We start from the raw sequence: 72089 nt of genomic DNA on the forward strand, positions 1-72089 counted from the left end.
ACCAAAAATATGTAGCAGAATACATATTGCTCAAAATTTATGAAGAAATTAGATTTTTTACATTTTTTTATTGGGTAGGTTTAATAGCAGAAGGTTATAAATATTGTTATATTTTTTTCTAAATTGTCAGTTTTTTTTTTGTTTATAGTGCAACAAATAAAAACCAAAGAGGCGATCAAATACCACCAAAAGAAAGCTCTATTTGTGGGGAAAAAAGGCATCAATTTTATTTTGGTACCCTGTCGCACGACCGCGCAACTGTCAGTTAAAGCAACGCAGTGCTCTATCACAAAAAAATGGCTTGGTCGGGAAGGGGGTAAAGCCTTCCGGAGCAGTCCCCCACCCAAAAAAAAAAAAAATAAATTACAAATAATGTGCTCAAAAAAATCCCCAAATAACCCAACAACCAACTTGCATTGCCTCAAGTCAAGGCTTTGTCATGGGTGATTAGCGCAACATAATTAAAAAGAAATTAAATGAAAATAAAGTGAGAATAAAATGCCACAATGGCCAACTCAATATTGAACTCTACGGACTAAGCCCCTGTACACACGGTCGGAGATTTCCACAACCAAATCTGTCGGATTTTGTCCGTCAGATTTAGTCTGATGGATTGTGTCCGAAACTGTTGCATACACACGGTCGGACTAAGTTGTTGGAAAATCCGATCTTTCAGAACGTGATGACGTAATTTTGTTACAATGGGACTACATTCAGGCTAGTAGCCAATAGCTTTGATGTAGGAATTTGATCTGAGCATGCGTGGCACTTGGTCCGATCAAAATTCTCTACACATGATCGGATTACGTCCGACCGGCCCAGTTGGTCGGGAAATATTTCCAACATGTTGGAAAATTGGGTCGGAAGGAGATTCGGACGGAATCAGTCCGATGCATACCACACACAGTCGGATTATCTGACGACGCGGTCTGATAAGACGCATTCCGACAGGCCGTGTGTACGCGGCTTAAGACTGGGATGCCATTAAATTACTGTGTAGGTAAAGGCAGGTGTCACAATACTTTTGACAATATAGTGTATGTCACTATGTAAAATTCTCAAATTAAAGGGGAACAACTCTGTCTTATATCGCTTACAAATATTATTTAAAATACTGTATACTCAAAATCACAATCCATGGCTACAGATTTCAAAATGTACTACTCTGGATTCCAGACCATTGTCCTAAAATATTTGTGGGTATCTTTTTAACCCGCTTGCCATCCGCCGCACGAACATTTATGTCTGGCTTGCTGGCACCTTGACCACTACACAACACACACTTTTTTCACACCTGCCTCTTGGACCCGGCCTTTTGGCCAGGACCAGAGACATTTTTTATTCCTGGCCTCAGGGCTTGCCATGCACATGTCACCACATGCACATTCTCCACTTCCCCTTTCCCCACCTTTATATTGTTTGTCTTGTATTGTCACTTTATGTATTGTTTTTGGTTGTTGGGTTGGTACACGGTTTCACGTCTGATGAGTACGGTGTAGGTCCTCAGGCCTGCCCTGAAAGTCTTGGGAGGGGGTGGACATGGCCTTCTGGCTTAGTTTGCCCTCTTTCATGAGGTCTCCCTTTGGGGGAGCCCTACCTAGTACTTGGTGGTGGTCTGTTTCAGCAGAACTCCCCTGAGAACGGGGTCCGTCTGGCTTCGGTCAGATGGACCATGTGAAAGTACCCCAGTCCCCGTCTGGAGCCTAACGCTCAGGGCAATTAGGGCAAGGTCCTTCAATTTCGGAGGACCATATGTACACCCTATGTGTACTTTTTGTATTCACTTTTTGGTGTGCACTTTTTGTTTCACCGGGTGAAGTTTTTCACACCACGGGCTAAAAAAAGGAGGCAATACAGTGGAATCTGAGAACTGCATATGACACAGGTAATCAACGTAAAAACAGCATAAGAGTGTGAGACACACAAAAACATATTTTGCCCTTAGTAGTGTGTAAATAATGATGGCGGCCCACAGATAATAAAAAGAAAAAGGAAACAAAAAAAAAAAAACAATAACATAACATGAAAACTACCCTTTAACCACTTTGTAACCGCGCAATAACCGAATGACAGCTACGTGCATCTGCACTTTTCCAGGAGTCCGTCATATGACATTTTGTTGTGCGGCACTCTGAAGGGAATGCCTGATATAAGGTGGCGCTGTGATAGGGACACCTGATGTAAAGGGGCACTCTGATGGGGGCACCTGATGTAAAGGGGCACTCTGATGGAGACATCTGATGTAAAGGGGCACTCTGATGGAGACATCTGATGTAAAGGTGCACTCTGATGGGAATGCCTGCTGTAAGGTGGCACTGTGATAGGGACACCTGATGTAAAGAGGCACTCTGATGGAGACATCTGATGTAAAGGGGAACTCTGATAGGGACACCTGATGTAAAGGGGAAGTCCGATGGAGACATCTGATGTAAATGGGCACTCTGGGGGGGACACCTAGTGTAAAGGGGCACCCTGATGGGCACACCTAATGTAAAGGAGCACTCTGATGGGGACACCCTATGTAAGGGGTCACTGTGATGGGGAAACCTTATATAAGGGGGCACTCTGATGGGGACAAATGATGTAAGGGAGCACACTGATGGGATACACCAGTTGTAAGGGGGCCTTCTGATGCAGAAACATGATGTAAGTGGACACTCTGACAGGAATATCTGATGGAAGGTGGAGCTCTGTTTGGGACACCTGATATAAGGGGGAACTCTGACGGTGGCAACTGATTTATGGGGGTAGTCTGATTGGGACACCCAATGTAATGAATTACTTTGGTAGGGGCATCTGATGAAAAGGGGGAACACTAATGGGGGATATTTACATTTACAGAGTATTACCAGAGTGTGTGGAGGAGACAGTAACAAAAGTGCCAGAGAGAGTGGCTTGCGCCAAACAAAAGAAAATTAGACGCGTACAATCTTTCATAGCAAAGACTTAAGATTTGGACCTCGGGCAGAAGAAAATTTTAGTGACCGGACCTCCTTGAATTTTTATTCAATACCAGAAGCCATGTGCCATTTCTGATTAACACTTTATTTTCACTTCTTTCTAGTTATGTTGCACTAATCACCCATGATGAAGCCTTGACTTGAGATGAAACATGTAGACTGCAGCGTTAGTTGAGGATTTTGTTTGAGCACATTATTTATATTTTTCGGGGAGAGCTTTAAGAAGTTATACTAGATTTAGTGAACAGTATTCTCAGGTCAGAGCTGGCCCAGATTAGAGACCAATCTTGTAATTTTAATAACGATTGGGCTTATAGACGCAGTGAGGGTAGTCTCTATACACTATTTTCCTTTATTTTTTAGTAGAATGTCTGCAATAAAAGTTATATTTTAGCCTAAAGGTACATGGTAACTGAAGCGCATCACCTTTATTTGTACTTGAATTGTTTATTCACAAAGGGGATGATTTCATATTATGAAATAACAATAGGCCATTTCTTTATTTTAGATTTATAGTACATTTATATTCAGCTTTCACTTTTTGTACCAAAGTCTGAGGTCTGAAATGACAGGTTTTTGGAAAAGAAATAGCCTATTATCCCAAGAAGTGCATTTGATTTTTCTTAAATAAGGTATTAGTGTGTCACATGGTAATTTCAATAGTGTAGCAGGCAATTAGAAAAATTTAAATTTATATAAAAAACATACAAAGTAAAGATGTCTATACTTGCCTAGTCTGAAGGTGCTCCAGTCCTGTCATGTGATCTCCCCAGCGGCTGGCTTCTGTGTAGATGAGAGATCACCGACCATGACTTAAATGTGGTGATGTCATCCATAGGCTAACTATGGGGTATGCATTGTTTGCCATCCCTCCTCTCCTCTACACTGAAGCCTGCTGGGTGCTAGGTGCCGATCACGAGACCAGACCGGAGCGCCCTCAGAATAGGTAAGTATAGGCATCTTACCTTTACAGATTAGCTAGTATAGAACATAAATTGGGTGTGGGAGCAGGTTTAAGTGTGGATAGTATTTGACTGGACTTCTAGTTTAAGGGTGAGCATTGATAAGGTGGCACCGATGAGGTGGCACTGATGGGCACTGACAGGCACTGATGATGGGCACTGGTAGCCAGCACTGATGGGTGAAACTGATATGCAGCACTGATGGGCATTGATAGGCGGCACTGATGGGCACTCATGGGTGGCACTGGTGGGCACTGATAGGCGACACTGATGGGTACTTATTGGTGGCACTGATAGGCGGCACTGCTCGGCACTGATACGTGGCACTGGTGGGCACTGATAGATGGCATTAAGAGGCGTCACTGATGGCACTGGCAGGCATTGGGGATGGGCACTGATTGGCAGCTGCCTGGGCACTGATTGGCATTTCCCCAGTGGTCTAGGGTGGCATACCTGGTAGTCTAGTGTGGTGGCCATCCCTAGTGATCCTGACAGCATCCTGGTGGTCCTGGCTGGGCATCCAAGGGGGGACTGCACTGATAAACAATCAGTACAGACCCCCCTGTCAGGAGAGCAGCCGATCGGCTCTCCTCTACTCGTGTCTTTCAGACGCGAGTGAGGAAAAGCCAATCAATGGCTCTTCCTGTTTACATTGTGATCAGCCATGATTGGACATGGCTGATCACGTGGTAAAGAGCCTCCATCAGAGGCTCTTTACCGAGATCGGTGTATCGGTGTGTCAAACTGACACCACACCACCGATCGCTGCGATGCTCGCCCCCATGGGCTCACGAGAGTGGTCGTTCTGGAGGGCCATCATATGACATCCACCCAAAACGAGGGCCACGGTGCCCCGCTGTCATTTGGCGGTGGGTGGGCAGCAAGTGGTTAAAAAGATACCCACAAAGATTTTAGGACATTGGTCACACAATTGTACATTTTTAAATCGTTAGGCATGGATTGTGATTTTGAGTATACAGTATTTTAAACAATATTTGTAAGCGCTATAAGATAGCGTTGTTCCCCTTTAATTTGATAATTTTACATTGGGGGAGATTTACTAAAACTGGTGCACTCAGAATCTGGTGGAACTGTGCATGGTAGCCAATCAGCTTCTCACTTCAGCTTGTTCAATTAAACTTTGACAATAAAACCTGGGAGGTGATTGGTTTCTTTGCAGAGCTGCACCAGATTTTGCACTCTTATGCCCCGTACACACGAGAGGACTTAAGTCCGACAGACTTCCAAAGGAGTTCCGTCGGAGTTCTGCTGGAATTCCGACGGAGTTCTGACAGACTTTTCGGCTGAACGGACTTGGCCACACACAATCACACTAAACTCCGACGGATTCGAACGTGATGACGTACGACCCGACTCGAATAAGGAAGTTCATAGCCAGTAGCCAATAGCTGCCCTAGCGTCGGTTTTAGTCCGTCGGAGTAGCATACACACGAGCGGAGTTTTCGAAGGGGACCGGGTCCGGCGGAGTTCCTTCGGGAAAATTTGAAGCATGTTCCATATTCTAAAGTCCGTCAGACTTTGGTGAATCAAAAGTCCGTTGCAGCCCACACACGATCGGATAGTCTGACGGACTCGGTCCTTCGGACTTTGGATGTTGAAAAGTCCGCTCGTGTGTACGCGGCATAAGACCCCTTTCACACCACACCGCTGATAGCGTCAGCGGTAAAACGCCACTATTTTTAGCGGTGTTTTACCGCCGGATTTGCGGCGGATTAGCGGCGCATTTCAGCCGCTAGCGGGGCGCTTTTACCCCCCCCGCTAGCGGCCGCGGAAGGGTTAAAACCGCTGGCAATACGCCGCAATAGCAGCGTTTTGCCAGCGGTATTACGGCGCTGCCCCATTGATTTCAATGGGGAGCAGCGGTGGAGGAGCGGTAAACACACCACTCCTTCACCGCTCCAAAGAAGCTGCTGGCAGGACTTTTTTCTGATGTCCTGCCAGCGCACCGCTGTAGTGTGAAAGCCCTCGGGGCTTTCACACTACAGACAATGGTGCAGCTTCTTTAGGGCGGATTGCAGACGCTATTTCTAACGCTATAGCGCCTGCAAAACGCCCTGGTGTGAAAGGGGTGTCCAAGTTTGGTAAATCAACACCATAGTGACATACACTATGTTACCAAAAGTATTGGGACACCTGCCTTGCCCCTTACTTCTAGTGAAGAGAACTCTTAAGGCATCAGCATACCAAGACATTTTGGACAATTTCATGCTCCCAACTTTGTGGGAACAGTTTGGGGACATAAGTATGTGCAGCCTTTTGCATTAGGATTTGCACCCCAAAGTTTACATACATATACACACTGACACACACTATTATAAATGAATGTAAACACATATTTAAAAAATGTAATAAAAGATAGACAATATCAGTAGAGCAGTAGATGGTATCAGTAGGGATGTGACGGTGTCAGTCGTTTTTTATCCTTTTTTATTATTGTTTACAATTTTTTCAATTATTTTTTATAATTTTTTTATGTTTTCATTTTTTTTAGAAGCCCTATTGGGGGACAGACCCCTGATATCTCGCTTTTGAGACAGAAAGGGACTGAGGACAGAGATTCTCCAGTCCCTCTCTCTGCATCCTCAGCTGCACTGGACAGTGAAAATGAATGCAAAGTGCTCTGTGTTATGCAGTTTCTTGTTCCTTCACAAACAGTTTACTATGCTTCAGTTATGAATGTACACTGGAGTGGTCAGTACCGATCACTCACTGTATTCATTCAGAAAATGAAGGGGCTGGTGTGACAGACCTAGCCTAGGAGAAAGGCTTTTGGAGAGGATTGAATGCTGGCCTTTAGCATTCTGATTATGGGCCCTGGATTTTAAGGGAACAATACTCTTTGTGAGGTGAATGAGAAATGCAGTCTGATCTGTACTAATCGGACTCAATCTTGTATATATGTATATATTGTATATTGTCTCATTTTGTTGTGGACTCTTTGCTGTGATCGTTTGGGGTGTGTCTGTATTCCAATGTTCTATTGTGTCTGTCTACCTTGTATATTATGAGATGTTTATCTCTATGGAGGGGGTTCCTCCAGCAGCCCCCTGCTGATAAGACTGTTTACTGATGAGAAGTTGAACAAACCTGACCTGAGTGTCCTCTGTACCTTCATATAGAGACTGTCTTTTCTTTTTACGCTGCCTTTTCTCAGGAAGGGTCATTTCCATATCCAGATTTTCTGCAATGTGAAAACATTTGGACTTTGTAGCAGCTTGCTGACATGATTGATCTGGTGCAAAACACTGTACCAGGTCATTGTGCAAATCAGAAAAGACCAGGTCTTCATCTCACCATCTTAAATTTTTGCAAAAAGCTTTAATAAATGTAGCACTGACCCCGGCAGCGGCTGAATTAATTGGGCTTACCATTACCTTCTTCACCTTGTGCGTGTCTAGGGGTTTCCCGAGTTGATGGCCCAAGAACTGCCAAGAGTGACACCAGATCCACTCAAAGGGATTTTTATTTGCAAAAGATAGTTATCGAACACAGTCTCTCAACATGGGGTTAGAGGGTTTAGATAGGAAAAGTTTGGGTACTCTTTGTGCTAAGCCAGTATGGAAAAAACACATATCAGGAAATCCAGAGAATAGCCACTCACAGCTGGATCCTCACTCTTATTGGATAGTCCTTCTCTCACCAGGTCTAGAAGCCAACAAGGTGTTTAAATCAGATACAATGTCTCTACCACAGACTTGGTGTAGAACGCTTTGGTAAAAAAGGTTGTAGACAACTTATAGAACTCTCGTATGGTACCAGTATCTTGCAGCCGGTCCGGCGATACCACACGAGATTGGATTCGTTTTGGGGTCTTCCAACTTGTCCAGGCTCTTGTTGAGAAGCCAACCCTTGTGTGGCCTTTTCCCGAAGAGTCCTCCCCTGGAAACCTTCACAGTTGCTGGGCCTCTCCACTAACCGAGGCGACACGGACCACCTTTGAATCCTTCTTTCAGTTTCTTTACCTCAGGCTAGCCAGCCCCGAGGTTTGAAGTCGGGTGGATCTGCACCCCAGGCCATGGCAGTCCTGGGGGATGGTCAGGAGGACCAGGATCAAACAGTTAGACATGTGCATTCGTTTTCGTCCGAATGCATTTTCGTCCGAATTTCAGCTATTTTCGTTTTAGTTTTGACAACGATAACGAAAGCACAAAATCCAAAAAACGAAAGATCCGACATAAATAAATGCTTTATTTTCGTTTTCATTGTTACAACAGTTCGATATAGAATAGGAGATTCGACATGACTCTGACAACAATCTGTGTCTATAGAACCTGTAGTCGAATGTGCTTAACCTTACCTCTATTAGTCCAAGATTATATAGCGAAAATATTCGACAGAGAAAAAAGATTTGACAGAGAGAAAAGATTCTGCAAGTTACTGTCCTAAAAAGTGTTTGGGGACCCGGGTCCTGCCCCAGGGGACATGTATCAATGCAAAAAAAAGTTTTAAAAACTGCAGTTTTTTCGGGAGCAGTGATTTTAATAATGATTAAAGTGAAACAATAAAAGTGTAATATTCCTTTAAATTTCGTAGGGGGGGGTTGTCTATAGTATGCCTGTGAAGGGGCGCATGTTTCCCGTGCTTAGAATTGTCCCTGCACAAAGTGTCATTTATGCAGGAAAAAAAGTCCTTTAAAATCACTCGCAGCTATTATGAATTGTCGGCTCCGTAATACAGAGAACACTCATTGAAAGTCATTGATAAAAAAATAAAAAAATAAATAAATAAAAAGCGTGGGGGTCCCCCAAATTCAATTACCAGGCCCTTCAGGTCTGGTATGGATATTAAGGGGAACCCTGCCTCAAATTTAAGAAAAAATTTGACGTGGGGTTACCCCTAAATATCCATAACCAGACCCTTCAGGTCTGGTATGGATATTAAGGGGAACCCCGCATCAAATAAAAAAAAAATTGACGTGGGGTTCCCCCTAAAAATCCATACCAGACCCTTTATCCGAGCACGCAACCTGGCAGGCCGCAGGAAAAGAGGGGGGGACGAGAGAGCGGCCCCCCCTCCCTCCTGAACCGTACCAGGCCACATGCCCTCAACATTGGGAGGATGCTTTGGGGGTCCATGACCCCTCAAAGCACCTTGTCCCCATGTTGATGAGGACAAGGGCCTCATCCCCACAACCCTGGCCGGTGGTTGTGGAGGTCTGCGGGCGGGGGGCTTATCAGAATCTGGAAGCCCCCTTTAACAAGGGGACCCCCAGATCCCGCCCCCCCCCTGTTTGAAATGGTAAGGGGGTACAAAAGTAAAGACCTGAAGGGTCTGGTTATGGATATTTAGGGGGAACCCCACGTCAATTTTTTTCTTAAATTTGAGGCAGGGTTCCCCTTAATATCCATACCAGACCTGAAGGGCCTGGTAATTGAATTTGGGGGACCCCCACGCTTTTTTATTTATTTATTTATTTATTTTTTTATCAATGACTTTCAATGAGTGTTCTCTGTATTACGGAGCCGACAATTCATATTAGCTGCGAGTGATTTTAAAGGACTTTTTTTCCTGCATAAATGACACTTTGTGCTGGGACAGTTCTAAGCACGGGAAACATGCGCCCCTTCACAGGCACACTATAGACAACCCCCCCCCCCCCCTACAAAATTTAAAGGAATATTACACTTTTATTGTTTCACTTTAATCATTATTAAAATCACTGCTCCCGAAAAAACGGCCGTTTTTAAAACTTTTTTTTGCATTGATACATGTCCCCTGGGGCAAGACCCGGGTCCCCAAACACTTTTTAGGACAGTAACTTGCAAATTAGCCTTTAAAATTAGCACTTTAGATTTTGAACGTTGGAGTCCCATAGACTTTAATAGGGTTCTAAAGTATGCTATATAGTTAGCTCCGTCGAATCTTCTTTATACATTCGACAGACACCATAAGCCTTCCAAGACAGATTCGACCGTAATTCATGTGGATTTTCGGACGAATGCAATTTTTGAACGAAAAACTAAATAAATAAAAACGAATTTCGGGAGTAACTAAATAAATTAAGTTTTCGGACGAAAACGAAATTCCGAAACAAAATATTTTACTCTGCACATGTCTACAAACAGTCAGAAAACACTTTTGGACTGGAACCCCGAAACACGTGACATCCACACCTTAAGTACCCTCTCCCAGCAGGCACTCCCACTGGGCTGGTTCCAAGAGAGAGTAACCTTAAAGGGATTGTAAAGTACATTTTTTTTTTAAAATAACAAACATGTAATACTTACCTCCACTGTGCAGCTCGTTTTGCACAGCGTGGCCCCGAACCTTCTCTTCTAGGGTCCCTCGGCGGCTGTCTCTGCTTCTTCCCGTGGGTACTTCTCACATTCATGCGAGCTCCCTCGCATGGTGAGAAGCACCTGCAGGCGCGCTCCCGTGATACAGCCGGTGGCTATAGCCGCTCGCTGTATCACACGGCCCCGCCATGAGAGAGAATGAGGAGGATGAGGAGGGCTTGGTCATCCACTCTACCAAGTCATCGGCATGATGCAGTTCAACGCGTCCAGCTGCCGAAAATAAGGACAAGCGTGTCCCATGGACACGTGCTGATGACGATGCACCGTGTCCACGACTAGCACTGTTGTCTCTAGACACAGAGCCTGCTTTCCCTCTTTTATTGGCTTGTGACTGTCTGCCTCTCCTAGTTGGCCTTCCAGACAAAGTAATGGCCTGCAGGGAGATAGGAAAACCAGCAATTGGGTAGCTTTAGGTGCACACTGAGCAGATGACACAGTACACGGACTGTAATTACTGCAGCTGCCTGTCTGTTACAAAAACAGAACACCACCAGCAATAAGGTGTAGCTTCAGGTGTATACTGTGCAGGAGGCACACAACACCCCCTTTAACTGCTGCAGATGCCTGTATTACAGAACACCAGCAATAAGGGGTATCTTCAGGTGTATTCTGTGCTGGAGGCACACAACACCCAATTTAATTGCTGCAGATGCCTGTATTGGAGAACACCAGTAATAAAGGGTAGCTTCAGGTGTACCGTATTTATCGGCGTATAACACGCACTTTTTTCCCCTTAAAATCGGGGGGAAATCATGGGTGCGTGTTATACGCCAATCCCCCGCCGATCTGCCAATTTGCGCTGTCTTTGGAGCGCCGCCGACATTTACCGAGCTGAGCCGAGTGTACTGTGTACTCGGTTCCGCTTTCAGTCACGCCCAGTCCCGCCTCCTAGCCTTTATGTCCCGCCATTGGCCCGGTGTTGTGTCCATCACAGGAGCCAGGACAATGGGCGGGACGGGGGCGTTACTGCGAGCAGAGCCGAGTAGCCGAGTACCCTCGGCTCGGTCTATGTCGGCGGTGGGAGGAGCTGAAGATCTCGGCTGCGGGAGGAGCCGAAGATCTGGACGGCGGCGGCGGGAGGAGCCGAAGATCTCGGCGGCGGCGGCGGTAAATTTAAAACTAACCATGCTGCAATTGTGGGAAAGGATGCAGGGGGACAGTCGAAGGTTTCTAGGGGTACAGTGGAAGGCTGCAGGGGGACAGTGTAGGGCTGCAGGGGGACAGTGGAAGGCTACATTGATGGGCATTTAAAATGTAAGGTTTTTTCCTTAAACTTGCCTCCTAAAAGTTTTTTTCCTTAAACTTCCCTCCTAAACTTGGGGTGCGTGTTATACGCTGGCGCGTGTTATACGCCGATAAATACGGTATATTGTGCTGGAGGCGCACAACACCCAATTTAACTGCTGCAGATGCCTGTATTACAGAACACCGGCAATAAGGGGTATCTTTAGGTTTATACTGTGCTGGAGGCAGACAACACCCACTTTAACTAGTTGCTGACCGCCAGCTGTCAAATTATGAAGTCACGGCTGATCACAGATGGTCACACCCCGACTGTGCACATGCGCACCGATCGTGTGTGAGGAGGAGATTGCGGTAACATCTCGTTACCGCCTACAGTACACATCAAGCACACTGATTGCCCCCCCCCAATAAAGAGGACCTGCCACCACCCCTCATAGTACCTGTCAATCACAGTCCATCAGTGTACATGTCACAGTCCATCAGAGTATTTGAGTACCTGTCACAGTCCATCAGAGTACCCGAGTACCTGTCACAGTTCATCTGAGTACCCAAGTAAATGTCCCAGCCCATCTGAGTACCCAAGTACCTGCCACAGTTCATCTGAGTACCCGAGTACCTGTCCCAGCCCATCAGAGTACCCGAGTGCCTGTCACGGTCCATCAGGGTACCCGAGTACCTGTCACGGTCCATCAGGCTACCCGAGTACCTGTCACGTTCCACCAGGGTACCCGAGTACCTGTCACGGCCCATCTGAATACCCGAGTACCTGTCCCAGTCCATCTGAGTACCCGAGTACATGGCCCAGTCCATCTGAGCACCCGAGTACCCGTCCCAGTCCATCTGAGTACCCGAGTACCTGTCACAGTTCATCTGAGTACCCGAGTACCTGTCACAGTTCATCTTAGTACTCGAGTACCTGTCACAGTCCATATGAGTACCTGAGTACCTGTCACAGTTTTTCTGAGTACCTGAGTACCTGTCACAGTTCATCTTAGTACTCGAGTACCTGTCACAGTCCATATGAGTACCTGTCACCGCCCTTCAGAGTACCCAAATACCAGTCACCAAGCCATCAGAGTACCCGAGTACCTGTCACCAGGCCATCAGAGTACCCGAGTACCTGTCACCAGGCCATCAGAGTACCCGGGTACCTGTCACCAGGCCATCAGAGTAGCAGATTAACTATCTCAAGCCCATCAGAGTACCCGAGTACCTATTTGCAGCCCATGTCTCATAGAATATACGTTGGGGTGTTTGCTTTCCAAAATGGGGTCATTTTGTGGGTAATTTCATTGTCCTGGTGGTCCAGGACCTTCAAAAGTGTGATAGGTAGGAATGAAATAAAAATAAAATGCGTTTTACATTTTTTTCCACATATTCCAAAAACTTCTGGAAAAAAAATCAACCGTTCAAAAGACTCATTATGCCTCACAGATTATACGTTGGGGTGTTTGCTTTCCAAAATGGGGTCATTTTATGGGCAATTCCATTGTCCTGGTACTCCCGGGCCTTCAAAAGTGTAATAGGTGGTTGAGAAATGAGATGTGTCATTTATGCTCCTAGAACGCCTGAACGTACTACTTCAATGTTCGGCCTCTCTATGTGGCCAGGCTGTGTAAAAGTCTTACACATGTGGTATCGCCATACTCGGGAAGAGTAGCAGAATGTATTTTGGGGTGTAATTTTTGCTATACACATCCTATGTGTTAGAAATATCTTATAAATTGACAATTTTGTGTAAAATAAAATGCGGTTTACATTTTTTTCCACATATTCCAAAAACTTCAGGAAAAAAAATCAACCGTTCAAAAGACTCATTATGCCTCACAGATTATACGTTGGGGTGTTTGCTTTCCAAAATGGGGTCATTTTATGGGCAATTCCATTGTCCTGGTACTCCAGGGCCTTCAAAGGTGTAATAGGTGGTTGAGAAATGAGATACGTCATTTTTGCTCGTAGAACGTCTGAAGGTACTACATCAATGTTGGTCCTCTGTATGTGGCCAGGCTGTGTAAAAGTCTCACACATGTGGTATGGTCGTACTCAGGAAGAGTAGCAGAATGTATTTTGGGCTGTAATTTGTTGTATGCATATGCTGTGTGTGAGAAATAACCTGATAATATGACAATTTTGTAAAAAAAAATAATAATAAAAAAAATAAATCTTCATTTTGCAAAGAATTGTGGGAAAAAATGACAACTTAAAAAAACTCACCGTGCTACTTACTTAATACCTTGGAATGTCTACTTTGTAAAAAGGGGTCATTTGGGGGGTATTTGTACTTTCCTGACTTGTTAGCGTCTCAAGAAATGAGATACACCTGATGTACTGAAGGCCTGATCAGATGTGATCAATTTTCAGCGATTGGCACCATAGTTTGTAGACTCTATAACTTTCACAAAGACCAAATAATATACACTAATGTGGGTTATTTTTACCAAAGATAGGTAGAAGTATAAATTTTGGCCAAAATTTATGAAGAAAAATGACTAATTAGCAAAAAGTTATGACAGAAACAAAGAAAAAGTGAGGCCCGGAGTGCATGGACTGCAAGGCAAGTAATGGAGGGCCGGGCATGACAGGGATGGATAAGGGACAGTAAGGGGTTAAGAGAGGCGAGGCAGAGGCCGAGGGGTGGAGCTGGGGAGAGTCTGTGGGACGGAAGGGGGGGGGGCATATAAAGGGGGGAGTGGGCGGAGCTGAGATCAGTCCGACGGAGGAGACAGAGAGAGGAGGCAGTTTTTTCGCTGCTCCTCTGAAGATGGCGGAAGTGGACCGAATGCTGGCGGAGCTGCGGCATCAGGCGGAGGAGCGAGGACCGGACTGGCTTCGGGATCACCTCGGAGGACTGGCGGGGTCGGCTGGAGCGGACGTTCGGAGGGGTGAGCTGCTGCCGCGCGAGCGGAGGTCTAGGCCTCCGGCGCGTTTTTCGCCTGGGCCTGACCCTCGGCCACCTTTTGTTGTGCGCAGCCCTGGGGAGGATCGTTCGCTTCCTCCCGCGAAGTGGACTCAGGGGACTTCGGGGGGTGCTGAGCGGTTCTCACGCCGCGGCCCCGGGGGGGAGGGGCGGGTGGGTCACGTGGACGGCGGGCGGCCATCTTGCCTGAGGGGGGGGCCGGTGCAGAGTCTGCTGCTGGACGCTATGCTGTGGGGGGGAGGGCGGCTCGGGATGGCTCTGGTGGGGATCCGGGGGCTCGGAACAGGGGGGATGTCGTCCGGCCTGGGCAGGTTCGAGGATCGCCTGCGGGCTGCTCTACACAGCGTGGATCGGGGAGCGCCGGGGGTGTGCCGCTCCGGGGGCTGGCAGGGCTGGTTCTCATCGCCTGGCTGCCGAGGATGGATCATCCGGGAGCGTGGCTGCACCCCTGCGGGCTGCAACATCGGCCTCCGGGGTCTCTTCCCCCGGGGGGCTTACACCCCCGCCTACTTGGGGCCCGGATGATCGGTTGGAAGGAGAGGTCTCGGACGATGACGAGCTGCCTGGTCCAAGTGGTGCTGTCGCCGGTCCGGCCGTGAGGAGCGTCCCTGCTCCGCCAGGTGAGTCCTCTGATGCGTTGTCCTTGTCGCATGCATTGCAGGGTTTGTTGGGGGTGGTGCAGGCGGGCACGGGGCGGCCAGTGACGCCTGTGGGGGGGGGACCCAGGGGGGGCGGGCGTCTCGGCGGTGGGGGTGCCGGGGGGGGGGATCCTGCTGGGGTATTGCGGGACCTGATGGATGGTTTGCGGGCGTTGGTTGGTCGCTTCGACCGGGGACAGGCCGCGCCGCCTGTGGCCCCGTGGGTGGCTCCCCCGGCGGGTGAGCTGGGGGCGGCCCTGGGGGCCGGCGGGGCCGCTTCCCCGGTGGCTCCTGTGGTGCCTGCACCGGCGGTGGGGGGGGTGGGGGCTGCGGTTGCGGACGAGGGTAAGAAAGATGCGGTTGTGCGGGAGGACATCGTGCGGTTGGCCGACGCGGCACGGTGCGAGGTTTACGTGTGTTTCGAGGGCCCGCTGGGGGCCCATTTGAAACAGGAGGTAAGGGACAAGATCTGGAAAGGGGAGTTTGTGGAGATTTTCTCGCTTCTCCCGTTGGAGAAGTTCAACTTGGATAGGGTTAAGCCCGATGATTCCAAGAAGGAGGACGAGGAGAAGTGGCGGTATCGGCTGATCCTGCGCACTTTCTCGAACTGGCTCCGGGCGTTTGCCATCTTGGCGAGCGTCATAGGCGAGAAGAGCCCCGAGCATTGCTCGGCGCTTTTCTGTTACATGGATGCGATTGGAGAGGCCCATCGGGCGTATGGGGGGGTGGCGTGGCTCCAGTACGATGAGCAGTTTCGGCAGCGTAAGGCGGTGCGGCCGGAATTGCGCTGGGACCATAAGGATATCAGCCTCTGGATGAGGCTGATGTCTTCGGCGAGGGCTGCGCCTCAGTTTTTTCAGGGGGGGGCCGGGAGTGCGCCTACCTCAGGACTGTCGGCCGGAAAGAAGTGGGGGGTTTGCTGGCAATACAATGAGGGGGCCTGCAAGTTCGGGGGCACGTGCAAGTTTAAGCACGAGTGTTCCGGTTGCGGCGGGACCCACATGTTGTCCCGCTGCTTCCGGAAGGGGAAGCGGGCCGGGGATGCCGCTCAGAAGAGGGAGGAAGCCGGTGATACTGGCAAGGATGCTCCCTTTTCTAAGTAGATATCCGGATAGGGCGGCGGCTCGGTTGCTGGAGGCGGGGTTTCGGGATGGCTTTCCGATTCCGTGTTCGTTGCCTGGGGTGCCGCGGGTCGCTAAAAATTTGAAGTCAGCGTTGGAGCGTCCGGGGGTGGTGGACGAGAAGCTGCGGAAGGAGGTGGCGCTGGGGCGCATGGGAGGGCCGTTTGCGGACAGGCCGTGGCCCGACTTGGTGGTTTCCCCGTTGGGGGTGGTCCCCAAGAAGGAGCCGGGGAAGTTTCGGCTCATTCATCACCTGTCCTTTCCAAAGGGGGGCTCGGTGAATGATTTCATCGACCCTGAGGTGTGCACTGTTTCTTACACGTCGTTTGACGCCGCGGTTCGGTGGGTACGGCGGTATGGGCGTGGGGCACTGATGGCCAAAGCCGATGTGGAGTCGGCTTTTCGGCTGCTTCCAGTTCATCCTGATAGCTTTCGGCTGTTGGGGTGCTGCTGGCGCGACGAGTATTTTGTCGACATGTGCCTGCCGATGGGTTGCTCGATCTCCTGTGCGTACTTCGAGACGTTTAGCTCCTTTTTGGAATAGGTGGTGCGGGATGCTGCGGGTCTGGAGTCGGTCATTCATTATTTGGATGACTTTCTCTGCGTGGGCCCCCCCTGCCTCCGCTGTGTGTGCGATTTTGTTGTCCACGTTGCAGCACATCGCAGGCAGGTTTGGGGTTCCCCTGGCGGCTGATAAGACGGAGGGTCCGACGTCTGAGCTAAGTTTCCTGGGGATCGTGATTGATTCCCAGGCTATGGAATGCCGGCTGCCAGAGGCCAAGGTGTTGGATTTGCAGCGGGAGATTCGGGAGATTCAGGGTCGACGTAAGGTTCAGTTGCGGACCTTAAAGTCGCTTTTGGGTAAACTGAATTTTGCTTGCAGGATCATCCCCATGGGGCGGATTTTTTGCCGGCGGCTGTCGGCGGCGACGGCGGGTATCAGCGTTCCCACTCACTTCGTGCGGCTGGGGAGTGAGCACCGTGCGGATTTACGGGTCTGGCACGAGTTTTTGGCTTCTTACAATGGCAGGGCCATGTGGATGGCGGGCCCTGTCAGTAATTTTGATTTGGATTTGGTTACGGACGCTGCGGGTTCCTCGGGTTACGGGGCGTTTTTCAAGGGCAGGTGGAGCGCGGAGCCTTGGCCGGAGGCATGGCGTGCGGCGGGGTTCCTGGGCAACCTGGTCCTGTTGGAACTCTTTCCGATCGTGTTGGCCATGGAGCTGTGGGGGGAGGAGTGTCGGAATCTGAAGTTGCGCATTAATTGCGACAACATGGGGGTGGTGCAGGTGGTGAACCGAGTGTCGGCTTCTTCCCCTCCGGTTATACGTTTGATGCGGCAGTTGGTCCTGCGTTGTTTGCAGCTTAATGTCTTTGTTTACGCTGTCCACATACCGGGCGTGGAAAACGAGTTGGGTGACTCCCTGTCTCGTTTTCAGTGGGACAGGTTCCGGGAGCTGGCACCGGGCACGGAAGCGGACGGGGCACCTTGCCCGGAGTGGATCTGGAAGCTGCCCTTGGAGTCGCTGCCGGATGGCTTCGGCAGTCAGTGAGTGGGCCCACCTGGTTGGCCTATTCCAAGGTTTGGTCTGAATGGTCGGGGCTGGTTCGGGAGGCGGGGCTAGTCGATCGGGGTTTCGATTGGCGGTTGTTGGTGATCTATTTTGTGGCCCGGAATATGGAGTGTGGGGCGTCGGTGTCTGCGATCCGTCGGAAGTTGGCGGGTTTGGCATTTTTGTTTAAGCTGTTGCGGGTGGAAGACTGGACAAAGGATTTTTGGGTACGTCAGGCGTTGAAGGGTTATCGCAGGCACTGCAGGGCTAAGGATACGCGGAGGCCGGTTACGTTTGCTACCTTGCAGGCGATCTGTGCTCAGTTGGGGATGGTGTGTTCTTCGGATTATGAGGTGCATCTGTTTCGGGCGGCTTTTTCCTTGGCGTTCTATGGGGCTTTTCGGATTGGGGAGTTGGTTAGCCCGTCCAAGCGCGTGGCCGGGGGTTTGTTGGACGGGGAGGTTCGCTTGGGGGCGGAGAGGGTTGGGCTCTGGCTGCGTAGGTCCAAAACGGATCAGCTGGGCAGAGGGGTTCTGGTGTCGCTGTTTGCTTTGCCGGGATCCGGGGTGTGCTCGGTGTCAGCGGTACGGGATTTTCGCGCTGTTCGTTGTGGGGGGGAGGGTCCATTCCTGTGTCACGTGGAGGGGTCCTTTTTGTCAAGATACCAGTTTGTTTCGGTTTTCCGTAAGTGTTTGCGGGCGGTGGGTTTGGATGGGAGAGAATTTGCGTCCCATTCGTTCCGGATCGGGGCGGCCACGTAGGCGGCCCGGTGCGGTCTGGATGAGGCGGCGGTTCGCAGGATTGGGAGGTGGGAGTCGCGGCGTTTCCGTTCTTACGTTAGGCCGCACTTGGTATTGCTTTAATTTAAAAAAAAAAAGAAAAAGAAAAACAGAAAAAAGGAATGCATTTTTCACGGTTCCAAACACGGCTGTTGAATGTGGGGTGTGTTCTGCTTGTTGCCTTCGTGTCCCTCCCTTGGGGTTCCCTTTGTGGGTTGTTTGGGGGGGGGGGGGGGGTTGAGGTTGTTGTCCTTTCACTGGGGCTGCACTGTGCCTGGGTAGGGGTGCTTTTTATGCTGTTGGTTTTTCTTTCAGATGGAGGTCCGGATCCGCCTCGTCTGGATCGTGGGCCACTCATACGTGTGTTGGGGGGCCAGGAGAGGAGATCAGCGTCCAGAGGGCAGGCAACTTGGGATCTCTAGGGGAGAGGCGTGTTTACGTTGGTTCGGTGTCCCTGGGATGCGCTGGGGTAGTTTGGTGGAGGAGGTTGAGAGACATGTGTCTCGGGGGGGTCCCCTCGGCGGTGCTGGTGATTCACGCGGGGGGGAATGACCTGGGGGTCCGGAAGGTTAGGGACTTGCTTGCAGACATCAAGTCTGACTTCCTGCGGCTGCGTTTCTGTTTTCCGGGTACGGTGCTGGTGTGGTCGGACATCGTGGCGCGGACGACCTGGCGTTGGGCTCGTTCGGTGGCGAGCATTCAGAAGACCCGTATTAGGGTTAACAAGGTTGTGGGGCGGTTCGTGGCCAAACAGGGCGGGATTGTGGTTCGCCACCGGGAATTGGAATGCAATGTGGGCATGTACCTTAGGCGGGATGGGGTGCACTTGTCCGATGTGGGGATTGATTTGTGGTCCTTGGGTTTGCCGGAGGGTATCCGCAGGGCTTTGCGGGTGTGGGGCGGCCCGCAAGGGTAAGGGAGTCACCCTTTTGGGCTGTGGCGGTGTGTGTCTGGTGGTCTTTGACGGTTGGCGGTAAAAAATCAGAAGTCATCTGATATGGGGTGGGGGGCCCATTGCTAAGATGGGTCCCTCCGGTGTATTCCTGAACGTTGGAGGGAATACCGGTATGGTTGTCACTGCGGAGGTTGTCTCCGAGCGGTCACAGCTGGAGGCCTGGAGAAGTGGGAAGTGGGTACCGCAGTGACTTGTTGGGTTGGTAAAAGTTATGGGTCACCGTCAGAGATCACCAGACTGGGCATGTTAGCTATATGCTATTTGTTACCAGATGTGTGTTATTGGTTATATGTTTATGGTTATAAGTATATTTTTATATTGTACATTGTTTTGGTTATATATATATGGAGATATATATTTATATATTTTGGTTGGAGTATTTTTAGTATTGTAATAAAGGCTGTTATGGCCATTTTACTCCAAAGCAAGGTGTGGTCTCTTACTTATGGGTAGAACATGGGGGTGGAGGTTGGAGTGGAATGGGTAACAGGTAATAGTGGGGACCTTTAGACTACCCTGGTCAAGTGAGTGTTACCGGCCTCAAAATGTGAATTAAGAGAGCCGATGGTTGTAGACGCGATGAGATAAGGTGATCAGCTTGGCGTGGACTGCAAAGAATCACACAAACAGCATGAGATATGACCACTGACTTTATGGCTGGAAGTAGTTTAATTTACATAACAATACATCTTTTACATTTTTATAGTCACATGTTTATAAACATTAACAATATATATAATACCGATTTTAACTAAAGTATTTTAAAACGTAGTTACAACAATGAACATTACTATATTTTAATAACATATATATCCCTGTTATTCAGTGTTATAGATATTATCTTTATCTCTCTGGTACACTTTAAGTGTGCAATAATCATACTAGCAATGCATTGCTTTAATACAAATATTATCATGGTAGTACTCTTTTTTAACCACTAGATGGTGCACATTGCATGTCTGTATGATGCAATACATAAGCTTTACATACAATAGGTTTTTTCTATATTAAATAACAGAAAACATGTGCTTCTATAAATCTATGCCATTTTCAATAAATCAGGTTTAAATATACCTATTTAGAACGGTTTAGTGTTTATCATAGACATTTGTTCTGACTAATGCAGTATTTTCATGTTCTTATGCACTTTTCACTTGTTTCTGACACATGCTGTTCTAAACTTCTAATTACAGCAAAACTATAGCATAAAATCTGCTGAGACTTTTTCTGCATCTGCTCAAGATGTTTAGGAATCTTTCTATCACAGGTTAATACAGATTAGGAACAATTTAGAGTACATACCTGCAAAGAATCACACAAACAGCATGAGATATGACCACTGACTTTATGGCTGGAAGTAGTTTAATTTCCAGTCACATGGTGTGTGGCCTTATATAGACTCTGTTTGTGTACCTTCTCTGCCATCTACTGGTTATTAATAGAATAGAAGGGACATATTTAGAATTAAAAAAAAAATGAATATGTACTTTGCTTTGGGGTGTCTGTTTTGTGACCATATAAACCCCAGTCCGTTACATGAGGCCCGGAGTGCATGGACTGCAAGGCAAGTAATGGAGGGCCGGGCATGACAGGGATGGATAAGGGACAGTAAGGGGTTAAGAGAGGCGAGGCAGAGGCCGAGGGGTGGAGCTGGGGAGAGTCTGTGGGACGGAAGGGGGGGAGCCATATAAAGGGGGGAGTGGGCGGAGCTGAGATCAGTCCGACGGAGGAGACAGAGAGAGGAGGCAGTTTTCCCACCCTCCCTCCCTACTTTTATGCATTTGAGGTGTTTGGTGTTGTTGTTTTGTTTTTTCTTTCAGGTGACGTTGCTCGGATGTCATGACAGCTGTATGGTCGGAGTTGGACATTGGCGGTGTGTGTCTGGTGGTCTTTGACGGTTGGCGGTAAAAATCAGAAGTCATCTGATATGGGGTGGGGGGCCCATTGCTAAGATGGGTCCCTCCGGTGTATTCCTGAACGTTAGAGGGAATGCCTCTAATGGTTGGGGTGGGGGGCCCATAATGGGGTGGGGGGCCCATAATGGGGTGGGGGGCCCATTGCTAAGATGGGTCCCTCCGGTGTATTCCTGAACGTTAGAGGGAATGCCTCTATGGTTGTCACTGCGGAGGTTGTCTCCAAGCGGTCACAGCTGGAGGCCTGGAGAAGTGGGAAGTGGGTACCGCAGTGACTTGTTGGGTTGGTAAAAGTTATGGGTCACCGTCAGAGATCACCAGACCGGGCATGTTAGCTATATGCTATTCATTACCAGATGTGTGTTATTGGTTATATGTTTATGGTTATAAGTATATTTTTATATTGTACATTGTTTTGGTTATATATATATGGAGATATATATTTATATATTTTGGTTGGAGTATTTTGAGTATTGTAATAAAGGCTGTTATGGCCATTTTACTCCAAAGCAAGGTGTGGTCTCTTACTTATGGGTAGAACATGGGGGTGGAGGTTGGAGTGGAATGGGTAACAGGTAATAGTGGGGACCTTTAGACTACCCTGGTCAAGGCATTTTTTCACAAAATTTACGTTTTATTTTATTTTTAGCACAAAAAAAAAAAAAAACCCACTAGTGATTAAATACCACTAAAAGAAAGCTCTATTTGTGTGGAAAAAAGGACGCAAGTTTCATATGGGTACAGTGTTGCATGACTGAGTAATTACAAAAACAACAACTTCTCCTGTGCTCTGGTGCCTTGGTCTTTGAAGTGTGGTACAGACAGTTTAGATGGTAGTGTCAAAAGGTCTTGCAGCCCTCCTTTAGAACATTGGGTGTTCAGATACTGGAGAAAAACAAAACAAAAAGGAAGGCGCACTGACCTAGTGCATTACCATAAAAGGAGCTTTATTAACTACTTGCCGACCGCCGCACGCCGATGTACGTCGGCAGAATGGCACGGGCAGGCATATTGGCGTACAGGTACGTCCATGCCTTCCCGCGGGGGGGGGGCCCGATCGCCCCCCCCCCCCCGTGCTAGCGACGGTCAGATTCCGTGCAGGAGCGAACCGGGATGAGGGGGCGGCCATTCATTCATGGCCACCCCCTCGCGATCGCTCCTGACGAATGAAATTCTTCCCCTACATCACTTCCTCTCCTGTATTGTAAACACAGACAGAGGAAGTGATGTAATCTCTCCTTGTGTCGGTCTTTTTCGTTCCGGCACCGAGGAGAGATGATCAGTGAGTTGCACCAACACACTACACTAACAGTAGAACACGCCATGCACACTTTCACCCCCCCTTCACCCCCCGATCACCCCCCCAATCACCCCTGCACCCCCAGTCACAGTGACAACAATTACATTTTTTTTAATTATTGCATTGGTGTCATTTGTGACTGCAATAACAGTTAGGGCAGTTAGGGTAAGCTCCCATTAGGTCTAGGGTACCCCCCTAACCCCCCCAATAAAGGTTTAACCCCGTGATCACCCCCCGTCGCCAGTGTCACTAATAAGCGATCGTTTTTCTGATCGCTGTATTAGTGTCACAGGTGACGCTAGTTAGGCAGGTAAATATTTAGGTTCGCCGCAGCTTTTTATAGCGTCAGGGACCCCCATATACTACCGCATAAAGCCCCCTGATTGCCCCCTAGTTAACCCTTTCACCAGTGATCACCATATAACTGTTACAGGTGACGCTGGTTGGTTGGTTATTTTTTTATAGTTTCAGGGCACCCGCCATTGATTACCTAATAAAGGTTTAACCCCCTGATCACCCGGCGGGTGATATAAGTTTGAGGGACAGATAGGGTCTGCGTCACTCCAGGCAGCGTCAGGTTAGTGCCAGTACCGCTAACACCCACACGCAAAGCATACACCTCCCTTAGTAATATAGTATCTGAACAGATCAATATCTGATCTGATCAGATCTATATTAGCGTCGCCAGCAGTTTAGGTTTCCCAAAAACGCATTGTTAGCGGGATCAGCCCAGATACCTGCTAGTACCTGCGTTTATCCCCTCCGACAAGCCCAGCCCAGCCTACCCAAGTGCAGTATCGATCGATCACTGTCACTTACAAAACACAACACACATAACTGCAGCGTTCGCAGAGTCAGGCTTGATCCCTGCGATCGCTAACAGTTTTTGTTGTAGCGTTTTGATACAGTCGCTGACAGCCTAGGTGCTTTTTTACCTGTGAGTCTCACTAGTGTACCCCTAAATTTAGAGCCCAAAATGGCAAAGCAAAGGTACACTAGTGAAGAGGCCTACATGTTTCTGAGCATGACAGATAGTGAAGAGAAAGTCACTCATCTGTCAGATTCAGGCTCAGAATACGATCCTGTAGAGGACAGCGGCTCCATGACAGATAGCTCTGACGACTGAGATGAGGTCCCTGTTAAGGGCAGGCGTACCCGATCCCGAACTTCTTCTGTTGTTGAGGTGCAAGAATCGCAGGTCCCTCGTATGGAGCAGAGACATACTAGAGCCGCTCATCCTTCTGGTGAACTGGAAAGCACCAGCGGCCTAGTACACCCTGGACGTACATCCAGCACTGCAGTAGCACGTGGTGACGTGGCGAGTCCCATAAGTGCAGTTCAAGCTGGCGAGGTGGCAAGCACAAGTAGTGTCCCGCTACCACCAAGACGAAGACAAAGACAGGTCTGTCGTACCCATAGTGCCCTCCCTGCAGAATTCGCCAATCCTGATTGGGTGCCCACCACTTCTGCAGAACCCGTACTTCCCCCATTCACTGGCCAACCTGGCATTAACGTGGAAACAGTTGATTTTACGCCACTTGATTTTTACTCACTGTTTTTCACCGAAGATCTCTATAGATCTATTGTGGACCAAACCAATTTGTACGCTGGTCAACACATCGCCACTATTCCCCGGTCCTCCCTTGCCAGACACTGGAAACCAGTTACGGTTTCCGAATTTAAGATCTTTCTGGGCCTCTCCCTCAACATGGGCATAACCAAAAAGAGTGAGTTGCGGTCATATTGGTCCACTGACCCAATTCACCATATGCGCGTGTTCTCTGGCTCCATGTCCAGGGCACGATACGAGCAGATTTTGCGGTTCATGCACTTCAGCGACAATGAACGCTGTCGTCCTCGTGGAGACCATGCATACGACCTTAGAAAGGCTGAAGGCGGTGCTTGGCTTTCGGGGCCCCGTACGCAGCTAGGCTCCCAAAAAATCCCACACATGTGGTATCCCCCGTACTCAGGAGAAGCAGCAGAATTTATTTTGGGGTATCATTTCACATATAACCATGGCATGCGTGAGCAATATATCATTTAGTTACAACTTTGTGAAAAAAAAAAAAGTTTGTAATTTTCCCGCAACTTGTGGCAAAATATTAAATATTCCATGGACTCAACATGCCTCTCAGCAAATAGCTCGGGGTGTCTACTTTCTAAAATGGGGTCATTTGTGGGGGTTTTGTGCCATCTTGGCATTTTATGGCCTTCAAAACTGTGATAGGTAGTGAGGAGTGAAATCAAAAATGTATGCCCTTAGAAAGCCTGAAGGCGGTTCTTGGATTTCGGGGTGCCGTACGCGGCTAGGCTCCCAAAAAGTCCCACACATGTGGTATCCCCGTACTCAGGAGAAGCAGCAGAATTTATTTTGGGGTGTAATTTCACATATGCCCATAGCATGTGTGAGCAATATATCATTTAGTGACAACTTTGTGAAAAATAAATAAAGTTTGTAATTTTCCCGCAACTTGTGGCAAAATATAAAATATTCCATGGACTCAACATGCCTCTCAGTAAATAGCTTGGGGTGTCTTCTTTCCAAAATGGGGTCATACGTGGCTAGGCTTTCAAAAAGTTGACCACATGTGATATCCCTGTACTCAGGAGAAGCAGCAGAATGTATTTTGGGGTACAATTCCACATATAACCATGGCATGTGTGAGCAATATATCATTTAGTGACAACTTTGTGTAAAAAAAAAAAAGAGCCAGATTAGGTAATACTGCCAGGTTAGGTGGTAGTGCCAGGTTATGGTAATAGTGTCAGGTTAGGATGGTAGTCCCAGGTTAGGGTGGTACTGCCAGGTTAGGTAATAGTGGCAGGTTACAGTGGTAGTGCCAGAATAAATACATGAGAACATGAATAGATAAGAGTCCTCTTCCCCTCTTCCTCCGTCACCTGCACTAAAGCGTGGATCTGTGACTGTCCCTGCTGCTGTAGAACCTCCTTCTTCCTCCCTGAAGTAAACACAAAGCATGTGAGTGGGCGAGCCGAGGACTGATTGGCTTCTTCCTGGAACTGTAGTAAAAATGTGGCGGTGGGAGGGGAAGAGGGAGGGGCTGCAGCACGGACAAAGTATGATTGGCTAAGAGATGAGATGCAAAAATATCCCCTCCCTGGAGTCTGGACATAACGCAGCTCTGGATCGTCCCGCTACTGTGCCGCTTCTCCATCTCCAGTCTCCGCACATTACAGGGCGGAGGAGAAGATGTTCTGCACACACAGGAGCTGCTCAGAGAGCGCAAAGCGCTGGATCGGCTCTGTACTTTGTCATGAGAAGCAGGAGAGCGGACAGCAAAGTGCACAACGGGACACAGAGCACGGCAATTACATAAGCGATGCCCTCGGTGTGCCTCTCCCTCCAGCAGCTGAGAGCCTACAGGGAATCGCTCTGTAATTGCCGTGCCGATCATTTTAATTGGGGGGGGGGGGGCAGTATGATGATGGGGCGGTCAGATTGGTGATGCTTCTCTCTCATCGTTCTCTTTCCCCTCTATCTTAACTTTCTCTCCCCTCTCTACTCTCTCCTCTCTCTCATCTCTACCCTCTCTCCTCTCTCTCATCTATACTAGTGATGTCCAGTTCATGAACGAATCGTTCTTTTGAATCGGTTCTTTTTAGTGAACTGGATGAATCGATTCTTTTCAGTGAACTGATTCGTTTGAAACAGTTCACTCTGCACTCAGTACATAGCAGAGCAGCAGAGCTGGCAGTGGTAATATGATCCTAGAGTGAGAGAGCTCCGCCCCTCCCTGCAACCAATCAGCTGACTCAAAGCACAGTGACACTCAGGAACTGGATACAAACTTAAAACAAGAGCCAGGAGTACACAGTACACCGAGTTAAAGAGGAAGTAAACCCCTTCAAACCACTTTGACCTACAGGTAAGCCTAGATTAAGGCTTACCTGTAGGTCCAAGCAATATCTCCTAAACCTATATGGTTTAGGAGATATTTGCCCGAAAATGGGCACCGCTGTCTACGGCGCATGCGCCGTAGACAGCGGCGCGCAGGCGCACTAAATGCGGCAAGTCCAAGAATGGACCTGCCTAATTTGTCGACTCCCGTGCGCATGCGCGGGAGTGACGTCATCGCGGCTTCGCCGAATGACAGCGGCGGAGCTGCGAGACGCGACTCCCGTGCGCATGCGCGGGAGTGACGTCATCGCGGCTTCGCCGCTGTGATTCGGCGGAGCTGCGAGACGCCACCAGCAAGATGGATGCGGCGGACTACAGGGGACAGCGGCGACTTCGCTGGCTCCTGTGTCAGGTAAGTGACACATAATGAGCTACTATGCGATGCATAGTAGTCCATTATGCTTTACCTTTGCAGGGAAAAAAAGAGGAAGTAAACCCATCAGGGTTTACTTCCTCTTTAAAGAATCGTACAAGTTACCGAGTTAAAGAATCGTACAAGTTACTGAGTTAAAGAATCGTATCAGTTTTTAGAACACAGTACACTGAAAGAACCATGAGTCACCACCAGTAAAACAATACACTAAACCAATGAGGTAGCAGCAGTGATCAGGTGGTACGGACAGCCTAAGGCCCTTTCACACTCATGCGACTTGTCCTGCGACTTGAGACTGCAAAGTCACATGACAAGTCACACCCCGTGATTTCCAACGAGTTCAGTTCATATCTGTGCGACTTCAAAGTAGTTTTTGTACTACTTTTGTCTGACTTTGATGCGACTTGTGGCAGAGACCTCAAGATTACACAGACATTGCTTCAAGTCATGGCAAAAATCATGGCAAAAGCACTTGACTTTCAAGTCGCACAAGTGTGAAAATAGCCTTAACGATTGGATTTTACTACCAGGGGTACTTCGCCCATGGTAGTGGTAGTAAAATCTGATCATCATTCCTGCGCATGCGCTGTAAAGACTATGGGAAAATCTGATGGCTAGCAATGTTAACTGGGAAGTTGGCCCATCAGAATGCAGTTCACATGCACAAAAACCCACTTTTCATTTAGGCTCCATTTCCACTTGTGCAACTTGTCCTGCGACTTTGTACTCTATGATTTCCAATGAGTATTATTCGTATCTGTGCGACTTCAAAGTAGTCCCTGCACTACTTTGGTCCCACTTTGATGCAACTTGAGATCCATAGACCTCCGGAATACACAGGCATTGCTTTAAAGTCGCATCAAAATTGCGGCAGAATTGTGCAACTTTCAGGCTGCGTTAGCCTGAAAAGCCAGAAAGTTGCACGATTCTGCCACGACTTGAAGCCATGCCTGTGTATTCTGGAGGTTTATGGACCTCAAGTCACATTACAATGGGACCAAAGTAGTGCAGGGACTACTTTGAAGTCGCTGTGACTTGAAGTCGCACAGATATGAATGGTACTCATTGGAAATCGGGTCCTTCTTGTCATGCAACTTTGCAGTCCCAAGTCGCAGGACAAGTTGCACAAGTGGAAACAGAGCCTAAATGAAAAGCGGGGTTTGTGTGCATGTGAACTGCATTCTGGGGCAACTTCACAGGTAACATTGCTATCCATCAAATTTGCGGAAACCTAGGCTCAGGGCCGGTTCACACTGCAGCATAGTGCAAAATCGCATGCGATTTGCACTGCAGTGCAAATCACAGGCGATGTCCGTGCAATGCGATTTCAGCCATACAGATAGTATGGTTGAAATCGTATCGCATTCGGACTAAACTCGCACAGGACCCTTTTTTTGGTCCGCACCAGAATCGGATCGCATAGCACTCATGCGATCCGATTCATGTCCAAACTGACACTTCGCAGTGCGACATGCGAACTGAAATGGGGGTGTCATTAACATTGTATGACACTCCCCAGCAGTTCGCATATGTCGTTGTGAACTGTCGTGCGAGTTGGGTGCGATGCAGGAACCCGTCGTGGAATCGCAGGGTTCCCACATCGCACAAGTGTGAACCCAGCCTAACACAGCTGTTTGTGTATCACCAAAATGCATGACACTGCGCTAATCTGACAACAATGGAATAATTGTCAATTGACAACAATTGTGCTCTGCGCCGATGAACTAAATCAAAGTAAACATTACCAGGACCTGCCAACCTTCTGTGTGAATCAGTCTTCTGATTCTACTCATTTAAGAAGGTTGAATCAGAGCTTCGGTTCACTTGCTTGTCAGCAGACTCAGCAAGTGAACCGAAGAACCGAAGAATCGATTCATTGAATCGGTTCATTTCAGTGAGCAGTTCGAAATGAACCGATTCATTTTAAAGATCCGAACTTCCCATCACTAATCTATACCCTCTCTCCTCTCTCTCATCTATACCCTCTCTCCTCTCTCTCATCTCTACCCTCTCTCCTCTCTCTCATCTCTACCCTCTCTCATCTATACCCTCTCTCCTCTCTCTCATCTCTACCCTCTCTCGTCTCTCTCATCTATACCCTCTCTCCTCTCTCTCATCTATACCCTCTCTCCTCTCTCTCATCTATACCCTCTCTCCTCTCTCTCATCTCTACCCTCTCTCATCTATACCCTCTCTCCTCTCTCTCATCTCTACCCTCTCTCGTCTCTCTCATCTATACCCTCTCTCCTCTCTCTCATCTATACCCTCTCTCGTCTCTCTCATCTCTACCCTCTCTCCTCTCTCTCATCTATACCCTCTCTCCTCTCTCTCATCTCTACCCTCTCTCCTCTCTCTCATCTATACCCTCTCTCCTCTCTCTCATCTATACCCTCTCTCCTCTCTCTCATCTCTACCCTCTCTCACCTATACCCTCTCTCCTCTCTCTCATCTATACCCTCTCTCGTCTCTCTCATCTATACCCTCTCTCCTCTCTCTCATCTATACCCTCTCTCGTCTCTCTCATCTCTACCCTCTCTCCTCTCTCTCATCTATACCCTCTCTCCTCTCTCTCATCTCTACCCTCTCTCCTCTCTCTCATCTATACCCTCTCTCCTCTCTCTCATCTCTACCCTCTCTCATCTCTACCCTCTCTCCTCTCTCTCATCTATACCCTCTCTCCTCTCTCTCATCTATACCCTCTCTCCTCTCTCTCATCTATACCCTCTCTCCTCTCTCTCATCTATACCCTCTCTCCTCTCTCTCATCTATACCCTCTCTCATCTCTACCCTCTCTCCTCTCTCTCATCTCTACCCTCTCTCCTCTCTCTCATCTATACCCTCTCTCCTCTCTCTCATCTATACCCTCTCTCCTCTCTCTCATCTCTACCCTCTCTCCTCTCTCTCATCTATACCCTCTCTCCTCTCTCTCATCTCTACCCTCTCTCATCTCTACCCTCTCTCCTCTCTCTCATCTATACGCTCTCTCCTCTCTCTCATCTATACCCTCTCTCCTCTCTCTCATCTCTACCCTCTCTCCTCTCTCTCATCTATACCCTCTCTCCTCTCTCTCATCTCTACCCTCTCTCATCTATACCCTCTCTCCTCTCTCTCATCTATACCCTCTCTCGTCTCTCTCATCTATACCCTCTCTCCTCTCTCTCATCTATACCCTCTCTCGTCTCTCTCATCTCTACCCTCTCTCCTCTCTCTCATCTATACCCTCTCTCCTCTCTCTCATCTCTACCCTCTCTCCTCTCTCTCATCTATACCCTCTCTCCTCTCTCTCATCTATACCCTCTCTCCTCTCTCTCATCTATACCCTCTCTCCTCTCTCTCATCTCTACCCTCTCTCATCTATACCCTCTCTCCTCTCTCTCATCTATACCCTCTCTCGTCTCTCTCATCTATACCCTCTCTCCTCTCTCTCATCTATACCCTCTCTCGTCTCTCTCATCTCTACCCTCTCTCCTCTCTCTCATCTATACCCTCTCTCCTCTCTCTCATCTCTACCCTCTCTCCTCTCTCTCATCTATACCCTCTCTCCTCTCTCTCATCTATACCCTCTCTCCTCTCTCTCATCTATACCCTCTCTCCTCTCTCTCATCTCTACCCTCTCTCATCTATACCCTCTCTCCTCTCTCTCATCTATACCCTCTCTCGTCTCTCTCATCTATACCCTCTCTCCTCTCTCTCATCTATACCCTCTCTCGTCTCTCTCATCTCTACCCTCTCTCCTCTCTCTCATCTATACCCTCTCTCCTCTCTCTCATCTCTACCCTCTCTCCTCTCTCTCATCTATACCCTCTCTCCTCTCTCTCATCTATACCCTCTCTCCTCTCTCTCATCTATACCCTCTCTCCTCTCTCTCATCTCTACCCTCTCTCATCTATACCCTCCTGTGCCTCCTGCACAGTATACACCTGAAGCTACACCTTATTGCTGGTGGTGTTCTGTTTCTGTAACAGACAGGCAGCTGCAGTAATTACAGTCCGTGTACTGTGTCATCTGCTCAGTGTGCACCTAAAGCTACCCAATTGCTGGTTTTCCTATCTCCCTGCAGGCCATTACTTTGTCTGGAAGGCCAACTAGGAGAGGCAGACAGTCACAAGCCAATAAAAGAGGGAAAGCAGGCTCTGTGTCTAGAGACAACAGTGCTAGTCGTGGACACGGTGCATCGTCATCAGCACGTGTCCATGGGACACGCTTGTCCTTATTTTCGGCAGCTGGACGCGTTGAACTGCATCATGCCGATGACTTGGTAGAGTGGATGACCAAGCCCTCCTCATCCTCCTCATTCTCTCTCATGGCGGGGCCGTGTGATACAGCGAGCGGCTATAGCCACCGGCTGTATCACGGGAGCGCGCCTGCAGGTGCTTCTCACCATGCGAGGGAGCTCGCATGAATGTGAGAAGTACCCACGGGAAGAAGCAGAGACAGCCGCCGAGGGACCCTAGAAGAGAAGGTTCGGGGCCACGCTGTGCAAAACGAGCTGCACAGTGGAGGTAAGTATTACATGTTTGTTATTTTAAAAAAAAAATTTACTTTACAATCCCTTTAAGGTTACTCTCTCTTGGAACCAGCCCAGTGGGAGTGCCTGCTGGGAGAGGGTACTTAAGGTGTGGATGTCACGTGTTTCGGGGTTCCAGTCCAAAAGTGTTTTCTGACTGTTTGTAGACATGTGCAGAGTAAAATATTTTGTTTCGGAATTTCGTTTTCGTCCGAAAACTTAATTTATTTAGTTACTCCCGAAATTCGTTTTTATTTATTTAGTTTTTCGTTCAAAAATTGCATTCGTCCGAAAATCCACATGAATTACGGTCGAATCTGTCTTGGAAGGCTTATGGTGTCTGTCGAATGTATAAAGAAGATTCGACGGAGCTAACTATATAGCATACTTTAGAACCCTATTAAAGTCTATGGGACTCCAACGTTCAAAATCTAAAGTGCTAATTTTAAAGGCTAATTTGCAAGTTACTGTCCTAAAAAGTGTTTGGGGACCCGGGTCCTGCCCCAGGGGACATGTATCAATGCAAAAAAAAGTTTTAAAAACGGCCGTTTTTTCAGGAGCAGTGATTTTAATAATGATTAAAGTGAAACAATAAAAGTGTAATATTCCTTTAAATTTTGTAGGGGGGGGGGTTGTCTATAGTGTGCCTGTGAAGGGGCGCATGTTGACTGCAGTCTCAGGGGTCTCGTGCATACGGTTTGGATTGTTGTTTGTTTTGATAACTGGGCACCCAGTTGACTCCTTCACTGGGGCCCTTTGAAGTTTAAAGCCGGCTTTTGGGATTTTGTCCACTTTCTTGGGCACACTCGCCTGAGATGGCCGATTCCTCCGTAGTTGAACAGGCTCTGAGTTCCTCTACCTCCGCTGGGAGACTTGTCAGTTCTTTGGGTGCTTGAACTCCCCTATCGGGGGAGGTGGTGTGCCAGGCAGTCAACAGAGCCATCATTTCCATCAACTATGCCACCTGTGTCTGGAGAAGTTCTATTTGAGGGTCGCCACTGGTGGCACCAGCCGCCCTGATTTCAACCACTGATTTTGGCCCTTGGATTTCTTCCTTTTTCCGCTCAAGAATGGCCTCCTCTTTCCACACAGTCCAGATCAGATCCGGGTACTTTAGAATGCCACCGTCTTGATGGGCCCTTAATTGGAGCATGATGGGGTCTAATGGTTGGGCACCCTTCAGTACTTGCTTCGCCCTTGTTTCATCCACTTCCCTGGGATGTAGTCCTTTCTTCAACAAGATCTGATGCATGTAATCTGACAGCTTTTCTCCCATTTGTTGATAGGTGTGCTCCAGTTGGTAAATTAGGTCGGAGACCTCTGTCCATCTGAACACATCCTGTAGGATATCTAAGTAGTCCTGAGCCACGCAGTTCTGCTTGCTGAGCTTGAGATTTCGGAAAGCTTCTGAAGCAGGCCCTCTTAGGCTCTCTGCAATCCTTTGTTTTTTGTGTGTGCCAGGGATGTCCCACTCATCCAGGGCTTGTGTGGTCTGCTCCAACCATTCCTCAAAGTTACTTTCCTCCGGGGGTATGGGTTGCCTTCCTGAGAAAACACTGAGTTTCTGGTAGGAATTTCCAGGGTATGCAGGGTTTCCCTTCTGGCACTTCGCCACAAATTTTCCTAGGGTTGTAAGAAACTCTGGCTCAATCGTGGTAGGTCGTGACCAGGAGGGAACTTTTGCTTTGATTGACTTCTCCTGATGGAGCTGACAGGACCTTCACCTTGCCTCTCTGGGCGTGTCAGGCAGAATTTGGTTCTGTCAGACAGTTTCACGCTGGTACCTTGGAAATTCTTAGGGATGCCTTTCCTCCACTCTAGTAGTGCGTGAGTGCGATCTGTCCAATGGTCTGATCTTACTGCGACCACATAGGCCTTCCTGTCTGGGGACAATGCCTGCACAATCTCTTTAACTTGTTTTTCTCCCCGTCCTCTCCTGGGAGTTCAATGGCCACACTCGCGTCTGAGCGTGTGCCTTTCTGCTTCGCACCACTGGACCACTGTGAGGGGGTCCATACAGGCACTGCTGGGGTGGGCTTGTTTTTCAGAGTGACAGGATCCCGGACGAGCCCACGTGTAGCACTGACTCCCGAAGGAGCGGCTGATTTGATTTGGGCCTGCACACTAGTAACAAAACCCCATTAACTTGCCTCAGTCCCCTTGACACAGTTGTGGTGCAATAAAATAGTACAATATAATATATCACAACATACCTGTATTGTCCTCTCAGGATCCACTGTCTCCACCTGCTGGGAGAAAACAGTACTCCACACAACGAGATACTTAACCAAAGTATATTTTACTATATATATATTTGTAAATAGGTAATTTCAACAATTGTACTGTCATCCAACATAGATTGACAGGACAATGAACTTTGGTAAAACAGTTGCAAACAATATATATATGGGAGCTCAACCTACTTTTGTGGCTATGCGCGAGATCTCACTTAAAGTACTCAGTCTTTATCTTCGGATATTTGCTAGCAAGGATAACTCCATATAAATTTGTAAAAGTTTATTTTACTGTATATATTGGTAAACAGGTGATTACAGTAATTGTGCTGTCATCCCAACATAGAATGACAGGACAATGAATTTTGGTAAAACAATTATCAACAATATAGATACACGGGAGCTCCCCCTACTTTTATAACTATTTGTGAGATCTCACTTAAAGTACTTAGTCTTGAGTCTTCTTGTCTTCTACTAGCAATGGTAATTTATTATAATTTGTAATCCAAGAAGTAACACAATCAAAGTTAAGTCAAAGGTGATCCTGGTGTTGCTTCAGTAACTATGATACAAGGCTTGAGATGCAATAGCAGATAGGCCTTATGCCTGCCTAGTGTCAGTTGCTATACTCCTCCTCCGTAGGACTATGGATCCCAGCGAGGTCTGTATATAAGTCTGACTAGGTGCAAAAGTTAATAAATTGTGGGCCGCAACCCGCTCACCAACTGGATCAGAGCTCTGTATGGTAGCTTTGGTCCGGTGTTTGCTGCTGGCTCCTATGTCAGCCAGCTCTGTCACTCCATTCCATTCCAATAGGTGAACCCAGTCTTCAGATGCTCAAATGAGTGTCTTTGGATCTTCCCAATCCGGTCACTGTGTCCCAGTCACCGTCTGGTCACTCACACAATCGAGCGAGGTTGCGCTCCGCAGTGGCTGTAGGCTGCTTCCTCCGGGAGGCCTCCTCACAAGTCCTCACAGCAGGCCATGCATTCCCAAGAGACCTAAAATGGCCGCTCGGGCTCCCTTTATGTCCTACCCAGCATGCTCTGTCAGAGAGGGTGTCCATGGGTAGGTCACCCGGCATCTTGGGTAAAAAGGTAAACTCTCCAGTGTAAATAAGGGCCACTTCCTGTAAATAGTTCAGTGCTTTGTGAAAGCAAAAATCATTTAAGTCCACTGTCAGTGTTTGGCCGCTAGATGGCGCCATATAAACCATAGAAACGTCCATAGACTTTCATTATAAATGCTAATACACATTAACAGACAAGCATATCAGCGCCACATACATATATATATATATATATATATATATATATATATATATATATATATATATATATATATATATATACATACACACACATCACCTGGGATGCATGTATATACTAAATACACTGACTGCAGCTAGCTGACTCGCCTGCCTGCTCTATCTAACTCAAATGAAATGACAATGTCTCTCTCGCTCTCTCTAGCTCTCAGTACACCGGAACACACTACACAAGGCCGACTTCCATACGGCCTTATATAGTGTGGGGCGTGTACTAAATCCCCTGAGGCATAATTGGCCAAAGCCACCCTGCCTTTGGCCAATAATGGCTCTCCGTTCTTACCGCTCTGTGATTGGCCAAAGCATGCAGGTCATAGTGCATGCTTGGCCAATCATCAGCCAGCAATGCACTGCGATGCCGCAGTGAATTATGGGCCGTGACTTGCCACTCGAATTTCGCGCTAACGTCCCATAATGATTGTAATTCAACGAACGGTCGAACTGCCAATGTTCAAGTCGACCTTACGTTCGACTCGAAATCGAAGCTCATCCCTAGCCTTTAGCCATCCATTTTGCTATGTGTAAGTCTGGAATAATCAATGGTAGACTCGATATGGTAAGTGGCAGGGGTTTCATTGCCTGATCCATGAATTCTAAGGATGAAAACGTCTTCCATGCTTGTAGTGTGACATCCATTGTAGGTGATATATACAGATGAGTATGTGAATGGATTTTGAAAGTCATAAGTAGGTCAGCTACGTTTTTGCCAGGGGTTTGCGATTTCTCTAGTTCTAGCCATCTAGGGTTATGGAGCTGTGGGAACCAAGCTTTAGCCTGCGAAACAATTGAAGCTGTGTGGAAATCTTTCAATAAGACATGCCCTACTCCTCCAGCACTACTGGACATTATTAGTTTCTTAAAGGCACACCTTGCTTTTTTACCTTGCCATAGGTATTTATGTAACAGGGACTGGGCTTTGGAGAAGAAGGTATTGGGGACTGGGATTGGAAGTGCCCAATATAGGTAAAGCAGCTGTGGCAGGACTATCATCTTAAACGCCGCTAATCGGCCTGACCAAGATAGTTCTACCTTAGATAACTCCTGTAATTTCTTACTCATTTTGCCTAGAAATGGGGTGTACTTGGCTGCGAACAAGTTGTCTGTGGTTGCTGTAAGAGTTATCCCAATATATTTTATCCTATAATTTTTCCAGGAATATGGGAACCTTGAGCTAAGTTTCACTTTTAGAGGTGGAGCAATACCCAGGCCCATTATGTAAGATTTGCCTTTGTTGACCTTATAATAAGATAGTTTAATAAATAGTTCTAAAGCCTAGTGGACCAAAGCCAGAGAAGTTTCCACATCAGTGAGGCTCATAATGATATTGTCTGTGAATAGACTTATTGTATGGGTAGAGTTGGGCGTAGGAAAACCTTTAATGTCAGGGTGTGAGCAGATATAAATAGCCAGGGGCTCCATTAAAAGATTGAAGATTAGAGGAGACAAAGGGCAACCTTGTCTGGTGCCATTCGTGATGTTGAACGGCTTGAACAGTACACCTGAAGTGAAAACCTGGGCAGAAGGTTTGGAGTATAGAGCTAGGATCACACATCACAAGACAGTGGCATCACTGGGGGGGGGTGTGGGCCACATTGGGTGACACCCGCCAAAGGGGTGACACCTGTGGGCAGCAGCACCACTAATGCTGCAGGTCCTCACCCTGAAACTGATCTCTCGTGTCTCGCTGGCTGTCTCACACAGCGGAGCAGACCGAAGTCGCCTCCCCCTCCTCTCTGTTTACATCTACAGGAGGGGGTGGCTTCAGTCCACTCCACTGTGTGAGAGGGAGTCCAAGGGACACAACGCTGTAGACCGCGCTGTTCTGAGGTATGTAAAGTTTCATATAATTGCAAATGGACATGTGCTGGGGGCGCTATGGGAGAGGAGATGGGGGTCTGCACTGATGGAGGGGGTCTGCACTGATGGAGGGGGTCTGCACTGATGAAGGGGGGTCTGCACTGATGGAGGGGGGTCTGCACTGATGGAGGGAGGGTGGTCTGCACTAATGTGGGGGGGTCTGCACTGATGGAGGGTGGTGGTCTGCACTGAGGGGGATCTGCACTGATGGAGGGGGTGGTCTGCACTGAGGGGGGTCTGCACTGATGGAGGGAGGGTGGTCTGCACTGAGGGGGATCTGCACTGATGAAGGGGGGTCTGCATTGATGGAGGTAGGGTGGTCTGCACTGAGGGGGATATGCACTGATGAAGGGGGGTCTCCCCTGATGGAGGGGGGTGGTCTGCACTGAGGGGGATCTGCACTGATGGAGGGGGGTGGTCTGCACTGAGGGGGATCTGCACTGATGAAGGGGGGTCTGCACTGAGGGGGATCTGCACTGATGAAGGGGGGTCTGCACTGAGGGGGGGTCTGCACTGATGGAGGGGGTGGTCTGCACTGAGGGGGATCTGCACTGATGAAGGAGGGGGTCTGCACTGAGGGGGGGTTGCACTGCTAAAGGGGGGTCTGCACTGAGGGGGATCTGCACTGATGGAGGGGGGTGGTCTGCACTGATAAAAAGGGGGGTATGCTTTGATGGAGAGGAGTCTACACTGAGGGGGGTCTTTACTTGGTGAGGGGGGTCTGTACTGTGGTAGGGGGATCTATACTGCAGGAGGGGGGCCTGTACTTAGTGGGGGGTCTACACTGATGGAGGGGATATGTGCTTAGTGGGGGGGTCTATACTGAGAAAGGGGGGGTCTGTAGTTTGTGGAGGGGGTCTGTACTGAGGGGGGACTACAGTTGTTGGAGGGGGGATGACACCAATTTTTTCCGCACTGGGTGACACCAACCCTAGTGACTTCACTGACATAAGATATTACCTGAAAAGCCAAATCTCCTCAATACTTGGGAGAGATACTGTCAATTAATGTGATCAAAGGCCTTCTTTGCGTCTATTCACTTCCCTTTTTAAGACACTTACAGTATATCCACTTGCAGACCGGACCATTTTGCTGGTCAAAGACCAGACCACTTTTTGCGATTCGGTACTGCGTCGCTTTAACTGACAATTGCGCGGTCGTGCGATGTGGCTCCCAAACAAAATTGACGTCCTTTTTTTCCCACAAATAGAGCTTTCTTTTGGTGGTATTTGATCATCCCTGCGGTTTTTATTTTTTGCGCTATAAACAAAAATAGAGCGACAATTTTGAAAAAAACGCATTATTTTTTACGCGATTATTGATTGGTTTGCGCAAAAGTTATAGCATTTACAAAATAGGGATAGTTTTATGGCATTTTTATTAATAATTTTTTATTATTTTTTTTTTACTAGTAATGGCGGCGATCAGCGATTTTTATTGTGACTGCGACATTGTGGCAGACACATCGGACATTTTTGACACATTTTTGGGACCATTGTCATTTATACAGTAATCACTGCTATATAAATGCAGTGATTCCTGTGTAAATGACACTGGCAGTGAAGGGGTTAACCAGTGGGTGGCAGTGTAGGGGTTGGTTAAGTGTTCCTAGGGATGTGTTACTAACTGTGGGGGGGTTGGGCTTTCATTTAGTGAACACTGATCTCTGCTCCAATCACATGGAGCAGAGATCAGCGTCACTAGTTGCTAGGCAGAATGGAGAAATGCTGTTTACACGGCATTTCCTCCATTCAGCCGTCCCGTGAGATGATCGCGGGTATGCCCGCGGCGATCGAGTCCGCGGGACCCGCGACCGGACTCACGGGGGTCCCGACCGGCACGCGAGCGCGCCGGCGGCGGCATTGAAGATTGGACGTACCTGTACGCCAATATGCCTGCCCGTGCCATTCTGCCGACGTACATTGGCGTGCGCTGGTCGGGAACCGGATATAGAGATTCAAGGATGTTGACTTTTGGTTAATGGTTTAGGATTTCTCAAGAAGGAATGATAGGGGTCTCTGTCAATAAGGTGAGCATACAAAATTGTTGTCCCTTAGTCAGCTGGGTAAATAAACTCTGTCTATTCACAATAGTAACACGTAGAAGTCTGAAGGCCTGTAAACTTAGAAGAGTAGTTTTATTTAACTTTCACGCCTTGTCCCACAGGAGAAAGATTATATTTCAATGTCTGATACCAATTCAATATCAAACTGAAAACCAAACTAGTATTGTCCCTTTTCCAGGTATTATTTACTTGCAGTGGTAGTAAATAGACATGTGCTGTTCGTTTCGTTCCAAATAAAAATTCGGACTAATTTTTGTTATTCAAAAATTTGGATATATCCGAATTTCCGAATTAGAATAGTAACCAATTGAAATGAATCCGAAATGACGAAAAAAAAATTCAGAAGAAATTCAAATTCGAATAGTTTTCGAATCATTTTCAAATACTTTTCGAATTCAAAAAGGGTTTCCAATTTGAAAAGTTTTCTAATTCGAAAAATGTTTTTGAATAGTTTGAATTTAAATAGTTTTCCTATTTCCAAAGAGAATTAAATCGAATAGAAAAAAAATAATATCTTTTTTCAATTCTATTCCTTTATTTTCTAGTCTATTGTATTCTTTTTGGAAATTGGAAAATTATTCGAATGCGAAAACTATTCGAAAACTTTTTGAATCCGATTCGAAAACTTTTTGAATCCGATTCGAAAACTTTTTGAATCAATTCGAAAACGAATAAACAAAATTAATTAAAGCTAATGAAACAAATTTAACTAAACAATTTTATGTAAATAACGAATCGAAACAAAACAATTATTTTCGTTCTGTACATGTCTTGTAGTAAACTTTATTTATTATTAATGGCCAGCGGTTTACTACTGCTTTAATAAATCAAACCTTTTTTTGGGAATATTTCTACTACAGCAATATCTTTGTTTTGACAATTATTCCCTCAAGGTCCCTTTATCTCTGAGACCGGGAAACATTCATGTGACTCTGGATTTTGGCCTAGCTGAAAAAGTTCTGAAAATAAAATATCCATTTATTCTGGGTAACACAATAAAGAGGGAGGCGACGCTGGAGAATGTTTGGGAATTTGTGAAGCCGTTTGGCCCCCAGGGCACACATCAAGTCTGTGAAAAAGAAAATTGGGATCTTGAGGAGTCCATATAATTTGTAGCACAATCTGGTCCATGAATCCCAGAGATCAGGACCAGCAGCAGATGATATATATGTCCCCAGGCTGTGGTACTACAACAGCCTGCGTCTTCTGTCAGACTAGACTGAAGCCAGGCCATCACTTTTTTTCTCTTTGCTGCAGCCTTCCCTCCATGCTTCCCTGCAGCCTTCCCTGTAGACTGTGGCTCTGGTGGTGGACTTGTGGCAGGAAGAGGATGAGGGGGAGGAGGATGGGTGAGCTCACATACATGGCTGTTGTCAGTCAGCTGGCCCCTCAACCCCTTCTGAAGGGCCTGTGCAAAAATACCCTCACAGAGGAAGAGTTGGCCCTCCTCTAATTGTTGCAACCTGGTAGCTAGATAGCAGCCATAGGCCTCTTCAGCATCGGGGTGCTCCGGAGGGCATCGCTTTCCTCCCTAATGAGGCCCAGTGCTGCCTCCTCTGTCATCGTCCCCTTCCTGGGCCTTTTGGTGGTAAGGTGGAGGGGAGGCACCTGGGATTGTGTGAGGCTACTGGGCCCGGCCACCTCCTGCCTGACACTGTGCCCGACCTCCTTCTGGCTGAGACTGGGCATGGCCACCTCCTGCCTGCCACTTTCCAGACCCTCCTCCTGGCTGAGCTCATCCTGTGTATAAAAAAGGGACATAGTTTTCGTTTTTGGTTCATCAATCACACGCAATTTTCAGCTCATGACTTGCAAATTCAATGTTAATAAATATAAAAGCATTTTTCAAGCTGGTCACAAACATTTTTGGCCACTACTGTCAATTGATATGTATACATATTTTTTTTTATACAATCATTCATTTGTAATCAATTATCACATCTAGTTAACATCATTAATATTAGGACAATAAATATGTCTAAAAATAATATACCTGACTCCAGCTGGGCGCATCCACTTCTTCCAGGATGGAAGGCCCAGGTTGTTCCTGGGAAGCCTCAGCTGGGTTGGAGGGAAGGGTGCAGGGAAGGGTCGAAAGGTCGACCAGAAACCACAGTTTGTTGAAGTACCACAGTGTTGGGACATACACATTATCTGATGATGCTCCTGATCTAAGGGAAGCCTGGATCTTATTGTGCCCCTTCTTATACATGTTCCTCGAAATCCCAATTTTCTTCTCCAAGAACTGGATGGTTGCATATGGGACCTGAGTCTTTACAAATTCCAGAAGTTTCTCCAGCGTTGCCTTCCTTACTTGTTTATTGTAATATAAACTGTATTTGACTTCCCACAGATTCCTCATCTCGCTGTACTTGTCAATGAAACTGGACATAAATTCTGGGTCCCTAAACCGATTCATTTTCTCTGCAAGACAATACACAAGACAAAAACACTAATGTCAGCCTAAACTCTCATAATCATATCCCAATCTAGGCCTTAATCTTTAAGCAGTATAGGCCACTGATGTTCCAAAGAGGAACAGGTTCATCCTGCTTCTTCAGCACACCAAACGTACGTACGACACACGCGTGTACTTTATATACACTGCGCATGCGTTGCCCGCGTCGCCCGCCCCTGACGTTCTTTCTAGTGTATTCACTGCCCCTTCTCTTCAGTGCACAGTAGGAACGACATGGCACAGATAGAGCAGGTGCCTACTATTAGTAATTCCAGTAACGAAGAGAAAAGCCCGTAGCCAGAAATGTCACGCTCTTGGAGGAGATTTAAGACCTCAAATATGTCCTTTGTAGAAATGTTGGACATCTTGAGGACGACCTACTATGATGGGAAGTATGGACCGTACCCAAACCCTAATGTGAGAAAGGCCAAGATCATGACTAAAGTTGTGAAGAGTCTGCAGAAGAAGTTTGGGGTACGACGATGCAAGGAGCAATTGAGGAAATGCTGGTCAGACCTGAAACTGAGGGAGCACGATCAATACAGAAGGATCAAGAAAGTGCTTCGAAAAAGTAAGTACTTGTCGTGTGTTCTTATTATTATTACTTACATGCTGCGCTACATGATTTTCTATACTGTAGGACATTTTAAAATGGCAAGTTTCAGGTTATTGGGCACAGTAATCATTCGTAGTAAACATTGTTCGCTCATTAAATACAATGTTTTGGGCAGATATAGGTTAAATACCTAAATTTGTGTGCTAAAGTATACCTTTTGTTTCCTTCTCATAGGGGAACAAAGACTCGGAGAACACCACTAAACAGAGGACACCAGGAACCCCCCACCTGACAAAGAAGAGGGACTCCAGAAAACACCACACCCTGAGGATCTGGAGGAAGGAGAGGTGGAGGAACTTGGCGAACTTGTCACCATAGCAGGTGAGTGTCTGACACCCCAGCTTCAGGTGATATATGTACATGTTTTTCCTAAATTTTTAAGGTGATTTGCTGGTTGTGGAAGAGCAAGCTGAACATTTCACAAGTGACAGTGCACAAAGGCTAATCCAGGACATCATGACATGGAATCGTGAAATTGACATCATAAGAAATAAACTAAATTTTATGGAGCAGCAAATGAAGAACATGATTGATGTGTTAGAGGAGAATTTTAAAAATCTAAAAAATGCATATTTTTTGGTAATTAGTAAAAGCCAAATTTTGAAGATGCACACAGTGTGTCAACATGTGCCAACTGCCATCAGGGGAGATCAATGCATGCGTTTGGTGGGTGCAACTCCTTCCTCCAAAATGAAGTAGGTGAGAGGAAGGGGTTGCCCCCCAAAACACGTCCACTGATCATCCATGATGGGAGATAACACATGTTGACATTAGGCATGAGATCAGGAGGGAAATACCCATTTTGACTTCCAATTTGTGAGCATCTTCAAAATTTGGCTTTTACAGGGGTGACTGTGAATGTGTGAACCTGAACACAGTTAAAAATGTGATAATCAACAATGTGTGGCTTCTTCTTTCAATGCTCAATACCATTTTTTTTATATAAATTTTGTGTTTGCAGTGACAATGGGCCTTATTTACTAAAGAAAAATCCACTTGGCACTACAGGTGCACTAGGAGAACGTAGGATACAGCCCAAAACAAACACAAGCAATAAAGAAAATTTGAGATTTTAACTGATTTTGTTTTGGTTTTAATACACATTGTCTGGCATAGCAATGGCACCCCCCAGCCATAATAAAATTTACATATTTCTCCCGAACTTCATGGGCACTTTGGGGGGCCAAGCCAGTATGGCCAGTATCCTGGCCCATCAGAGGATTATCGGTAATAAGTCCGGCCTCAAGCCCAACTGAGGCAAGATAATTTGTGAAATTTGTTCTTAAATAATTGTACAGTATGCAGCAAGAAAGGGTGATATGATTGTGTTTGTAGTCTGCCATACGGATTGCTGTCAGAAACAGGCGGAACTGGCTGGCCATTATCCCAAAGGAATTCTCAACAACTCTTCTTGCTCTGGCCAGCTGGTAGTTAAAAACCCTCCTCTCCAGGGTGAGGGTCCTCTGGGGGAATGGCTTCATCAGGGGCTCGCCCAGACCTTCATCTGCAATAAAGATGAAGGGGACACTGGGGTAACTCCATCTGGGGGAAGACTCCTCCATCCGAAATCCGGCCATTCTTCCCCACGTCCACATACAGGAATTCATATTGTGCTGACACCATTGCCATTAACACTACACTATTAAACCCCTTATAGTTATAATAGTAAGACCCCATATGGGATGGTGGGACAGTGGGGACATGCTTCCCATCAGTTGCCCCTCCACAGTTGGGAAAGTCCCAATGGTCGGCAAAATGGGAAGCCACAGTCTGCCATTCCTGTGGCGTTGAAGGAAACTGTAGAGTCAAACAAGAAAAAAAAATATTAGTACTTTTGCACATTACATTGCAAGCAGATTACACAAAAAACATTGTTGCCCAACATCAGTATAACATTTATTTTAAGGAGTATTTAAAGACAAAAATATAAGGCCCACTTATCAGAGCTCCCCCGCCCCGCTATGATGGCACATTGATAACATTTAAGGGGGGGGGGCTTATGAATTAATTTAAGGACACACATAACATTTGGACATATTTTAGGGGGTGTTTTGGGTAAAACACTACAATGGAGCTGACAGTATACATTGTTAAGTGACAAGGCCATAGGTGTATATGGGCCCAGGATAGCATGCTGGGGAGGTTATTGAAGGCAAATATGCATGAAGGACAAAAAAGGAGCATTAAAAGATTCCAGCATGCATGAGGACAAAGGGGACATTCACAGCATATTACAATCATGATAATTAGGGAACAATGAAAGAAATACAATATATTAGCAAACATTAAATACATATAATGTGATGTTAAAGGACCTGAAAAATGTCAGAACAGGTCTCTGGGATAATGATCCCCAGAGCCTGGGGGGAGATGCCAGTCGAGAACTTGAGGTCCTGCAAACTTCTCCCAGTCACAAAGTACCGCAACATGGCGACTAGACTCTGCTCTGGAATGATGGCTTGCCTCATGCAGGTATCCTGCCTGCTGATATAAGGGGTCAGCAAAGCCAACAGATGGTGAAAAACGGGGTCCGTCATCCAGAGAAAGTTCCTGAAATCATCAGGATTAGTCTCCTGGATCTCACAAAGCAAAGGCATGTGCAAGAATTGGTCACGCTGGAGTAACCAATTCTTGGCCCATGAACTCCTCCCCACCCTGTTCATGCACTGGGCTTGTGTCAAAGCTAGAACCCCAACACCAAGCCCCTGCACAGCACGAAATCTACAATGAGTACGTACACGCAACATGGCTTCAAAACAGTCAGCTGGTCAGAACGAACTTAACAGAGCCCACTGAAGAACAGCAAGGCCTGTGAAGAGCGAGCTGAAAATGAGCGGACAAGAACGCACTGAAAAACTGATACAAACTGACTACATGCACTGAAAAACAGATACAAACCCACAAGCACAAACTGAACAGCAGTTAAACGATCTGAAAAAGCATGAGTCTGAAAAGCGCGAATTGTCTCTCACCAAACTTCTACTAACACGAGATAAACACGAGATTAGCAGAAGGAGCCCAAAGGGTGGCGCACTGGCTATTGAACTTCCTTTTTATAGTCCCGTCGTACATGTTGTACGTCACCGCGTTCTTGGCGGTGGGACTTTGGTGTGTGCGCAAGACAGTTTCAGCTGAGTTTTTCCCGTCGGAAAATCCTTCAGAGTTTATTCCGACGGGAAAACCGGTCGTGTGTACATGGCATAAGACCTCACAGTTGAAGACCACGAGGCAAGTTTTTTGGCATCTGGTTACCCTGCAGTAATGTACAACTACTGGTACACAGTGCAAATTTCAGGACACTACACAGTTACAGGGATCAATTTAGGGTCTTTAGTAGGGATAAGCCGAACACCACCCGGTTTGGTTCGTACCAGAACATGTGAATAGACAAAAAAATTGTGCGAACAAGTAAACACTGTTAAAGTCTATGGGTCAAAAGTGTTCATTTTAAAGGCTTATTTGCAAGTTATTGCCATAAAAAGTGTATGGGGACCCGGGTCCTGTACCTGGGGACATGTAGCAATGCAAAAAAACTTTTTAAAACTGCAATTTTTTCAGAAGCAATGATTTTAATAATGTTTAAAGTGAATATTCCTGTAAATATCTTGCCTGGGTCCCCTTAGTCTGCCTGTAAAATAGCACATCTTTCCCATGTTTATAACAGTACAGCAGCAAAATTAAATTTCGAAAGGAAATATACATAAAAAATCATTGCAAAAAACAGCATGGGTTCCCATTCAGGTCTGGTACGTATTTATGTATTTTAAGGGGAACTCTTTTTTTTTTAAATGGCGTGGGCCCCCCCCCCCCCAAAATCTATACCAGACCTTTATCCGAGCATGCAACCTGGCAGGCCGCAGGAAAAGGGGGGACGAGAGAGCACCCCCCTTCCTGAACCGTACCAAGCAACCATATGCCCCCTCAACATGGGGAGGGTGCTTTGGGGTCCCCCCCAAAGCACCTTGTCCCCATGTTGATGCAGGGTATGGTGGTCACCACAAGATCTATAATGGTAAAGTCCATCAGAGCTTCACACATTGCCACTGGAGTCCTCTCATCACCTTTACCCTCAGCTTCTTTAACAAGGTAGTGATTGTCTTGGAGGTGTGTTTGGGGGTCAGTGTCATGTTGGAATACTGCCCTGTGGCCCAGTCTCCAAAGGGAGGGGATCATGCTCTGTTTCAGTATGTCACAGTACATGTTGGCAATCATGGTTCCCTCAATGAACTGTAGCTCCCCAGTGCCGGCAGCACTCATGACACTCCCACCACCATGCTTGACTGTAGGCAAGACACACTTGTCTTTGTATTCCTCACCTGGTTGCCACCACACAAGCTTGACACCATCTGAATTAAATACGTTTATCTTGGTCTCAGCAGACCACAGGACATGGTTCCAGTAATCCAGTCTGCTTGTCTTCAGCAAACTGTTTACAGGCTTTCTTGTACATCATCGTTAGAAGAGTCTTCCTTTTGGGACAACAGCCATGCAGACCAATTTGATGCAGTGTGCGGCGTATGGTCTGAGCACTGACAGGCTGACCCCCCCCCCACCCTTTCAACCTCTGCAGCAATGCTGGCAGTACTTATACGTCTATTTCCCAAAGACAACCTATGGATATGACTCTGAGCACGTGCACTCAACTTCTTTAGTCGACAATGGTGAGGCCTGTTCTGAGTGGAACCTGTCCTGTTAAACCGCTGTATGGTCTTGGCCACCGTGCTGCAGTTTCAGGGTCTTGGCAATCTTTTTATAGCCTAGGCCATCTTTATGTAGAACAACAATTCTTTTTTTTCAGATCCCTAGAGAGTTCTTTGCCATGAGGTGCCATGTTGAACATCCAGTGACCAGTATGTGTGAGTGAGAGCGATAACACCAAATTTAACACACCTGCTCCCCATTCACACCTGAGACCCTGTAACATTAACGAGTCACATGACACCAGGGAGGGAAAATGGCTAATTGGGCCCAATTTGGACATTTTCACTTAGGGGTGTACTCACTTTTGTTGCCAGCGGTTTAGACATTAATGGCTGTGTGTTGAGTTATTTTGAGGGGACAGCAAATTTACACTGTTATACAAGCTCTACAATCACTACTTTACTTTGTAGAAAAGTGTAATTTCTTCAGTGTTGTCACATGAAAAGATATAATAAAATATTTAAAAAATGTGAGGGGTGTACTCACCTTTGTGAGATAAAGGAATATTTTATATATATATATACATATATATATATATATATATATATATATATATACATACATATATATATATATATATACACACATACATTCAGATAAGAACATTTACACCGTAAAACAAAAAATAACTCACTGTATGTTTGTTTTATTAAATTCCACTATAGGTGGAGTCCAGGCATCGTATATACAGAACAAACTCCCCCAGCTCTCTATACCTTCCACCTGCATCCTCACCTGCCAAGATGTTTGCTGTGATCCTCCTCCTGCTGTGTACTGGATTCTCTGCTTCTGGAGGTAAGATGTCTCTCCCTTCCCATCTAATTCCACCCTATAGGGAGTTTAGAAACTATTGTTTAATATTTTACACTATAGAATAGAAAGCCAATCAGAATTTAGTATTGGGCAGCTTGGGATGGGCAGATTCATTTAAGTGATTTATGATTTTTTGCTTTGGGTTATTTTACATCACTGCTTTTTTTTCTGCACTGTTATTGAATAAGCCTGCAGATTGAATGAAATTATGGTATTTCATAATTCGCTTTAAGCAGGTTTTCTTAACCTAGGGTCCGTGAACCACTAAGTAGTCCATAAATAGGTTTCAAGAAGTCAGGGAGGATCAGATTAAAAAAAAATAATATACATTCATTATACAACCCCTCCCCCCTGGTTTCCTATTGAAAGAAATGTAAAGAATACACCCTACCACTTCACTATTTATAAGGCCGACTGCTATGTCTCTTGACTCATTGACCCACGTTTACCATTTATATTTGTATCATATTTGTATCATCATGGGGGGTCCATAGCTTTCATCGCATTCCTAAAGGTTCAGTGATCAGTCACTCAAAAAAAGGTTAAAGCGGGAGTCCGCCGGGACTCCGCGTTTTTTTTTTTTTTAAAAAGCCAGCAGCTACAAATACTGCAGCTGCTGACTTTTAAAATAGTGACACTTACCTGTCCAGCGCGCCCGCGATGTCAGCACCCGAAGCCGATCTCCCGATCGTCTCTCGGGTGCTGCCGCCGCCATCTTGGGTATGGGAATCAGGAAATGGAGCCTTTCGGCTTCATTTCCCGGTTCCCTACTGCGCATGCGCGAGATGCGCTGCGCAATGAGGACGGTCCCCGCTGCCTCTGGAATCTGTGTGTTTCCCAGCAGGCAGCGGGGGACTTTCGGAAAAGGGCGTAATCTACGCCCCTTTCCGCAGAGAGCTATCCCGGAAGCGGGTGCAGATACCTGTACTGTACAGGTACCTGCACCCCCCTGAAAGGTGCCAATTGTGGCGCCGGAGGGGGGGAGGGTTCCGATGAGCGGAAGGTCCACTTTAGGGTGGACCTCCGCTTTAAGAACCACTGTCTTAAAGGATAAGTCTTGTGTCTTTTGAAATATGTTTGTACTTGCAGAATCATAGTTGTGATTGCTTTATTTTTTTAAATATTGGATATAAAGAGGTAATAAGTGTACTTGTTTTTCATTGACTTAACATTGCATGGAGAGAGAGAAAGAGAAAGAAAGGTGAGAAAGCAAGAGAAAGAAAGGAGGGGGGGGGGAGAGAAGGAAAGGAGGGAGGGAAAGAAAAAGAAAGAAAGAGAAAGAAAAAGAAAGAAAGAAAGAGAAAGAAAGAAAGAAAGAAAGAGAAAGAGAAAGAAAGAAAGAAAGAGAAAGAGAAAGAAAGAAAGAGAAAGAAAGAGAAAGAAAGTGAAAGAAAGAGAATGAAAAAGAAAAAGAAAGAAAGAAAGACATTTTTTATTTCTCTCATGCTGTTACAAAGCCAGTTCTGCTGGTGGTGGGATGTATTTCCCATACTGTGCATATATAAATATACATTACACACACATATGGTATCTTTGTCCTGCTAATCACACCTCCTGCACTCTGCCACATTGCTGAAGCCAAAAGGTAGGGCTCTGCTGTGAAGAAGTGACTGATTGGGGTGCTTTGTGATTTGGGGGGTCTTTGTGATGGGGGGACTCTGATGTGATTTGGGACTCTGACCTGCTGGGGGAGGATCTGACATATAGGGAGGACTCTGATGTATAGGAGGGACCCTGATGTGACGGGGGCTCTAATGTGAAGGGGGACTTTTGATTTTCATGAAGGTGGCTATGGATCATACCAGGCTCAGGTTTCTCATTAATAAGTCAATTTACAATTTTTAGACTGGGGGACTTTGCCATGACTTAAAAAAGGTTGAAAAAGGCTGTATTATAAATATAAATATATATATATATATATATATATTTTTTTTTTTTTTTTATTTTTTTTTTTTTATTAAAGTCTTTTTTTTTTTTTTCAGAATTTAAGTGTACAACGATCCCAGGAAAACTGAAACAGATTGATGCCGGCGCTGGTGAAGTGTATGGTGTGAATGATAATGATGACATTTACCGCTGGGTAGATAATGAATGGGAACAAATTCCTGGGAAGCTCATCCATGTTTCTGTTGGACCTGCTGGAGTTTGGGGTGTGAACAGAGACAACAACATCTATAAGCTCCAGGATAATGAATGGATGTCTGTATCAGGTAGAAAAAAAAAAAAGATAAATGATACACAAGATATCACCAGAACATATCTAATACATATTTATACCATCTACATAATATTGAGATATTCTGCTTCACTTTAGAATGTACATTGCTATTATTCATTAATAATAAAAAAAATACACTGCATTTTTTTTTTTGCGCTATTGAGTCTGGCAGGAACATAGAGTTGCACATGGAATTAGAAAAACAAGTAGAAATGGCACTGGCCCCTATTAGCTCAAGATGGAAAAAAGTTTTTTTTATAAATATACTATACAAAAGCTGTTTTATGAGATAAATGCGAGGCTGTATATGTAATAAAAATATTACTGAAAAAAAAAAATTAATAAAGAAAAAAATAAGAAAGATTTTTTATAAAACTCATGTTAGAACCTCTGCCAGGTATTAGTAAACACTGGTAAATGTGCATATTGAACCTTCTAGTGTATTAGACCCACAAAATGTCTAAATACATCCAATCTCCTTATATATTAGAGCCCGTGGAGTGGTTGTTTACATCACAGAGGGTATAGCACACTATATTTGTACACTTTTCTACATTTTTAAAATCACCTGCACGTTTAACAGCAGGGGATACACTTTTAATTTTCATGCCGAAGAAAGTGAATCATTATCACCTATGGTTCGGGAAATATGACTGTTTAAATTTGAGCTCCAATTAAACCAACTTTGGAACGTTGAACTCCCATTACTGGGGAACCTTCCATACTGGTGTACGATCGAGTTGCGGGTGGACCCCCGAGGGTGCTGAGGTGGGGGGGGGGGGCATGCCAGACAGATCTCTGGTCAGCTTGGAGCAAAATGTGATCAAAGTGACTGACTTTGAGTTCCTGTTTCTGGGGAACCACTGGTGAAAACCCGCCAAAACTTTGCACACTTGTAGGGGAGAAATTTGGAGCCCCAATAACCTAAGGCCGGCCTGTACTGACTCCTCAAAGAAGGTACCCCTAGGACACCTAATTTTAACATTGGTGCCTATGTGAAAACTTGCCATGTTTGGGACCCAATTGCTCCCCCGTTTTAGGTCCAATAGGCCCCACACTTTGCATGCATACTCCCAAGACCCTCGACTATATGGAGCCGAAGAAAGTAAATAATTATCATCTATGGTTCGGGAAATATGACCGTTTAAATTTGAGTTCCAATTGAACCAACTTTGGAACTTTGAACTCCCATTACTGGGGAACCTTCCATACTCGTGTACCATCGAGTTGCGGATGGACCCCCCACCTGCGGGGGGGAATAAATTGTAGAGGCAGCTTTTACCCCACAACATATAAAAAGGCATCTTTTGAAGAGTTAAATCCGTAGCCCATCTTCTTTGTTCAATAGAGTTGCACATGTTGACTTGACATACAACCAGTTACTATGTTATGCACAAGCCTTAAATAGTAAGCAAAACAATTTCATTACCCCCCCCCTTGACTGAGCCAAATTCTCATGATTTTCACACGCTCCCCCCTCCAGGCAATGCAGTTGCAGTTGATAGCCACTCACCCCTGTCACATCTTCTCATACCCCTGTACTGCAGGCAGAGAGAGTGACAATTCTGCTCTAAATTCAGGAACAGTGCAGAATTGTTGGCACACCTTCACAGGAAGTTGGGTGGACTTCATTGGCAAGAGCAACAGGAATTATCCCTAGTCTTTGGTTGTCAGTGAGAGGAATAGTGCCCCAAGGGCCAGATAAAGTCAAGCATAGGGCCACTTCTGGCCCCTGGCCCACAGTTTGGAGACCATTACATTAGTGTGATGATCAGTGGGAAGAATGCTTCTTAAGCTTATGGTCATTGGGAAGAATTCCCCCCTTACAGATAGCCAAATAGATCAACGGTGTCAGTGGGAACTTATCTGAGATGCAGAAATTGCTCATTGCTCAATGTACCCCTAGCAACCTCTGGAGGAACCCAAAAGCAGGAACCCTGGTTGAAAAAGCCTGTGATAGATACTGTAACATAGATGCCAGCAATCCTGGAAAGATTAGAAGGACATTTTCCTATAACAAGAAATAAGGGCTCCCCTGCTGTTGAAACGTTGTGCTTTGTGGACTTGAGGGGGCAAAGCACATTTTAAAAAATAGGAGACGGGCCTACAAAAATAAAGACACTTGGCAACTGTGCTATTAGCAATAATGAGGTTCAGTCATCTATGTTACTAGACTGGAGGGTTATTGTTTTAATCTTCCCGGGGTTACTAAATTTTAATTTAATGGGCCATTGTTCTGTTTTGTGTTTTTTCATTAGGGCTCTTGAAGCAGGTAGATGCTGGTGGTGATAAGTTCTTGGGTGGAGTGAACGCACAAGACAAAATTTATTGCTTGAGAAAGAGTTGCACAGTTTCAGGATCTTCTGTTGTAACCTGGACCCTACTAGAAGGGGGGCTGAAATATTACAGCTGTGGGCCGGTGGGGTGCTGGGGAGTCGACAGCGCCAACCACATTTACTTCCGCCACAATGTCAAACCAACATCCTGCCAGGGAACCCAGTGGCAGCATGTTGAAGGTGCTCTGGTGATGATAGAGGTTAGCACAAATGGTTCTGTGTTTGGAGTCAACTCAGCAGGCAACGTATACCAAAGGTAATTTTTAAACTATGTATGTAGTAGCATTAAAGCAATGTGTATATACATTAAATGTGGTAATGGTAAATGTTGAAGGTAAACCATTTGGAAAAGTCTACTAGTTAGGCCTCATTTACACTGAACGTTTTTGGACATTTTTACGGCTGCTGTTTTTGGCATCAGACATTTTTTTTCCACAGTCAATAAACTCTCCAGCTTGTTATTCTATGTGTCCATGCACACATAAGCTGTTATCAACTGTTTTCGGCTGAGAAGTTTTTTGGCTGTAAAAAAAAAAAAAACTAGTGGGTTCTGAGAGGCTTTTTTCAGCTGTAAAAATGCTCTAATGTAATTACCGTTAAAAAAAAACACCTTAAAAAAGCAGATAAACGCTAAAAAACACGCCTCACCAGCGTCTAACGTTTTGGATCCATTGAAAGATAAATAAACAAAACGCTAAAAAAAACGCTATTGCAAAAATGTTGAAAAACTCACTGCAAAGCTACTGGCGTTTTTATAGCATTATTATAACGTCTTATAATTCCTTATAATTCAGCAACTACTGTGTATGCTCACATTTGTGTTAGAGGATCCTTGACTTTTTGCTCTCTTTATTCAACTGAGATTGTACTTTTGAACTTTTTGAACCCTCAACATGAGCATTAAATGATACCCCCCCCATTGACCATGGATTTTTATCTTTGACTATTTGGTCAGTCTGAAAAGCTTATCCTATTAACCACTTCAGCCTCGGAAGAAGTGACCCCCTTCCTGACCAGAGCACTTTTTGCGATACGGCACTGCGTGCCTGACTGACAATTGCGCAGTTGTGCGACGTTGCACCCAAACAAAATTGAAGTTCTTTTTTTCCCACAAATAGAGCTTTCCTTTGGTGGTATCTGCAGTTTTTATTTTTTGCACTATAGACAAAAAAAAGAGCGACAATTTTGAAAAAAAAGCAATATTTTTAACTTTTTGCTATAATAAATACCCCCAAATAATATATAAAAAAACTAATTTCTTTCTCAGTTTAGGCCGATATGTATTCTTCTACATATTTTTGTTAAAAAAAGAAAAAAAAATCACAATAATGCCAAAATCTATCTTGGACTGGATCTCCGCTCTCTACTCTAACCCTACAGCCACGGTCCAGGTGAATGGGATGGACTCTGACACTTTTGCGATCTCCAACGGTACTAGGCAGGGATGGCCACTTTCCCCTCTTCTATTTGTTCTTTTCCTAGAGCCATTTCTTTGCCATGTAAAAGACAACCCTAATATCAGTCGTGTCCATTCTGACCACTACCAACACAAAGTAGCGGCGTAGGCAGACGATCTCTTATTTTTTATCACCAAACCTATAACGTCCCTGCCTTCATTGCTACAAGAATTGAAACGCTATGGTTCTTTATCCAACTTTAAAGTCAATCTCCAAAAGTCAGAAGCTCTGAACATTTCCATACCGGACCGTACACTGATCGGTATATGACCTTTCTTCCCGTTTAAATGGGCTAACCCTTCTATTCAGTACTTGGGCACCAGAATTCCTGCAAACCCAAAAGATATCTTTTCCCTGAATTTTCAACCATTCCTATCAACGCTCACTGCAGACCTCAAGAGATGGGACCCCCTCGCCCTATCTTGGTTCGGCCGCTGGAATGTATTGAAGATGAACGCAATGCCACAGCTCCTATATTTGCTACAAGCTTTACCTATCAAATTACCCCAGACTTTCTTTCATGCAGTTCGTTCAACATTTATCAAGTTCCTATGGTGTGGCAAACATTCACGTATTGGTAGAGCAATGCTGCTAAGGCCGAAATTGAGGGAAGGCATTGGCTTCCCTGACCCTGCTCTTTATTACACAGCGACGCACATGACCCATGTGGTTGACTGGTGCCATCACAGGGAATTGAAACTCTGGGTCACACTACAGCAGGAGATGGCACAGGCCCCATTGGCTGGTCTACCCTGGGCGGGCAAGCAGTTAGAACCTCATGTAACTACTCAGCCGTTGATTAGCCCCTCACTTGCTGAGATGGAAAGATTTATCCGCCTTTCCTCCTTGACTAATTTTCCATCTCCTATGACCCAATCATTGGTCACCCTAGATTCCCCCCGGGTTTTTCTGACCCCGCCTTTACCATGCAAGCCCCGAAAGGGCTCCTATGAGCATCCCAGTTTCTAAGACCCACAGGCTGGATCCCAACAGGGACCTTAATATTAGAACATGCACCCATTGCGTTTGATAGTTGGAGAGCCCACTTCCTCGGCTCCTTACCCAAACATGTGCTCTTCTCTTGACAACTTCATTCCTTCGAAGAATTTTGTCTGAACAAAGGCCCAATTTGCGGTTCCCTTTCTAGGTCCTACAAAACTTTGCCGGACATACAAGCTTCCACAGACCCTCCTTTCTTAGCCAAATGGGAAAGAGACTTACAAACTACATTTACCACTCCACAGAAGGAACGCATACTCCTTTTTGCCCATAAGTCATCACTTTGCAGAAAATACCAGGAAATTTCCTACAAGCTGACCACATGCTGGTATCGCACACCGTCCGTGTTGGCCAAAATATTCCCCGGTCAATCTGACCATTGCTGGCGTTGTGAGCAACAAGCCGGCACTATTCTTCATGTCATGAATGCTCTATACTACAAACTTTCTGGCAACCAGTTGTATGACTCATCCACAAGTTCACAGTGTTTCTCAACCTCACTCCCATATCAAGAAAGTGTTACCACAAATCCCTACTTAAACACCTCCTCAACGCTGCTAGATCTTGCATCCCAAGTCAATGGAAGCAGCAATCTGCTCTCACTGTGGCCCAATGGTTCGCAAGGGTTAATGGCATTGAATGAATGGAAGACCTGACTGCCATGATCTGGGATAAATCTGAGGAACGTAAGACCAGAGGAATACCTCCGCGATATATAGCATGGCCCTCTTGATTACCAGAGGTGCTTGCTCCAAACCATGGTCATCAAACGGTTCGGTGAGCCGAGAGTGACCCTCGCTCCCTGGGTGGACTTCTCACCCCCTCCACCTCACCCATAAACCCCCTCCCCTCCCCCCCTTTTTTGCCCTTCTTCCTCATTTCTCCCCCCAAATCTCTCTCCTCCTTTCCCTTCTCTTTTATATCCACTTTCTCCCCTTTAAACTCAAAATCTGGTATGTTTCGACCCCAACTGACCACCGCACAATACTCTTCCCCCATGTACGGATACCCAAATTCTCCAAGGGTACCGAGGCTAATACCTATTGTACTATAAGTGATCTGGTGACCCGACAAGGTGAAGCCTTAATCTCACACCTCATAGGTATCTGGGTACCCTGCATATTTACAGAGCTGTACTTGTGTTATTATCCTCAGAATACTCACCATTAGTTCAGATACCACTAATAAGCAATTATATGTATGTAACTGTTTGTATCACATATTCTGTGAAGTTATCCTTTCATTGTATGTCGCATACCACTAAATAAAATAATAAAAATTACAATAAGCGTATATTGATTGGTTTGCGCAAAAGTTATAGCGTCTACAAAATAGGGGATAGATTTATGGCATTTTTATTATGAATTTTTTTTTTATTAGTAATGGTGGCTATCTGTGATTTTTATTGTGACTCCGATATTATGGCGGGCACATCGAACACTTTTGACCATTGTCATTTATACAGTGATCAGTGCTATAAAAATGCACGGATTACTGTATAAATGACACTGGCAGGGAAGGGGTTAACACTAGGGGGCGATCAAGGGGTTAAGTGTGTCCTAGGGAGTGATTCCAACTGTGGGGGGGGGGGGGATGAGCTACCACTGACATGACAGTGATCACTGCTCCCGATGACAGTGAGCAGTAGTTCCCTGTCATGTCACCAGGAAGAACAGGGAAAATGCCTTATTTACATAGACACTTCCCCGTTCTGCCAATCTGTGACACGATCGGGGAAGCCCTGGCAGTCATCAAGTTTTCGGGCCCTGTGGACATGGTCCCTTCCGGCAGCGTGCCCACAACGCTGTGTCTTAAAGGGGATGTACCTGTACGCCCATTTGCACAACCGTGCCATTGTGCCAACATATATCGTCGTGCACTGGTCGGCAAGCGGTTAATGTGTTTCTGATTTTGGTTCCATACAAATTTCCTTAGAAGAAACGCTATTTTTAATATAATTTTTTATGTTGTATAACTGAGAAAGATTTTTGTTTCAGGGATGGAATCAGTGCTGAAACCACAACCGGAACATCCTGGACCCAGCTAGACTTCTGCACCACTTTCAAGCACGTCACTTATGACAACGGCTTTCTGTGGCTCCTCAACCCAACTGGTGAAATCTATCGATGTGTAGAGAAAAATATATGATTTGGCCATAACACAAGACCAAGCATAGCAATCTATAGTGTGATCTGAGTCTAGATGATTACATGGATTGTTCTCTCCATCTATTCATCCCTGTTAAAGCAGTTGTATACCCGCTGAAGTTTTTTTTTTTCCTCACCTGCAAAGGAAAAGGCATAATGAGCTAGTATGCACGGCATACTAGCTCATTATGAAATACTAACCTTAGAACGAGGCCCCGACATCTGGCCCGATCCACGCCGAGGGAGCTGATATGTTCCCTCGGCGGTTCTTCCGGGTATCGGAGCCACGGTATCGTCACTTCCGCGCATGCGCATGGGAGATTTCTTTCCTTCAGGGTCTGGCGTCTGCCAGAATTTCAGCCAAGAATCCCCTGTGCGCATGTGCCACTGCAGTCAGCGGCGCATTGCAAGGGGAATATCTCCTAAACCGTACAGGTACATTTTTTTTTACCTACAAGTAAGCCTTATTATAGGCTTTCCTGTAGGTAAAAGTCATAAAAATGACTATACAACCACTTTAATTGGTGTTTGGGTATTCGTATATTTCTGCAATGATTTACACCGCAACCAAAGGCATCTAATTCTATCTAAGACTTTCAGGCCATCACATAATTGTATCTTATTTCAAACATTTTTCAAAGCAAATAAACTTTTTTTTCTTTCAAACAGTTTTCTTTGTCATTGTCAGAGAATTAGTGGCAAACAGATTTTTTTTTTTTCACTTTATTTGAATCTAACAATGCTGAATTTGCAACAGTCAAGCTTTTTCTTTCACAGTCCAATCACAGGCTGGGGGAGGCACAAGACCTATGAATGTTTTTTAACTGCTTCAATACCGGGCACTTTCACCCCCTTCCTATCCAGGCCAATTTTAAGCTTTCATCGCTTTCACACTTTGAATGGCAATTGTGCAGTCATGCAACACTGTACCCATATGAAATTTGCATCATTCTTTCCACACAAATAGAGCTTTCTTTTAATGGTATTTAATCACCACTGCTAAAAAAAATAAAAAAATAAATAAAAAGTCAGTTTTCTCCTTCACAGATGAGGCGGCACTGATGGGCACTGATAGGCTGCACTGATGGGCATTGATGAGGTGGCACATATGGACACTGATGAGGTGGCATGGATGAGAAGGCATGCCCCACTGATGGGCACTGATAGGTGGCACTGATGGATATCAATAGGCAGCACTGATGGACATTAACAGGCAGCACTGATGGACACTGATAGGCAGCACAGATAGGTGGCACTGATGGATATTGACAGGCAGCACTGATGGACACTGAGAGGCAGCACGGATAGGTGGCACTGATGGACATTGATAAGCAACACTGATGGACACTGATAGGCAGCATGGATAGGTAGCACTGATGGGTACAACTGATGAGCAGGCATTGACGGACACTGAAAGGCAGCACTAACAGGTTTCACTGATGGGCACAAATTGGCATCACTAATGGGCACAAATCGACATGAAATCGACATCACTGATGGGCACAGATTCGTGTCACTGATGGACACAGATTGGCATCACAGATGGTCACTGGCTGGCGTCACTGCTGGGCACTGTTGGGGCTGCAGCGAGTTATCAGTTACCTGTACAAGTCTCCACTGCAAAGAGATGCCGCTGATCGGCCCTTCTATCTTCGCACTCTGTCAGTGTGAGGCGAGGAGAGCCGATTACCGACACTTTCTCACTTACATGTGATCGGGTGTGCTAAAAGAGACAAGTCTCTTTAAAAAATAATGGGATTTTAATTGAGACAAGGTCTATTGATAGGGTAGGCACATAAGACACCACGTCTTGTTGCCCGAGATGCGGTACCATCATCCCACATTGCAACTGCCATTCCATTATCTTGCTATTCTGATTAATCTGCACGTTCTGTTCTCAGAATACTGTTGCTGTGTACATTTTAACGGACAGGCACGATCCAATCTCCCCTCTGGCAGCCCAACTGGGATCTGACTCCTAGTGGGAACTGGGTGTGGTTATCTGCGTCACCTGTGATGTGGTGGAGAAATCAGATGGTTATTATTTATTTTAAGGACCAGATGAAATCTGTGGTATATGCAAAACCTTGACGAAGCAATCATGTGAAACATGTTGGTTCTGCTTATCAACGCATCAGATTACGATTGTCAAGTATTGTCTCATGGTCCATCAAATATGAATATGTATCTTTATATGTTTTTGATACATTTATATCTTTTTTTTAAAATTGACCTTGTCTCAATTAAAACCCCATTATTTTTTAAAGAGACTTGTCTCTTTTCTCTCCCCCCTCTTTTAGCATTACCAGGGATTTGAGACAGTGTCTATTCTGGAAATGTTTAATCATCAATATTTATGTGATCGGGTGTGATTGGACACAGTTGATCACATGGGTAAAGAGCCGTGTCATCAGCTCTTTACCGAGATCAGAGATCCCAGGGACACAGTGCGCCCCTGCGATCACCAAGCTGCGTACCCCTGTGAGCAGTGAGACTGGGGCGATGTCTTATGACATCACATCGTCCCAGAATGAGAGGGGATCCTGCCTGCCGTATAGTAAACTGACGGTGAGCTGGATTCCCTCTTGTCCTGGGACGACGTTATATGAGGTGGTTAACCACTTCCCACCCGGCCAATGCACATATACGGCCGGGTGGGAGCCGTCTACTCCTGATAGGACGTTCAGGAACGTCTATCAGGAGGAGCGTGATCGCGCGCGCACGTGCCCGCGCAGCGGCGCGATCCCGATGCGCCCGTGTCACCGGGACACGGCGCATCTCAGATCGGCAGGAGGGCTCTGTGATTGGCCCTCCTGATCACATGACGGCCGTGTCCAATCACGGCCGTCATGTGATGTAAACAAACAGCCGGTTATTAGGCAATCGGCTCCTCCTCTCCTCACACAGAAGTCATCGCTGAGGAGAGGAGAGCAGATTGCTGCAGCCGGCTGATGATCAGTGAGTATGAGCTGTTTTTTACAGCTTTTTACTCACTGATCTTCAGTCTAGTGTAAACACACAACACACCACACAGTGTAAACACAGTCCCCACATATGTCCCCATAACACACATGTCCCCAAAACATACATGTCCCCAAAAAATAAAAACACATGTCCCTAATAATAAAAACATGTCCCCCACATATGTCCCACTAAAATCACTTGTCCCAATGATTATGTGCACACATATGTACGTGATCACCTGCACACATATGTACATGATCATTTGCGTACATATGTCCGTGATCACACAAACCAATTATTATACACTTAGCGGAATTTTTTTTACCAAAAACATGTAGCAGAATACATTTTGGCTTAAATTTATGACAAAATTTGATTTTATTGGATTTCTTTTAAAATAGAAAAAAGAAAATATTGTTTTTTTTCCAAATTTCCGCTTTTTTGCGCTTATATCGCAAAAAATAAAAAACGGAGTCGTGAATAAATACCACCAAAATAAATCTCTATTTGTGCGAACAAAATGATAAAAATGTAATTTGGGTACAGTGTAGCATGACCGCGCAATTGTCACTGAAAGCGCTAGAGCGATGAAAGCTGAAAATTGGGCTGGGAAGGAAGGGGGCGAAAGTGCCCTGTATTGTAGTGGTTAAAGAGGAACTGCATCTGCTCACATCATTTGTAATGAAAACCTCTTTGCCATTCTGAAGCTTCCCTCCACTTTGCATATTATTTTATATATACTGTGATTCTGTACTTGCCATATATGCTGCAGAAATCTCCCTCCACTGAGTCTGGCTGCATCCATTTTAACTGTGGGCAGCTGGAGCTGCTGTCTTTTCACTTCCTGGATTTACGCAGACACACAGAGACACACAGCTCTGCAGCCCCGCAGCTCTCATTGGCCCTCGTATGACTCATCCCCCCTCCCTTCCTGGCAAACTCTCACCCAGATAGCAAGGATAACTTGCCACAAATTTGTGACAGTGTTGAATTGTAAGTCTGTTAACTTGCTGCACATTTTCACTGGCAAGTTGTACACTTGCAGAGCACTTGAAGCACTCATAGCAAATGTGTGTGGCAGTTCTCTACAAAGAGCAAAGTTGCAGTAGTGAGTCCACAGCAAGAGCTCTGCAAGTCTACAGCATCAAAATTCAATCACAGCGACCCCTGTGGTGCATAGCTCCCAAATTTATGATGGGAGTGAGGGATGGGAATGAGGGACACCTATTAGCAAAAGTATGCAGACATAGGACACACCCCATGCCATGACCATTTTAAAGGAGAATTGTACCAAAAAATGAATAGTTAAACCCACAAGTGTTTTTTGACCACTACTATTCCTTTATACTGGCTTTCAGAATTTACAAATGCAGAAATTGGATGAAAGGTTTAGCATTGAAAAACACTCTTTGATAGATAAAAAGTGCATTTTATATACAACTATATAGATCAGACCAAAATGAGGGACAAATGAGGAGGAAAGAGGAACAGAGGCACTTTGTTCCAAATCAGGGACAGTCCCTCGAAATTAGGGACAGTTGGGAGCTATGGTGGTGGGATGCCTTGTGCACAACATAACTGAACCAGAACTTGCAGCAAAGTTGATCTGGAGTCATGCAATGCGGACTTGCTGCAATCATGCAACAAACTTGTGACACCTGGCAGGTCTAGCAATAGTTTAGCAAGTCATTTTCAAACTTGCAGCTCAATTGCTTGCATTTGCCTGCATTGCATTTTACATTTTCCTGTCACAGAGGTTGGTGCTTTACGGTCGTGGTGAGGAGCTGTGTGTGCAAGCGTGGGTTAACCAGTGTAGGCAAAAAGCAGAAACGAAAGCGAGCGTTCGGATGGAATGTACGCAGGCGTGCATCATTGACGTGGACCAACCAGTGTGGGCAAAAAGCATGGGCGGAAGCGATCGGTTGGTTGGAATGTGCGCAGGTGTGATTTCCGAGCTAACCATGACTTCCGGGACGAAATGCATATAAGGGAGAGTTGGTGTCCATGTGGCCAATCCCTAGGAAGAAGTCATTATGACGAAACATGTCGGGAGCGTGACCACATGGACATAGTTTCCATTGATATTGAACGGTACTGATCGGAGTGGTTTGGAAACGGTCGAAGCAGGTCGCAACTGGTTGAAGTGGAAGTCAGACTGCTTGGGACTTGTAGACCTTCCCAACGAACGGTGGTCATGGAGTGGGTGAGAATTGAGGCACACTTCGGATCCGCCGCGACCGTAATGCACCATTACAAGTTGTTTGTACACAATTTGCTGTGAGAGGTTTTGATTTGCTGGCACCAAGTTTTAAAACGTGTGAGTGGAAACACTGAAGTGTGGTTGTGGAATATTTTAATAAATCAATTTTACAGTATCACGCTAGGTGGAGCACTTTTTTTGTTTATTTTTCACATATGGATATGCTTGGTTGGAAGTAATCATGTTACTTACCCAGGTGGGGTTTACCTGCTCCTTTGCCAAACACGAGAGTGGGAGGCAACATCAGCTAGTGAGTGCGTTTTCATTGGGAGAGGAATCACGGACACATCGGTATGGTGGAAGATTGAAGGATTGGATGAATATTCACTTCTATTGTTTTCTTGCACTTTATCAATGGACTTTATTTGTATAGCACGTCATCACGGGGTGTTATATGTTTAGTATTGATTTTTGTCTAGATCACTTATTAATGGTATTAAGCGCTACTTAAAGTGGAAGTAAACTCCCCTATCGTTTTCAGCCAAGGAAGCTGCCATCTTTGCCTCTGTTTAATCTTCAACTGCTATGGTGCTGCACATGTGATCTTTTATGACACCAGCCATTGGATGGTTTGATAGTTTGGCTGAGAGCACAGCCAATGTGCAGTTAGCATTCCCGGCATGCCTTTTTTTTTTTTTTAACAGTTTAAATCGATGGGTTTACTTCCACTTTAAATTATCTCCCAATCATTATTTACAGTACACATTGTTTAGTTATAATTTATTTTCTTTGTATATTGTTTCACAAAAGTAGCTGCTGTTTTTCACTGATATTTAGTTGTACGTTATTGCTTTTTTTGGCGCGTGGTGGTATTGATCAATTTTGTTTTTTGGGGAGGTTATTTTTCAGTACCAGCAGACTAGTTCTAAGGCGTAGTCGTAGTCAAGCCGGGTCATACACAGGTGGGCAGGAACGGTACCAAGGCGGCCAGCAGAAGAATAGTCAGGACAAGCCGGGGTCAGTGGCAGGCAGCAAACAGAGAGTAGTCAGAGGCAAGCCGGGGTAACAGGTATCAGGTAGCGAACAAGGTAATAGCAGGGGGGTCTTTCAGGAATGCTGTAGACCGGACAGAAGGGAGGCAAGGTGACAGGTCCCTTTAAATAGCCCCTTTGGCGCCGAGAACCGGCATACTGTGCGTCAGCACATGCCTGTGCGCACACTTGCGCGCATTCACGCGCTTACATTAACTTTACTGCGCACCCACATGCGCCCATTAGCGTTACCGCGCACTCGCGTGCGCCCAACAGCATTAGCGGGCACCCGCTTGTGCCCACCTGCGTTAACGTGCACCAGCGTGCGTCAGTTGGCTCTTCTGCTGGGGATTCTGCAGGTAAGACTTCTGGGAACAGCCGGGTGATCAGAACGTCCTTCTTGACACCTTCATAAAAATGAATCAGTCTTGGATCACCAGCTACCAAGCACCTGATGCTGATGTAACCGATTAATTTTTCGATGAATGTGAGATCCCTTACAGACTGCCTATGCTGAGTAACTATCCTGTTATGCTGCATGACTAGCCTATTCCTCCTCAATGTTCATGTTGATAGATTCTAAGGCCCAATTTTTCAATTACAATGTTTGCTGTAATGTTTCACAGCAGGGCTCGTTCCTGCGCTCAACTAGAGTCACTGTGAGGGGTTGCAGTGTTGTGGCACCACCACCAGTGCTAAGGCCCGAATTTTCTGCCCCTGTTTAACGGGGCATGTAATTACAATATTTGCTCTAATATTTCACAGCAGGGCCCGTTCCTGCGCTCAACAAAAGTATCTGTGAGGCTTTACAGTGTTGTGCCACCACTACCACCACCACCGCCTAAGGCCCGATTTTTCTGCCCCTGTTTAACAGGGGCATGTGATTACAATATTTGCTCTAATATTTCACAGCAGGGCCCGTTCCTGTGCTAAACAATAGAATCTGTGAGGGATTACAGTGTTGTGGCACCACCACCACTGCCTAAGACCCAATTTTTCTGCCCCTGTTTAACAGGGGCATGTAATTACAATTTTTGATCTAATATTTTACAGCAGGGCCTGTTCCTGCGTCCACCAAGAGTAACTGTGAGAGCTTACAGTGTTGTGGCACCACCCCCACCACCAAAGGCCCAATTTGTCTGCCCCTGTTCAAAAGGGGCTTGTAATTACAATTCTTGATATAATATTTCACAGCAGGGCCCGTTCCAGCACCCACCAAGAACTGTGAGGGCTTACAGTGTTCTGGTACCACCAACACCTAAGGCCCAATTTTCTGCAGAGTTTATAGGGCAGGCCGTATAGTATATACAGGCGGTCCCCTACTTTCAAACATCCAACTACTTACAAATGGAGGGAGACAACAGAAAGTAAGAGGAAATCTACCCCTAGGAAGGGAAATTCTCTTCTGTAAGAGTTAATATGGGAAAAACGTGTCTCCACTGATGCTTTATCACCAATCCTTGTTTCCCTAATCCCAAATTTTCAAAATCCAATTGTCATTGGGACAGAAAGTGAGGTGAAATCTTCTGAACAGGGGCACAGACAGCAAAACAAATGTTACAGGGGTGATAACCCTTCCCTATGTTATCCAAAAATCTTAAAAATAGATTTTTTGACTCGAGCTACACTTACAAAATGTACCTGTTCCAAATTACAAACAGATTCAACTTAAGAACAAAGCTACAGTCCCTGTCTTGTTTGGACCGACTGTATAATGCTGTTCAGAGTATATAGGGCCTGGGGGCCCCACACCTTTTTCTCAATAATTTTCATCCATATTGCTGGGACCTGACATTAAATTACAGCCGCAAGCAGTTTTAAATGACTTTTATTCCTTTAGAAATGTCATTTTGTGCAGGGACGGGAAACATGCGCCATTTTACAGGTATACTATAGTCACCACCCCAGGTACGATATTTAAAGGAATATTTCACATGTTCTGCCGCAAACCGAACTAGGGGGTTGCTGCCACACCAGTCTCAGTATCAGGAAACCAATGTAAGCCAGAAGCAGTGTTCCTGATCACTGCCACACTCCCCTCAATGTCACCAGACCAGTGCAGCCAGCAACAGTGTTCCTGATTGTTGCCACACCAGTGCAAGTGTCACCAGACCAGTACAAGCCAGCAACAGTGTTTATGATCACTGCCACTCCCCTAGTGTGTCACAAGACCGGTGTAAGCCAGGCACAATGTACCTGCTCAACGCCACAACAGTCCCACTGTCACCAGACCAGTATAGCCAGCAACAATGTTCCTGATCACTGCCACACAAGTACCAGTGTCATAAGAACAGTGTAAGCCAACAACAGTGTTTCCGATCACCGACACACCAGCAGCCAGCAACGGTGTTCCTGATCTCCACCACAAGTCCCATTGACACCAGAAGAGTGTAAACCAGAGTAAGCCGTCAACAGTGTTCCTGATTGTCACCAATGACAATATCACCAGACAAGTGCATTCAGCAACAAAGTTCCTGATCACGACCCATGCTACTGCAGTCTGCCACCTACACTGACCCTGGCCAGAGGAGGGGGGGTGGTGTTGGTTTATTAGATATTTGACAAATATTAATATCTGATTACACCCAATGGGGGGGTGGTGTTGGTATATTATTGAGCACGAGCTGCCACTGGTCCGAACTCTGTGCTCTGCCCCTCCAGCTCTTACTGGAGCACTGGGCAGGGGAGGGGTGGGAGCGATTGGCTCAGGCTCTGAGTTGTGCATTGAGAGTGTGAGGCAGCTGTTCATCAGGCATCTGGGTGGATCCCAACATGGTTATTGGGATCCTTTCAGAGCCTGGAGAGGCTCTGTGACATCAGTCGGGAGTAGGCTTTAGCCCACTGTCAACTCATTCTAGTTTACTGGCGTGCACATGTAAGTGCACTGCTGTGACCCCGAAGAGAAGTATCGGTAAAAAAAGCTTTGTACATACTTCTCTTTTAACCCCACTCACTCATTATCCTTCACAAAATGTCTTACATTCTTTTCAATGAATGCAAGGTGCTTTGCAGCTGGAAGAGGTACAAATGAACATGCAATATCCTCTCCTTCGATCACAAAGTGCCTTTCATTTCTAAAGTGCATATGTCAGAGGACTAACCTGAAGAGAAATAGACAAAGACGTGGCATGTGTGCCAATCTCCAACATGGCCACGATAATCTGCTCTGGAATTCACACAGAAATTGGGCATACGTGCATGCACAATGGAGCAAGTTTGTGCACACAGGCCCATGCCTTGTATGTTACTTACTGGCACCCACTGGCCTTTATAAGGACAACACTCTTGCTCAGAAGTTGCTGGTTTATCATCAGCTTGCTGTGTCCTCTGTGCTCAGTATTCTTAGATTATCCATTACTGACTCGGCTTGTTTGTGCCCTGTCTTCAGTTTCTCTCCTGGCTCTGACCTCAGCTTGCTCTCACAGACTTTGCTTTGGCTTGCTTCCTGTGTATGACCTCGGCTTGCTCCTGACTTTTCTTCTGCTCCTGACTGATCCACTGTGTATGACACCTGGCACTGGCTCCTAATATCTTCTGCTAAGTCCTGCTTGTCAGATCCTGCTGCACATCCAGAGGGTTACCTGGCCCACCATCATCCCGGTCCGACTCTCTCTTTATAAGGAGTCTCATCATCACAGACAATCAGGCAACCATGCAGCTGGCAACTCGAGCTTCTTTGGGCACAGCACCTCCTGTCAATACCTTCAAGGGTGCTTTGAACTCAGCCACAAGGGGAGACCTCTCCTCACTTTTTTGGTCTCCAAACAGGTACATACAAACAGCAAATTTGTAAAAATTGTGAGCTTTCTCACAATGCCTAAAAAATTGTGCATACCTTTTGCTGGTGCACATTGCTGCCATTCATTCTCAATGGAACTCCAATGTACCTTGCTAAAGCACTTTGTTATAGAACTATTTCATATGATCATAAGTTCCTATGCTGCACACATCCAAGGTTTTTGCACAGCTGTTATGAGCAAGGCCTTGTTCACACAGACCTACTTAAAGCAGAGCTCCACCCAAAAGGGGAAGCTCCACTTATCTGCTTCCTCTCTTCTTTCCGATGCAACATTTGGCACCTTTTGAGGTACCTGGTTTGGGTGCCTGATTTTCACAGGTACCCATCTCCACTTGGCTTCAGCCAGATGCGTCGAGGTCCCCCAGAGGTTTGACCCCCCTCCTCCTTACTCCGCCACTGGGCCATTCACAAAGCACAGCGCAGTTCGCGCATGCACAGTAGGGAACTGGCTGTGAAGCCACAAGGCTTCACTGCCGGGTTCCCTTTACAAGCAATGGCAGTGGCAGCACCCGAGAGCCAATGGAAACATTGGCTGGGATGCCGACATCCAGGACAATTAGGGGTCCTAATATTAAAAGTCAGCAGCTACAGTATTTGTAGCTGCTTACTTAAATTTTTTTCGGGGGGGGGGGGGGGGGCAGAAGCTTCGCTTCATGTGTACAAACGTGCAAGGACCTTGTTCCGTGCATCCTCATGCAGGCAGCACCATTCGTGTCAATTGGGATGCAGCAGCACAGACACAGCCACTGCTCCTAATTTGACAGTTGTGCAGGTGCAGATGTGAGCGGGTCCCTGAATGCAGATGATGTGCATTAGGGGACCACATGCAACTGCACAGCTGCCAAATTGGGAGCAGCAGCTGTGTCTGTGCAGCTGCTGCATCCCTATTGACACTAATGGTATTGCTTGCACAGGGATGCATGGAACACCAGTGCATCCCTTTACAGGCAAACACAGCCCACACATGCCTAAGCATGCTCGTGTGAACACTGCTCTAGTTTCACTTCTATTTCTAGTTGATTTAAATCACAATTCAACTGTTTATCACTCCAGCAGTTTTATATTCCTACTACATTCTCCATTTACACATCTTCCTTGGTGATTTTGCCAGATCTTCTTTGTACAGCTCAGTCTTCTGCAAAATACAAATTGGCCACTAGAGTACACCAAAGTACCAAAGTCCCAAAGTCCTCCAAAACCTACAGTACATATACATGTGTACACCAGGATCTACCCCTATGATAACGGCAGGAAGATTCCAAACAGCTTCCAAAAAGCAATTCTAGAATAGGATATCAAAAGGAGTAATCATGATAGAACTACATTATTTTTTTCATGTAATTGTATGATAACAACCATTGTATGTGGATGTGGAGTACCCTTAAAGTCCAAGCATTGACTTGAAATACTATTATTAAAATACGGATGTGGTACAGATGATATTTAAAGGTCAATGCATACTCCTACTGTTCTGCCCCACTTTTATGCTTATGTGGGTGCTAAATCCCACCCTTTTTGCTGCCGCATATGTGCGAGAGCGGCAAGAGGTTCAAAAACAAAAGCTATATCAGTGACATGGCTCTGTTTATTAAAAATGCGAGTGTAAAAAGTGAGCGGAATGGTTTTTAGGGTCAACAAAGCCTTGTCATACAGATATGGGGCCTTAAAGCTGTACTAACCACTTAAACCCCCTTCCTAACCAGGCCAATTTTCAGCTTTCAGTGCTCTCACATTATGAATGACAATTACTCAGTCATGTAACACTGTACCCATATTAAATATTTGTCCTTTTTTTCACACAAATAGAGCTTTCTATTGGTGGTATTTAATCACCGCTGGGTTTTTTATTTTTTGCGCTATAAATGAAAAAAGACTAAAAGTTTTGTAAAAAAAAAAAGCATTTTCTTCATTGCTGTTATAATATTTAGCAAATTAGCAATGTTTCTTCATAAATTTTGTCCAAAATGTATACTGCTACATATCTTTGTTAAAAATAACCCAAATCAGTATATATTATTTGGTCTTTGTGAAAGTTATAGAATGCACAAGACATGGTGCAAATTACGAAAAATTTATCACACCTGATGTAGTGACGGCCTGTCTAATTTCTTGAGACACTAACAAGCCAGGAAAGTGCAAATACCTCCCAAATGGCCCCTTTTTAGAAAGTAGACATTCCAAGGTATTTAGTAAGAGGCATGGTGAGTTTTTGAAGTAATTTTTTCCTACAATTCTTTTTCACAAAATTGTCATAATAACAAGTTATTTCTCACACAGCATATGTATACCCCAAAATACATTCTACTACTCCTCCCAAGTATGGCGATACCATATGTGTGAGACTGTTACACAGCCTGGCCACATAGAGAGGCCCAACATGCAGGGAGCACCTTCAGGCGTTCTAGGAGCATAAGTTACACATCTAATTTCTAGACTACCTCTTACACTTTTGAAGGCCCAGGAGCACCAGGACAATGAAAACGCCCAAAAAATGACCCCATTTTGTAAAGTAAACACTCCAACATATATACTATGAGGCATAATGAGTCTTTTGAAAATATAATTTTTTCCCAGTTTTTGGAAAATGTGTAAAGAAAATGAAAACGCATTTTTTTTACACAAAGTTGTCCATTTATAAGATATTTCCAACACATAGCATGTACATAGCAAAAAATTACACCCCAAAAAATATTCTGCTACTCCTGCTGAGTATGGTGATACTACATTCCAAAGACATGCTGGTAGGTTAATTGGCTTCTGTCCAAAAGTGGCCCAAGTATATGAATGTGAGTTGGGGACCTTGGATTGTGGGCTCCTTGAAGGTAGGGACCAATGTAAGTGTGTGAGGTATGTGTGCAGCTCTGCGTAAATTGACGGCGCTACATGGGTACCTTAAATAAATAATAATATAATAGATGAGCATCTTAATGAGACACAATGTACAGGGATAGGGACAGTTGTAGACATGCACCCAAACTCACTCAGGTTGAACTGGATGGACTGGTGTCTTTATTAAACCTTACTAACTGTGTGTAAGACTTTTACACAGACTGGCCACATACAGAGGCCCAACATGTAGGGAGCACCATCAGGTGTTCTAGAAGCATAAATTACACATCTAGTTTGATTATCTATTACACTTTTGTGAGGCACTGATGGGCACTGTAGTGGCATGGGTGTGGCACGGATGAGAACTGATGTGGCATGGATGAGCACTGATGTGGCATGGATGAGGCACAGATGGGAACTGACATAGCATGGATGTGGCACGGATGAGCACTCATGTGGCATGTATGTGGCACGAATGAGCAGTGATGTGGTATGGATGAGCACTGATGTGGCATGGATGAGCACTGATGTGGCACACATGTGGCATGGATGATCACTGATGTGGCATGGACGTGGCATGGATAATCACTGATGTGGCATGGATGTGGCATGGAAGAGCACTGATGTGGCATCGATGTGGCACGGATGATCACTAATGGGGCATGGATGAGCACTGATGTGACACGGATGATCATGAATGTTGTAAGTATGTGGCACGAATGATCACTGATGCAGCATGGACGTGGCATGGATGATCACTGATGTGGCACTGATGTGGCACTGATGTGGCATGGATGTGGCACAGATGATCACTGATGTGACATGGATGAGCATGGATACAACATGAATGAGGATGGATGAGCCAGGGATGGACCATGGATGTGGATGGATGAGCCAGGGATGGAGTATGGATGAGCATGAATGTGGATGGATGAGCCTGGGATGGAGCATGGATGAGCATGAATGAGGATGGATGAGCCAGGGATGGATAGGTGGATGGATGAGCATGAATGCGGATGGATGAGTCAGCCAAGGATGGAGCATTAATGTGAATGGATGATCCAGGGATGGAGCATGTATGAGCATGAATGAGGATGGAGGAGCCAGGGATGGAGCATGGATGAGCATGAAGGAGGATGGATGAGCCAGGGATGGAGCATAAATGTGGATGAATGAGCCAGGGATGGAGCATGAATGTGGATGGATGAGCCAGGGATAGGCACATATCAGCACTGTGGGCACTTCAGATCCAGCGCACAGCACTACTGCACTGGCTCCCTCCTCTTCTTACACTCTGTACCAATTGGTGTGAGGAGAGGGGAGGAGCCAAATCGGACATGCTCTGGTTTGTTTACAAGTGATCACTCCATCACGGGACAGTGTGATCACCTGTTAAAGGGCCACTGTCACTGGCCCTTTACCCCGATCCCTCACACATGGGTTCTGGGAGACCCGACGGTCATGGACATTCCCAGGTACACGCCCCAGGGGCACATCAGCGCGATTCTGGGAGGACGTTATAATATGCCCTCCCAGAATTATCCGACCACACTTTAGCCATTTTTCAGCTATGGCCCGGTTGGCAAGCTGTTAAACCCAAAACCGAAAATTTTAGATATTGCATCTTATTAATCATTAGATGTGGTGACAGCATCTGTTTTCTTTTTTTTAGGCTTTTTTTCCCCTCTGTTTTGACCTGGTGATCTGACCAGTAACACACTTCCTGTATTATGCCACGTACACACGATCAAACAATCAGGTGGAAAAGTCCGGCGAACTCAAGTCCGCCGGACAATCCCCCCGTGTGTAGCCTCCGGCGTACTTTTTTTTACCCGAAAGTACGACGGACTTAGAAAGTAGTTTTGCACTCCAATCTTCCCGCCGGACTTACATTTCGGCGGACAATCCGGCCGTGCGTATGCCAGTCCGCCGTACTTTTGAAATGAACGGACTTTTCCTGCCCGGAAGAAAAGTCCGCTCATTTTGAGCACGTCTCCAGGTAGGCGGGGCCCGCGAAGGATGCATCGCTGGCCCGGCCACCCGGTAGAGACTTAAAGGGGAACCCCACATCAGACCCTTGTCCGAGCACGCTACCCGGCCGGCCAGGAAAAGGGGGGACGGCCCCCACACCCTATGTGAATGAGTATGGGGTACAATGTACCCCTACCCATTCACCTGTAAAATAAAGTACAAAAAAACACAACACACAAGGGTTAAAATAGTTTATTGCACAGCTCCGGGGGTCTTATGTCTTCGGGGGTCTTCTCGCCGGACTCCTCCGCTATCTTATTCTATTATGATGTCACAGTCCCAGCATCCTCTGGGACTGTGACACCATAATGGGCGGGGACATCATCCGGTGATGTCCCTATATAAGTCGCCGCACGTCGCATCTGTGCCATTGTGAGCGGAGGATGCGACGAGGCAACATCTGAAGAGAAGAAGAGAAGAGAAGAACAGAAGAACAGAAGGCGGCGACAGAAGACCGGGCCACCTCCTGTAAAAGAGCTAGAAGAAGGCGCGGTGGCCCGGCAGAAGAACCGAAGAGGGGGACAAAACCCCCGAAGTCGGAAGAA

At 46.1% G+C, this 72089-nt stretch overlaps 1 protein-coding gene across 3 annotated transcripts; it reads left to right on the forward strand.

The window, feature by feature from the left end:
• The first annotated feature begins 36527 nt into the window (after window positions 1-36527).
• On the forward strand, window positions 36528-57329 carry LOC143933691 (fish-egg lectin-like). Of its 3 annotated transcripts, none has more exons than XM_077456675.1 (5): window positions 36528-36546; window positions 47386-47515; window positions 49516-49743; window positions 52010-52343; window positions 56541-56952. In XM_077456675.1, the coding sequence occupies exons 2-5, from the start codon at window positions 47464-47466 to the stop codon at window positions 56689-56691; spliced, it is 765 nt and encodes a 254-aa protein (XP_077312801.1). In that variant the 5' UTR covers window positions 36528-36546; window positions 47386-47463; the 3' UTR covers window positions 56692-56952. The 3 variants fall into 3 exon arrangements, with proteins under 3 accessions (XP_077312801.1, XP_077312802.1, XP_077312800.1); XM_077456676.1 differs by lacking the exon at window positions 36528-36546 and adding an exon at window positions 36812-36850 and having other exon boundaries at window positions 56541-57329; XM_077456674.1 differs by lacking the exon at window positions 36528-36546 and adding an exon at window positions 42323-42340.
• The last annotated feature ends 14760 nt before the right edge of the window (window positions 57330-72089 follow it).

The sequence above is a fragment of the Lithobates pipiens genome, unplaced genomic scaffold, assembly GCF_037356315.1.
Source record: "Lithobates pipiens isolate NorthernLeopardFrog02 unplaced genomic scaffold, aLitPip1_a1.2 Scaffold_27, whole genome shotgun sequence".
In the NCBI taxonomy this organism is placed as follows: Eukaryota; Metazoa; Chordata; class Amphibia; order Anura; family Ranidae; genus Lithobates; species Lithobates pipiens.

Coding starts and splice junctions, on each gene's coding strand:
- LOC143933691 (XM_077456675.1), top strand. CDS start 47,464: ATGTTTGCTGTGATCCTCCTCCTGCTGTGTACTGGATTCTCTGCTTCT. Junction 47,516..49,515: donor TGGATTCTCTGCTTCTGGAG/GTAAGATGTCTC, acceptor TTTTTTTTTCAG/AATTTAAGTGTACAACGATC. Junction 49,744..52,009: donor TGAATGGATGTCTGTATCAG/GTAGAAAAAAAA, acceptor TTTTTTCATTAG/GGCTCTTGAAGCAGGTAGAT.